Consider the following 72089-nt stretch of genomic DNA (forward strand, 5'->3'; position numbering starts at 1 on the left):
TATAAAGTGTGTTATATTAACATTTTTATTTACCTTTCTGGATTCTTTTTATCTATTCCTTTGGATTCACATTACTGTCTGATGTCATTTTCTTAATCCAATAGAACTGTGCTCTTTTGTACCTCCTTTGTGCCCTTATTATCAAATATATTTCTATCTACTCTATCCTAATAATACAATAATATTCATATTGTTTTACAAACTTACTTTTTAAATTACTTAAGAGAAAAATTCATATTGTTTTACAAAATTACTTTTTAAATTACTTAAGTTACATCATATATATATGATGACATATATATTGTATTGAATAATTCTGTCATTATCTTTACGTATGCCTCTATGTGTGTTTATATATATATTCCAGTTACTCTCTGAGTCACATTCTTTCAGACTTAAAAAACTTCCTTTAGTATTTATTGTAAGGTATGCCTACTAGAGATGGAGTTTTTCAGTTTTTGTTTATTTCAGAAAGCCTTTATTTTGCCTTCCTCCTGAAACATATCTTTGCTGGATATGAGATTCTTCTTTTTTTCCCCTGCACTGCTTCCACTCCACTGTATACTGGCCTTTATTGTTTCTGATGAAAAATTAGATGTTCATTGTATTGGAGTTCCCTTGTACATAACAAGTCCTTTTTCTCTTGGTGCTTTCAAGATTTTCTGCTTGTCATTGGCTTTTTATGTTTTTAATATGGTGTGTCTTTGTTGTGAATCACTTTGTATTTACCTCTTTGGAGTTAATTTAGCTTATTGAATCGCAGATTAAAGATTTTCATCACATTTGGGAAGCTCTTACTCATTATTTCTTTGAATATTTTCTGCTCTTTTCTCACCCTTATTTCCTTCTGGTACTCAGGTGCTTAATGGTGTCCCACATTTCTCTATGGGGCTGTTTATTTTTCTTTATTCTTTTCTCTCTGTTCTTTGGATTATAAAATCTCTCTTGATTTATCTTTAAGATTTCTATTTATTTTCTGTCAGCTTAAATTTACTGTTGAGCCCCTCTAGGGAAATTTTAATTTTATATTAGTTATTATACTTTTCACTTCATAATTTCCTTTTGGTTCTTTAAGTTTATAATTTAATTTCTGTTAATCTTATAATGTCTGTCTATTAATAAATATTCTCTTTTTGTGAGACATTGTCATGATACCTTTGTTTATTTTGTTAAGCCTATGCTTAGTATATTTTTAATGGCTGATTTGATGCCTTTGTTATATCCGAGATCTGGGCCCTTTCACAGGCAATTTCTGTTTCCTGATTTTTTCCCCCTGTATATGGGTCACATTTTCCTGTTGCTTTACGTGGCTCAAAATTTTAAACTGAATACTGGATAATAAACTGTGTGGATTCTCTCTTCTCCTCCAGAGCTTGTTGTTGCGATTTGCTTGTTTATTCTTTCGAAGACTTTGCTTGACTATTTTTGTGAAGTCTATTTTCCCCACAGTGTGCAGCCTCTGACATCACTTCTCAGAGGGGAAAAAAACTCACCTATGCAGTCACACTAGATGATTCTTTAGCAGGGTTCTCTTTGACTGTGTTGTGTCCTGACCACTCTATTGAGCCAGCTGCTTCTATTGCTTCTATCATACTCAGATTTAGGCTCTATTAATTGCTGTCTGATTGCAGTATTGTTGCATTAGTGCCCTGGGGCATAAATTGCTCCACAATCTGATGCAATTAAATTCAAGTTCCTTTGCTGATTTAGTTTTTAAGGCTAGTCTCTTAGATAGGTTATGTCTCCAGGAAGACTTCTTAGTTGTCTCTTTCTCTGGTTCTCTCTGGTAAACTAGCTGGTCTATGATTTAGCAAGGGCTATCAGCCTCCTCTTAATTACTTACTTACTGCCAAAATCTCCATTGTTTTTGAGAGCACTCTTAAGGTTTTTAACTTTTAACACTCTTCCAAATAAAGTCAGTTTCCTTGGGAAGAGCTTCAGAGCTCTCTGTTCTTATTGCCTACTTCTCCTCTTGAGCAAAGTCTCTGAACCACTACTCCAGAGCTGGCTATAGAACAGTGTCCTACTTTTCCTAGAGTGACATTTCTTCTTTACAAGCAGCACAATGGGAGGAGGTGATAACCTCTGGTCTTCTTGGCTTGCCTCTTCTGGAACATAACTGTTCTACTAGCAAGCTAGAGTGAGGGTAATTGGGACCCCTGTATTCTATGTCACACATGAAGTATAGCTTCTTCTCTATAAGTAGGAACTGGGTGGGAAAAGTGAGCCCTAAATCTCTCGGCTGCACTTGTCTGGAATTTACCTCAGTATCATGGAACTTGGGGTTATAAGAAATGCTGGTGACCTGCCCAACCTATGAAAATAACATAGCCTTTCTCTGTGAGCTTGGGAGAGAGGGAGTACCATCTTCTTGATTATACCTGCCAGGATTAGAGCTTTCATCATGTTGACTGAGGGCAGGGAGAAAGGGTTCAGGTAATAGCTCAAGTACAATAGATTTTTACTTTTCTCACTGAGATTTAGTATATTTTCTTCAATACATGTTTCTTAGTTTTCTGTAAGCCCTTGGGATAATTCTTGGAAACCATAATTTTTTTTAAATACAATTTTCACTAATTCTGGTTATTTCACTAAAGAACTAGTCCATGAAACACCTCATACTACCAATCTGTAAGTGACCAATAACAGTATTTTTAAACTGTCCTGAAGAATTTATCCTCCACCAGACAGTCATAGAGAATAGAAAGGACAAAAAGTTCTTACAGAGCAGACCATGTGGAAGAGAATTAGTGAGCTTGAAGATAAAAGTATAGAAATGATACAGATAAAAGAGAGGGAGAGAACTAAGATCTAAAAAAAATAAGGAAATCCTACAAGAACTATCTGACTCCATTAAGAAGGGCAGCATAAAGATAATGGGTATCCCAGAAGGAGAAGGGAGGGAGAAGGGAGCAGAGAATTTATTTCAATAAATAATAGTTGAGAAGCTCCCAAACCTGGGGAAGGAACTGGATGTACGAGTTCATGAAGCTAAAAGAACACCTAATTACCTCAATGCAAAATAACCTTCTTCATGACACATTATATTAATACTATCAAAAGTCAATAGCAAAGATATAATTTTAAAGGCAGCCTGGGATGGGGAAATGGTAACCTATAAAGGAACCCCCATTAGGCTATCAGCAGATTTCTCAGGAGAAGCTCTCTACAGGCCAGGAGAGATTGGAATGACATACTCAAAATATTAAAAGATAAAAACTGTCAGCCAAGAATACTCTATCCAGCAAAGTTATCCTTCAATGTGAAGGAGAAATAAAGGCTTTACCAAACAAACAAAGGCTGAGAGAGTTCATCACCACTATACCTGCTTTATAAGAAATGTTGAAAGAAGCTCTTCTACCTGAAACAAAAAGGCAAAAGTATACAAAACTTTGAACAATGTATTACATAGACAGACAGAATCATAAATTTGAAACTCTATCTCAGAATAGGTTGTTAACCACTTAATTATAGCATAAAAGTTAAAGGAAAAAAAACAGTAAAAATAACCATAGCTACTTTAATTTGTTAGCAAACATACAACATAAAAAGGGAAATTTTGAGAAAACAAAAACATAAAAGAGGAAGAGGAAAAGGATGGAACCCATACAGGCAAATGAAGACACAATGCTATCAGCAGAAAAAGGACTATTCTATCTATGAGATGTTTTATATAAACCTCATGGTAACCACAAAACATAAATCTAGAGCACAGATGTGAAAAAAAAAAAGAGAAACTGAAAAAAACATCATAGAAAACCACCAATCTAAAGATACAGAGGGGCTGTATGGATTAAAAATAAGACCCAACTATATGCTGCATTCAGGGGTCTCATCTTAGCTCTAAAGACAAACATAGTCTCAAAGTGAAGGGATGAAAGCTGATACTCCAAGCAAATGGCAGCCAAAAGAAAGCAAGTATAGCCATACTCATGTATTCATATCAGACAAAATAGAGTCAAGCCAAAAAAGGTAACAAGAAACAAAGATGGACATTATATAATGATAAGAGAGTCACATTCTCAAGAAGACATAATAGTTATTATAATATATGCACCTAACATAGGAGCACCAAATATATAAAGCAATTATTAGCAGACCTAAAGAGAGAAATTGATGGCAACATAATAATAGTAGGGGACTTTATTACCCTATTTACATCAATGGATAGATCATCCAGACAGAAAGTCAACAGTGCCTTAAATGAAACATGAGACCAGATGGATTTATACAGAAAAGAACTATAGAATTATACAGAAAATTCCATCTCAGTGCAACAGAATACACATTCTTCTCAAGTGGGCATGTAACATCCTCAAGGGTAGATCATATGTTGGGACACAAAACTAGTCTCAATAAGTTAATATCTAAATCATATCAAGCATGTTTTCTGACCACAATGGTCTGAAACTAGAAATCAAATACAAGAAGAAGCTGGAAAAATCACAAGTATGTGAAGACTAGGCAGCATGGTACTGGACAACTATTGAGTCAATGAAGAAATCAAAGGAGAAATAAACAAATACCTGAATACAAATGAAAATGAAAATATGACATATCACAATCTGTGGGATGCAGCAAAAGCAGTACTAAGAGGGAAGTTTATAGCAATATAGGCCTACATCAAGAAACAAGAGAAATCTCAAACAATCTAATATTATAGCTAAAGGAACTAAAAAAAGAACAAACAAAACCCAAGAGACAAAAATGACAATAGAAAAGACAATGAAGCTAAGAACTTGTTCCTTGAAAAGATAAAATTGACAAGCTTTTAACTAGACTCCTGAAGAAAAAAAGAAAGAAGGCTCAGATAAATAAGATCAGAAACAAAAGAGAGGAAATTATAATAGATACCACAGAAATACAAAAAATTATAATAAAATACTATAAACAGCTATTTGTCAACAAATTGGACAACCTATAAAAAAATGGATAAATTCTTAGAATCATGCAACCTTCTGAAACTTAATAATGAAGGAATAGAAAATTTGAACAGATCAGTTACCAGTATGAAATCAAATCACTGATCAAAAACCTCTCAACAAACAAAAGTCCAAGACCAGACAGCTTCACTGGTGAATTCTACCAAAAATTCAAGATTTAATACCTATCCTTCTCAAACTCTTCTAAAAAGTGTAATGAATGGGAATGCTTCCTAACTCATTTTACAAGGCCAATATTACCCTGATACCAAAACCAGACAAAGACCCCACACCAAAATGAAAATTATAGGACAATATCTCTGATGAACATAGATGCAAAAATCCTCAACAAAATATTGGGACACTGAATACAGCAATATATTAAAAGGATCATGCACTGTGATCAAGTAGGATTTATTCCAGAGATTCAAGGATGGTTCCACAAATCAACCAACCAACATGATATACCACATGAACAAAATTAAAGATAAAGATCATACGATCATCTCAATAGATTCAGAAAAAAGCATTTGAAAAAGTCAACACCCATTTATGATAAAAACTTTCAATAAAATGGGCATAGAAGAAATGTGTCTCAACATGATGAAGTCCATATATGACAGACCCACAGCTAACATCACACTCAATGGTGTAACACTGAAAACTATCCCTCTAAGGTAGGAACAAAACAAGGATGCCCACTCTCTCTACTTTTATTCAACATAGTATTAGAAGTGCTGGCCAGAGTAATTAGGCAAAAAAAGAAATAAACGACATCCAACTCGGAAAGGAAGAAGTAAAACTATCACTATTTGCAGATGACATATTTTCTCTATAGAAAACACTCAAGTTTCCACCAAAAACCTGTTATTAGAAATAATGAATAAATATAGTAAAATTCCAGAATACAAAATCAATATACAAAAATCTATTATGTTTCTATATACTAACAACTAACTAGCAGAAAAAGAAATTAAGAAAACTATGCTGTTTACCATTGCAACAAAAAGAATAAAATAACTAGAAATAAATTTTTCACCAAGGAGGTGAAAGACCTGTACACTCAAAACTGTAAGATACTGTTGAAAAAAAACTAAGTACACAAAGAAATGGAAAGATAGTCTGTGATTATTGATTGGAAGAATTACCATTGTTAAAATGTCCATATTATTTAAAGCAACCTACAAATTCAATACAATCCCCATCAAAATTTCAACAACATTTTTCACAGAAATAAAACCCCCAAAATCCTAAAATTTATGTGGAACCACAAAAGACCCCAAATAGTCAAAGCAATCTTCAGAAAAAAGAATAAAACTGGGGGTTATCACACTCCAAGATTTCAAATTATACTACAAACCTATAACAATCAAAACAGCATAGTATTTGCAGAAAAACTCACACAGATATCAATGAAACAGAATTGAGAGCCCAGAAATAAACTCATACATATATGGACGATTAACTTTCAACAAGGGAGCCAAGAATATACAATGGGAAAGGACAGTCTCTTCAGTAAATGTTGCTGGGAAAACTGGACAGTCATATGCAAAAGAATGAAACTAGATCACTGCCTTAAAAAAAAAAAAACACAAAAAAATCAACTCAAAATAGATTAAAGAATGAATGTAAGATCTGAAACTGTAAAACTCCTGGAAGAAAACATAGGTAGTATTCTCTTTTAGACTGGTCTTAGCAGTATCTTTTTGGATATTTTTCCTCAGGCAAGGGAAACAAAAGCCAAAATGAACAAACGGGTCTACATCAAAGTGAAAACTTCTACACAGTAAAGGAAACCATCAGAAAAATGAAAAGCAACTTAGCAAATGGGATAAGATATTTTCAAACCACATATCTGATAAGGAGTTAATATCCAAAATACATAAATAACTCATACAACTCCATAACAACAAAATCAAACAACCTAATTTTAAAAATGGGCAGAGGATCTGAATAGGCCTTTTTCCAAAGAAGAGATACAGATGGCCAACAGACACATGAAAAGATGTTCAGCACCACTAATTATTAGGGAAATTCAAATCAAAACCACAATGAGATATCACCTCATGTCAGTTAGAATGGCAATTATAAAACAAAAAATAAAAAGTATTGGAGAGGAGGATAAAGGGAATTCTCTTACACTGTTGGTGGGAATGTAAATTGGTTAGCCACTATGGAGAACAGTATGGAGATTCTTTAAAAAAATAAGAACAGAATTACCATATGATATGCACCCTGAAGTTCATTGCAGCTTTATTTACAATAGCCAAGATATGAAAACAACCTAAGTGCCCACTGATGGATGAATGGATAAAGAAGGTGTGGTATATTTACATACAATGAAATACTACTCAGCCATAAATAAATATATATATATATTTTTCATATATATATATATATATATATATATATATAACCTTGCCATTTGTGAAAACCTTGGGTGGACCTTGAGGATTTTATACTAAATGAAATAAGTCAGGTGGAGAAAGACAAATTTTGTATGATTTAACTCATGGAATAAAAAAACAAATTAAAAAAAACAAACACACAGATACAGAGGACAGAATAGTGGTTACCAGAAGGGAAATAGTGTTGGGGGTGGCAAAATGGGTAAATGGGGTCAACTGTACGGTGGTGGATGGATACTAAACTTTTGGTGGTGAGCACACTGTAGTGTACAGAAGTCAAAATATAATGTTGTGCACATGAAATTTATATAAAATTATAATCCAGTTACTTCAATAGAGTGATATATTTTTTTAAAAAGTTCATTCTTTACTACATGTGCTTCTATAATTTTAGAATGTGCCAAGTTGTCTGTCTTTTCTGGCTCTATCAGTTAGCATGCCAGTGTGGTTTCTCTCTGATCAACACTGGATGACGAGTTTATTGCATTATGGCAGGTACAAGAAAAAATTATTTAATCAACTAAATTGTTTAAGAGAGCATAAGATTTATGGAACTCAAGGCAAATCTAAATTTTCCTTTAGAATGAGGGCATTTATTCATCCTGCAACCTATGTTGAATGTTGGTGGCTGAGTAGAAATTATTCAGAGAAAATCTGGGATTGTGTGGGGAGATACGGAGTTACCAGAGATCATGACTATTTCTGGATAGAGACAGCAGGAGTAGTAGTATGCCCAAGAGAGCATATAGACTTGAGGAACTGCAAGAAGCTTAGTGTGACTGGAGCATAAGTTTGGAGGTAAAATGTAGCAAGATATTTGATGGTAGATTTAAGGAAGGCTAGATCATGAAGTCAATTTATGTTAGGCTTAGCAGTCTCCATTAAACTGAAAAGTGGCATTGTCCCTCAGTTATGAGAAGAGTTGGATTGCAGTACATTTTAAAAACCTTTCTCCTGTGGGTCACCCTTTGGTTTTATTTGAATTGAATTTTCTCTATTTTTCATGAAATATCCTTAGTCAGGACTTGTATGAAGTGGAATATAGTATTTCTAAGAGAGATAAAAAGTATCTAAAGCAGAGCTGGAAGGCATGAATGGATGCAAAGCCATCTTTTATTCCCCTGGCATCATAAAAACAGGTGAATTATTACTAAACCATGGAGAACTCGGCATCTAAATCATAGATGGAACTGCATAACTGGAACCTATCAGAGAAATGATATTGTCAAAACAGTTACAGCTCTATTATGCTGTCCACTTTAGCCAGGCCACACACACAGTTGGATTAGTAACAGCTCTAGGCTAGCTGAGTTAAAATTGGATAGAACCAAAACAGATTCATAAGGTCTTGTGTCTTTTGGGTATGACAGGAAACCACCCTGGGGAAAAGATAATATCCACAGTTTCTGTCCCACTGGGCTGTTCATTGTCAGACTAAAGGGGATTTGGAAAATTGTTTATTTATACTTAATTTGGTGAATTGTTCCCTTGGCCCTTAACTCTCACAGTTGCATTTACATAGTTATAATTACAACATAGTTATTTCTGATAATTTTAAGCAAGTGAAAGATGTTTTTCCCCTGTGCCCATATCAGGCATGTAATTGGAGCTCAGTAGATATATCTTGACTTATTTGGAAGTGAAGGATCACAGTCATTCTCATGGTACCTCTTTTAAATAGAGTCTGGCACAGGTTCTGTCACTTAAAGACCCACCAATTCCTATTTTTTAATCATATTGAAACTAGTTGACATTTTGTCCCCATTGTGTATTGATGTGTTTCTTGTGAAAGTAGAGTTCAGATGCTTAAAGAATTTCCCAGTCCTTTCTTCTATCCCTTATCTCCTTAGAGTTGATAGTGAACCCCTGGAATCAGGGTGACATCCCTAATCCCACACTGCCCATGAGATAAATTTGTCTTTCTTCTTTTTTTCAATATGTTTGTTAATAAATGGAAAGGTGAATTGATTTTTAGAAAGAATTGGGAAACATAGGAAATCTGGAATTCCTTTCCACAGGGAATAATATCTATGAAATAGTATGGGTATACTGTATTAGAGAAGATTAGATAAAATGGTACCTCTGTATGGAAAAAAGCAATTTCTATGGGAGTTATTTTAGACTTATAAGGATTTAAAAACTTTTAAAAGTATCTTTATTACAAAAATAGTTTTAGAGTATTTGGAAAATATAGAATATTCAAAGAACAAAATTAAAATTATGTATATTCTCATTTTTAAATTATAACTTCTGTTAATTTGAAGTATGTCTTAACATCTTTCTTCTATATGATTTTTTAAAAATTAGATCATACCTTTTTTCCCTCTTCACATTATTGTTTGCATGTTTCCACATTACTAAATAATCTTAAAAATATTTGTATCTGGTCTCAGTTTGTTAGACATTTAGATTGTTTCTATTTTTCTCTGCACTGAATAATGGCATGATAATCTTTATTATCCATGTTTATTAGCCCTTTTATTATTATTTCTTATGACGCTATTAGAAAAAAAATCACTCAATCACAAGATCTGAAATAAACGAAGGATGATAAATAGTAAGCCACCTATATTATCTTATATTATTAATTGATCATGACCCTTTTTCTGCTACTGAACCTGATCAAGACCTCAAAATACTTTTTCTAGTATATTTATATACTTGTGTTCAAGACAGTCCTACAGTTTGAAACGTTTTGTCATTTGACAACTTATGCCTGATTTTAGCCAATTCAATTTTACTTTTCAAATCCTTGCATGCTGCAATTACTAAACAGTCTAATTTATTAGTATGATTTTTATAGGTTTTCAGTCAATCTTATCTACTCCATATTTTATCCACTCCACGGATGCCTTGCTCTACTTTCAGACTTGCCTTCTTTTTCACATCAGTCCTATCTTGTTCATGACCTTTCAACATAACTCTTTACTAGGGGAATTAAATACCAGCTCTTAATTCCAGTATTTGAAACATTTATAGAGAAAGTAGTTTTTTTTTCAATTAAAATATTTTTAGGACATTTGTGAATTGTTCCCTTGGCCCTTAACTCTCACAGTTGCATTTACATAATTATAATTACAACATAGGTATTTCTGATAATTTTAAGCAAGTGAAAGATGTTTTCCCCCTGTGCCCATATCAGGCATGTAATTGGAGCAAAGTAGATATATCTTGACTTATTTGGAAGTGAAGGATCACAGTCATTCTCATGGTACCTCTTTGTTTTTAGGAAAGTTGGACAAAGGGTTAAGTACAGGTCAAGAGTAGTGAAGTATCTTTGGCTTTATGGCTTAGCTTTCTTTCCCTACCACAAAGTAAATAATACTTTCCATTCAGAAAAATTTAAATGTCTTTGGCTAGCTGAAGAAGGGAAAATCTAAAAGCAAGAAATCTAATGACATGTCAGAGGTTTGGATTTCATACGAGGATAGAGACTGTGTGTTTACTCTCAAATGGTCTGCATTAAAATCAGTACTTCGTTTTCAATGTTTAACTTCCTGAACAGTATTGGCCACTGTCCCAAGTTCAATATGGGTATGTAGTGCTTTATCATCTAAATAGCATCTTTTAAAGGAAATCACTGGTTAGTTACAATGCTATTTTATTTTGCTTCATTATCTATCACTCACATTTGATGGTACTGCACATATTTACTACCCATATTTTTGTTCAAAACAGTGCTAAATAAAAGCAGAATTTTAATAGTAGTGCTTCCAGTGTAAATTGGAAAATGCTAGTATAACTAGGTTCACTAGAGTATGATAGGAGTAGAGACTTTTCTGTAGTAATCAAAGGTTCAGTGTCAGGAAATTAAGCAAATCTGTATTTCCACAGAAAAATGGAAGAGGATCCCTTGAGTTTATGGTACATTATTATAAAAAGCTTGAAGGCAAATTTCCCGTATGTTAGACCTTTACCTGCACATCAAAATGCAGTTGTTGTCATTTACAGTGCTTTATGGGCTTCAAACTACACTGCAAAGATCAGTACATCCTTTTATTAGCTCATGTACTCTTGGAATCTTCTGTTTAAAGTTCTCCAGTAGTCTTAGCTGTTCAATTAGTCGATGCCACATTCTAATGCTCACATGATGCTGCATGTAGGTAGGATAATTAGATCCGCTTTCTGAGGTAATTTTTAGTCTTTTCAAAGGAGTTGGGAATGCAATAAATTTGCTCCATGCTGTTATTTATGGGGAAATGACTTGTATTTGATGATAGTTTACTCTGATGGTGTTTGGAGAAAATTGGCAAAATTTTAACTTTTTTTTATCAATGGGTTTCTGTTTCTGGCACTTGCTTTTAAAAAAGTACCATGCCTGCTGCGGTACATAATAAATTCATCACACCATGATCCAGTGCCAAGTCAACTTAGGGAAAAAATAACCTGGGCTCTTGTCTGAGCTATGCATTTTGGAAATGACGGACTTCTGAATCTTAAACTTGAAGTCTCATTATAGGAATGGTGAGAGCCATATGGCCTAAAAAGCCCAAGGAAAATGGGTAGAGAAGTACATCTGGCCCTTTTGGCATCTACCACCACATTCTGGTTCTAACACCATGGAAATGTGAATAGCTTCTTGAGTGACGGGGTGATTTGGTGTTTCAAGCAATGTTAATAGGCTGTCATTTTAGTTTCGCATGATGTTTGCTAGCAGAAAGTGGAATTGTTTCTGTTTAGTTCAACCATCAAATAGTGGGTGCCTATTAGGTATCAGAAACTGTATATAGGTGCTGTGGAATGCAATTCCCTGCTCTGTAGAAGCTTGTAGTGTAGTGGGCAAAACAGTTATATAAATGAATAAGTGCAATATCATGTGGTAAGTGCTATCTATGATATAGATAGAGAATGTGAGCTGGAAAAAGTGTGCTTTGAGAATCAAAGTACCACTTCAGTTGGTCTCTGTTCTGCTTCATGCCAGGAATGAGGTTTGGGCATACGTACTGCTAATCTGAACACTAGCACCTCTGTGGGGTTGCAGTGCCTTTCAAACTCATCATGGGCATCCAAGGTCTCTTCCCAGACAAAGTTTACCAAAGACTATGGTAGTACCTACACCAGAAATTATCCTACCTTTCCCTTCCTCACCCAAAACAAAATGTGTCAGTTTAAGGAAGTTAGAGCTATATGCCAAGTATATATTTGATTTTACATTGGCATTGTGGTGGTTAAACAATTGAGTTTGAAGAGGAATCATAAAATTAATGCACAGAAAATAAATTTGCATCTAATATGCAAGACACATTATGTGTTATGTCACATTTTGTGTGGGCTCTTTGATTTGTCTGTCAAACTCTTATTTAAACTCCAAATGACAGCTGCTCAGGTTTCACCTTTTTTTTGAAGCTACCCCTGCCCTTGCTTTAAATAATAGATAAACATATCCAATTCTATCACTACTATCTTGACATAGATCACGTTATATTCAGGCTTTATAACTTATTAACTGTGTGATTACGGACAAGTAATTTAACTTCTCTCTCCTCAGTTTCCTTATTTGTAAAAGAGAAAGAATGATCCCTGACTTGTAACACTGCTCTGAGGGTTAACTGAACTTTGCATATGAAGTATCTGGCACAGTATCTGACACATAGTGATTAATGATCATTGTTGTGTTTGGCTGTTCTATAAGACTACGCACTTCCTGGTGTCAGGAATAGCACCTTGCATAAGGTAGTATCTCTATAAATCTTGGCTTAACTTAATTATGTCTCTGTCCTTCTAGATCTCAATATCCTTTAGGTAAAAATGGTGGTAAAATGTTTTATTGCTTAAACTAATCTGTCAGAGGAAGAATCTCCTTTTAACTTACGGAAATTCCTTAACTTGGAATATCCTTAAGGAGTGATATTAAAGTAGGACGTGTTATGATCCTTTTTCAGGGCAATGGAGGTCTTAAGAACCCACATCATGTCCTTAACATATCCACTTGTAATTCTGAGGGCAGACATGTTACCAGATTAAATAGAAGGCATTGTACAATGCCCTTTCCAGAGATAATACCCAAAAAAGCGTTTCATAAATTATGTAGCCTATATAAGGATAGAAAGAGAGCACAGAAAACAATATGCATTAGAGGCCACATTAAATGAGAAAAAATTCAATTTTGAATGAGGAGACAGTTTGAATTCCACCTCTACCCCCAAGCTAATCTGGGCAAATCATTTACTTTAAGGTTCAATGTTACCATCAGTAAAATAAGGTTAATACTTTCTACTCTAGGGATTAGAATGAAAATTAAACATATTATATATAAAACTACATTACACAATGCTTTCTTGAAGTTGGAGATTTTCATGACTGCTAGAAAGTTTTCCCAAAGGCAGTGGTTCTCAACATTGGCTGCACATTAGAATCTCCTGGGGAGATTAAAAAAAACTCCAAATCCTCCTATGTCTTTGACTGGCATTTGGTGTTGGATCCTTCTAAAATTCTGTAGTAACCCATGTATGTTCCTGATGCAGACTTTCTGCTGTGGCCTTTGCCTCTGCCTCTGGCATGGTCACTCCTGTGAGCTCCCCAACCAAATATTCTGTAAATTTTCATGCTGAACTTTAGGGATATACATGAAAGTGTGTGTTCTGCTTATTCCACACATGGACTAGCAGAACTGAGTTCAAACCATCAGTCTGCTCAACTATGATGCACTGCTCTGTTCGCTTAGATATACCCTATTCCAGGCTTGGCTGGAGGCACTGTCCTCCTAGAGTTCCCAATGCAAAACACAGCCAAAGTCCTCCTCAGCATTTTCCCCCAAAACCTCTCAAACACATAGGTTGAGACAATGGCCTGACGTCTGTTTCCCTTTTTCTGTCTTCTTTATCTATCTCCAATCCTTTAGTTTCATCTGGATGATGTGATCACCCATATGTAAAATTTTATCATCAATTGGGTGTGCAGCTTGACATACTAAAGGGGATGGCAAAGGGCGATAGACTAAACATTTGTGTTCCCCCCAACCCCTAAATTCATATGTTGAAACTTTTATTCTCCTAATGTGATAGTATTTGGAGATGGAACATTTGGAAGGTGATTAGGTCATGAGGTCAGAGTCATCATGAATGTGATTAGTGCTCTTACAAAAGAGACCCCAGAGAGCTTCCTCACCTCTTCCACCATGTGAGGACACAGTGAAAAGATGGTGGTCTATGAACAAAGAAACAGGTTCTCATCAGACACCAAATCTGCTAGCGCCATGATCTTGGACTTCCCAGCTTCCAAAACTGTGAGAAATAAATTTCTGTTGTTTATAAGCCACCCAATCTATGGTATTTTGTTATAGCAGCCTGAACAGATTAAGACACAAAGTAATTTAGAAAATCCCTTCCTTTTCAACAGATTGATTTTCAAGCCTATTACTAGATCTTATTTTGGACTCAGATGATAAGCTCAGCTCTCTCTTTTATATTTCTGCTTTGCCAGCTTGCCATGGTTCAATGTGTTTTAAAATATTGTTGCTGAGCTGGACAGTAGAGCTCTCACTTGCATTTGGGTACTCCCACATAACAGGTAAGAGAAGACAAACTAATTTTCAGCTTTTTTTTTTCTTCCTTTTGCCACAATGTTTGGGAAAAACAACATTCAAAAGCTTCTAGGAGAAAAATATCCATGTAGCCTAGCCTCAGTTAAGAATACCCCTTCCTGGGGAGTTCCCTGGTGGCCTAGTGGTTAGGATTCCAGGCTTTCACTGCTGTGGCCTGGGTTCAAGCTCTGGTCTGGGAACTGAGATCCCACCCACAAGCTGCACGGTATGGCCAAAAAAAAAAAAAAGAGAAATACCCCTTCCTAGTATTATTGCTCTCTTTTTATCTTTATTTTACAACCTTGCTTTAAGCCAAACATGATCAAAATAATGTATTAAATGATACTTTCTAGAAACTTTATTCCTAGTCCTTTATTCCAAGTATAGTGCCTGAATATTATACTAATAATGTTGTTGTTAGTATAGTGCTTATATCTATTCACTGTGAAAGTCTTTTATTATGCTAGTACCTGAGGATGAGAACATCTAAGCTCTATCTTTAACATGAGAGTAGTACTTTGCAAATCACTGTATATGTAGAAGATAGTCTTGTGATCTGTAGCATAACCTTATCTGTCAAAGAAATTCTTTACAGAAAAGTCCTGCTACTACATTTCCATGTTACTTATCATTTGCCCTCTTAAACCCAAACATTAAAAAGCTTTATGGTAGAGAGCATCATACTGTTGGATGTTTTCTCTAATTTCCACCCTATTTACAACACAGAAGGACTTAAAAATCCAAGGGAGGAAATTCTGGCTCTCCTGACAGTCCCTGTGTGAGAACCTCTGGGTCATATTCTATTGGTCATTGTGGTGGAACCTCTCAGTGCTCACTGATAGCTGTGTTCTCTTCTTCCGGGACTTGTAACTGGACTGTGTCTTCCTAGCCTCTTGTTAGCAGGTCATAACTGAGGCATTGCCAATTAAATGTGAACCATTTCCAGACGTGGCTCATAATGCATCCTTCCTATTCTTTTCCTGTGCTAATGAAATAGAGAGGACTCTGAAGACCTGGGGGGACCAAACCACAGAGTGAAAGGAACCTTCAGGAGAAATATTCATTTCCTTCAATTTTCCTAGCCAAAAGAGTTGCAGTAGGGGGGAGTAAAAGAACTATGAAAACATCCTTCTTGGATATGGGCAATTTACAAAGTTTTCAGCATATTGACTCCACTATTCCGTGACCCTATGAGGGCAAATAGATATTGTCTGTTTTTTCATTTATGTTCTTCCTCAAGTTTCCTGTAATGCACCTCTAGATACTGATTATCTGTTTCCTTTTTTTGTTTGTTTTTGTTTGTTTAGTTTTTTAATGGCATAAAAGATAGATTAGTTGATTTGGTAAAGGAATCTCTACATCACAAATTATTTAGTCATTTCTTTGTTCCCATTTTTAATTTTTTAGAAATGTTTATGCTTGCCATTGTCTCTGTACATATCAGGTGTTCCAAATTGCATTTTCCTTTTCCCTTCCATATATAAAGAATAATTTTCTTCTATTTGATTATTTAAGCTCTTGGGAAAATTATGTGTAAAATATCCCAAGTGTATTGTTAAAGTATATTTAAACAATACAAAACATAGTATGTATTAAATGTGTATTATAGTAGAAATTTAAAAAGTATATTTAAAAAGTGAAAATCTAGCCAACGCCTAGCTCTTTTCTACTCTTATTCTTCCATGGTAGCTACTGATAATAGCTGGGCATGTATTCCTCCAACTGTTTTGTATTCACATACACATAAGTACCAAATTTTAAGAGAAGAGGTTTAAATTCCCACCACATAAAATACAATTTTAAAAACCTACAATATTAGCCAAAGGTTATCTTAAATAAGCCCTAATTTTTCTTAATAGACCTTGAAATTAAAATATTAATCTAAATTTTGAAAAAAGTTATTTTTTTTGAGTTGAATTTATAAAAAATTTACATGCCTCGAGGGGGGACCTTGAAGATGGCGGAAGAGTAAGACGCGGAGATCGCCTTCCTCCCCACGGATACACCAGAAATACATCTACACGTGGAACAACTCTTACAGAACACCTACTGAAGGCTGGCAGAAGACCTCAGACCTCCCAAAAGGCAAGAAACTCCCCACGTACCTGGGTAGGGCAAAAGAAAAAAAAGAAAAAACAGAGACAAAAGAATAAGGACGGAACCTGCACCAGTGGGAGGGAGCTGTGAAGGAGGAAAAGTTTCCACACACTAGGAAGCCCCTCCGCGGGCGGAGACTGCGGGAGGCGGAGGGGGGAGCTTCGGCACCGCAGAGGAGTGCACAGCGACGGGTGCGGAGGGCAAAGCGGGGAGATTCCCGCACAGAGGATCGGTGCCGACCGGCACTCACCAGCCCGAGAGGCTTGTCTGCTCACCCGCCGGGGCGGGCGGGGCTGCGAGCTGGGGCTCGGTTTCGGTTTTGGACTGAGCGCAGGGAGAGGACTGGGGTTGGCGGCTTGAACACAGCCTGAAGGGGTTAGTGCACCACGGCTAGCCGGGAGGGAGTTCGGGGAAAAGCCTGCACCTGCCGAAGAGGCAAGAGACTTTTTCTTCCCTCTTTGTTTCCTGGTGCGCGAGGAGAGGGGTTTAAGAGCGCTGCTTAAAGGAACTCCAAAGACGGGTGCGAGCCGCGGCTAAAAGTGCGAACCCTAGAGACGGGCGCGAGCCGCGGCTAAAAGCGCGGACCCCAGAGACGGGCGGGAGACGCTAAGGCTGCTGCTGCCGCCACCAAGGGGCCTGTGTGCGAGCACAGGTCACTCTCCACACCCCTCTTCCGCGGAGCCTGTGCAGCCCGCCACCGCCAGGTTCCCGGGAACCAGGGACAACTTCCCCGGGAGAACGCACGGCGGGCCTCAGGCTGGTGCAACGTCACGCCGCCTCTGACGCCGCAGGCCCGCCCCGCACGCAGTGCCCCTCCTCCCCCCCCTCACCCCCGGCCTGAGTGAGCCAGAGCCCCCGAATCAGCGGCCCCTTTAACCCTGTCCTGTCTGAGCAAAAAACAGACGCCCTCCAGCGACCTACACGCAGAGGCAGGGCCAAATCCAAAGCTGAGCTCCTGTGAGCTGTGAGAACAAAGAAGAGAAAGGGAAATCTCTCCCAGCAGCCTCAGAAGCAGCGGATTAAAGCTCCACAATCAACTTGATATACCCTGCATCTGTGGAATACCTGAATAGACAAGGAATGATCCCAAATTGAAGAGGTGGAATTTAGGAGCGAGATCTATGATTTTTTTCCCTTTTCCTCTTTTTGTGAATGTGTACGTGTATGCTTATGTGTGAGATCTTGTCTGTATACTCTTGCTTCCACCATTTGTCCTAGGGCTCTATCCGTCCATGGTTTTTTAAAAAAAATTTTTTTCTCAATAATTAATTTTAATTGTAATAACTTTATTATACTTTACCTTCTTTCTTTCTTTCTTTCTTTCTTTCTTTCTTTCTTTCCGTCCTTCCCTCCTTTAGACAACGAATCACCCCAAATTGAGGAGGTGGTCTCTGAGAGCAAGATTTATGATTTTTCCCCCTTTACCTCTTTTTGTGAAGGTGTATGTGTATGCTTCTGTATAAGATTTTCTCTGTATAGCTTTGCTTCCAACATTTGTCCTAAGGTTCTATCCTCCCTTTTTTTTTTTCTAAATATTTTTTAATTCAATAACGATATTATACTTTATTTTATTTTTACTGTATCTTCTTTCTTTCTGTCTTTTTTCCTTCTTTCCCTCCCTCCTTCCTTCCTTCCTCCCTCCCTCCCTCCTTTCTTTCCTTCTTTGCTTCTTTCTTCCTTCCTTCCTTTCCTCCTTTCCTTCTTTCTTTCCTCATACTTCTAATTCTCTCTACTTTTTCTCCCTTTTATTCTGAGCCGTGTGGATGAAAGGCTCTTGGTGCTCCAGCCAGGAGTCAGGGCTCTGCCTCTGAGGTAGGAGAGCCAACTTCAGGACACTGGTCAACAAGAGACCTCCCAGCTCCACATAATATTAAACGGTGGAAATCTCCCAGTGACCTCCATCTTAACACCAGCACCCAGCTTCACTCAACGACCAGCAAGTCACAGTGCTAGACAACCTATGCCAAACAACTAGCAAAACAGGAACACAACCCCACCCATTAGCAGAGAGGCTGCCTAAAATCATAATAAGGCCACAGACACCCCAAAACACACCACCAGACGTGAACCTGCCCACTAGAGAGACAAGATCCAGCCTCATCCACCACAACACAGGCACTAGTCCCCTCCACCAGGAAGCCTACACAACCCACTGAAACAACCTTAGCCACTGGAGACAGACATCAAAAACAACGGGAACTACGAACGTGCAGCCTGCAAAAAGGAGACCCCAAACACAGTAAGATAAGCAAAATGAGAAGACAGAAAAACACACAGCAGATGAAGGAGCAAGATAAAAATGCACCAGACCTAACAAATGAAGAGGAAATAGGCAGTCTACCTGAAAAAGAATTCAGAATAATGATAGTAAGGATGATCCGAAATCTTGGAAGTAGAATGGACAAAATGCAAGAAACAGTTAACAAGGACCTAGAAGAAATAAAGATGAAACAAGCAATGATGAACAACACAATAAATGAAATTAAAAGTACTCTAGATGGGATCAATAACAGAATAACTGAGGCAGAAGAACGGATAAGTGACCTGGAAGATAAAATAGTGGAAATAACTACTGCAGAGCAGAATAAAGAAAAAAGAATGAAAAGAACTGAGGACAGTCTCAGAGACCTCTGGGACAACATTAAACGCACCAACATTCGAATTATAGGGGTTCCAGAAGAAGAAGAGAAAAAGAAAGGGACTGAGAAAATATTTGAAGAGATTATAGTTGAAAACTTCCCTAATATGGGAAAGGAAATAGTTAATCAAGTCCAGGAAGCACAGAGAGTCCCATACAGGATAAATACAAGGAGAAATACGCCAAGACACATATTAATCAAACTGTCAAAAATTAAATACAAAGAAAGCATATTAAAAGCAGCAAGGGAAAAACAACAAATAACACACAAGGGAATCCCCATAAGGTTAACAGCTGATCTCTCAGCAGAAACCCTACAAGCCAGAAGGGAGTGGCAGGACATACTGAAAGTGATGAAGGAGAAAAACCTGCAACCAAGACTACTCTACCCAGCAAGGATCTCATTCAGATTTGATGGAGAAATTAAAACCTTTACAGACAAGCAAAAGCTGAGAGAGTTCAGCACCACCAAACCAGCTTTACAACAAATGCTAGAGGAACTTCTCTAGACAAGGAACACAAGAGAAGGAAAAGACCTATAATAACGAACCCAAAACAATATAGAAAATGGGAATAGGAACATACATATCGATAATTACCTTAAATGTAAATGGACTAAATGCTCCCACCAAAAGACACAAATTGGCTGAATGGATACAAAAACAAGACCCTTATATATGCTGTCTACAAGAGACCCACTTCAGACCTAGAGACACATACAGACTGAAAATAAGGGGATGGAAAAAGATATTCCATGCAAATGGAAACCAAAAGAAAGCTGGAGTAGCAATTCTCATATCAGACAAAATAGACTTTAAAATAAGGACTATTACAAGAGACAAAGAAGGACACTACATAATGATCAAGGGATCGATCCAAGAAGAAGACATAACAATTGTAAATATTTATGCACCCAACATAGGAGCACCTCAATACATAAGGCATATACTAACAGCCATAAAAGAGGAGATTGACAGTAACACATTCATAGTAGGAGACTTTAACACCCCACTTTCACCCATGGACAGATCATCCAAAATGAAAATAAATAAGGAAACACAAGCTTTAAATGATACATTAAACAAGATGGACTTAATTGATATTTATAGGACACTCCATCCAAAAACAACAGAATACACATTTTTCTCAAGTGCTCATGGAACATTCTCCAGGATAGATCATATCTTGGGTCACAAATCAAGCCTTGGTAAATTTAAGAAAATTGAAATTGTATCAAGTATCTTTTCTGACCACAACACCATGAGACTAGATATCAATTACAGGAAAAGATCTGTAAAAAATACAAACACATGGAGGCTAAACAATACACTACTTAATAATGAAGTGATCATTGAAGAAATCAAAGAGGAAATAAAAAAATACCTAGAAACAAATGACAATGGAGACACAACGACCCAAAACCTATGGGATGCAGCAAAAGCAGTTCTAAGGGGGAAGTTTATAGCAATACAAGCCCACCTTAAGAAGCAGGAAACATCTCGAATAAACAACCTAACCTTGCACCTCAAGCAATTAGAGAAAGAACAAAAAAACCCCAAAGCTAGCAGAAGGAAAGAAATCATAAAAATCAGATCAGAAATAAATGAAAAAGAAGGAAACGATAGCAAAGATCAATAAAAGTAAAAGCTGGTTCTTTGAGAAGATAAACAAAATAGATAAACCACTAGCCAGACTCATCAAGAAAAAAAGGGAGAAGACTCAAATCAATAGAATTAGAAATGAAAAAGGAGAAGTAACAACTGACACTGCAGAAATAAAAAAAATCATGAGAGATTACTACAAGCAACTCTATGCCAATAAAATGGACAATCTGGAAGAAATGGACAAATTCTTAGAAACGCACAACCTGCCAAGACTGAATCAGGAAGAAATAGAAAATATGAACAGACCAATCACAAGCACTGAAATTGAAACTGTGATTAAAAATCTTCCAACAAACAAAAGCCCAGGACCAGATGGCTTCACAGGTGAATTCTATCAAACGTTTAGAGAAGAGCTAACACCTATCCTTCTCAAACTCTTCCAAAATATAGCAGAGGGAGGAACACTCCCAAATTCCTTCTACGAGGCCACCATCACCTTGATACCAAAACCAGACAAGGATGTCACAAAGAAAGAAAACTACAGGCCAATATCACTGATGAACATAGATGTAAAAATCCTCAACAAAATACTAGCAAACAGAATCCAACAGCACATTAAAAGGATCATACACCATGATCAAGTGGGGTTTATTCCAGGAATGCAAGGATTCTTCAATATACGCAAAGCTATCAATGTGATAAACCATATTAACAAATTGAAGGAGAAAATCCATATGATCATCTCAATAGATGCAGAGAAAGCTTTTGACAAAATTCAACACCCATTTATGATAAAAACCCTGCAGAAAGTAGGCATAGAGGGAACTTTCCTCAACATAATAAAGGCCATATATGACAAGCCCACAGCAAACATCATCCTCAATGGTGAAAAACTGAAAGCATTTCCACTAAGATCAGGAACAAGACAAGGTTGCCCACTATCACCACTCTTATTCAACATAGTTTTGGAAGTTTTAGCCACAGCAATCAGAGAAGAAAAGGAAATAAAAGGAATCCAAATCGGAAAAGAAGAAGTAAAGCTGTCACTCTTTGCAGATGACATGATACTATACATAGAGAATCCTAAAGATGCTACCAGAAAACTACTAGAGCTAATCAATGAATTTGGTAAAGTAGCAGGATACAAAGTTAATGCACAGAAATCTCTGGCATTCCTATATACTAATGATGAAAAATCTGAAAGTGAAATCAAGAAAACACTCCCATTTACCATTGCAACAAAAAGAATAAAATATCTAGGAATAAACCTACCTAAGGAGACGAAAGACCTGTATGCAGAAAATTATAAGACACTGATGAAAGAAATTAAAGATGATACAAATAGATGGAGAGATATACCATGTTCTTGGATGGGAAGAATCAACATTGTGAAAATGACTCTACTACCCAAAGCAATCTACAGATTAAATGCAATCCCTATCAAATTACCAGTGGCATTTTTCACAGAACTAGAACAAAAAATTTCACAATTTGTATGGAAACACAAAAGACCCCGAATAGCCAAAGCAATCTTGAGAACGAAAAAAGGAGCTGGAGGAATCAGGCTCCCTGACTTCAGACTATACTACAAAGCTACAGTAATCAAGACAGTATGGTACTGGCACAAAAACAGAAATATAGATCAATGGAACAGGATAGAAAGCCCAGCGATAAACCCACGCACATATGGACACCTTATCTTTGATAAAGGTGGCAGGAATGTACAGTGGAGAAAGGACAGCCTCTTCAATAAATGGTGCTGGGAAAACTGGACAGGTACATTTAAAAGTATGAGATTAGATCACTCCCTAACACCATACACAAAAATAAGCTCAAAATGGATTAAAGACCTAAATGTAAGGCCAGAAACTATCAAACTCTTAGAGGAAAACATAGGCAGAACACTCTATGACATAAATCACAGCAAGATCCTTTCTGACCCACCTCCTAGAGTAATGGAAAAAAAACAAAAATAAACAAATGGGACCTAATGAAACTTCAAAGCTTTTGCACAGCAAAGGAAACCATAATCAAGACCAAAAGACAACCCTCAGAATGGGAGAAAATATTTGCAAATGAAGCAACTGACAAAGGATTAATCTCCAAAATTTACAATCAGCTCATGCAGCTCAATACCAAAAAAACAAACAACCCAATCCAAAAATGGGCAGAAGACCTAAATAGACATTTCTGCAAAGAAGATATACAGAATGCCAACAAACACATGAAAGAATGCTCAACATCATTAATCATTAGAGAAATGCAAATCAAAACTACAATGAGGTATCATCTCACACCAGTCAGAATGGCCATCATCAAAAAATCTAGAAACAATAAATGCTGGAGAGGGTGTGGAGAAAAGGGAACACTCTTGCACTGCTGGTGGGAATGTGAATTGGTTCAGCCACTATGGAGAACAGTATGGAGGTTCCTTAAAAAACTACAAATAGAATTACCATATGACCCAGCAATCCCACTACTGGGCATATACCCTGAGAAAACCAAAATTCAAAAAGAGTCATGTACCAAAATGTTCATTGCAGCTCTATTTACAATAGCCCGGAGATGGAAACAACCTAAGCGCCCATCATCGGATGAATGGATAAAGAAGATGTGGCACATATATACAATGGAATATTACTCAGCCTTAAAAAGAAATGAAATTGAGCTATTTGTAATGAGATGGATAGACCTAGAGTCTGTCATACAGAGTGAAGTAAGTCAGAAAGAAAAAGACAAATACCGTATGCTAACACATATATATGGAATTTAAGGGGAAAAAAAATGTCATGAAGAGCCTAGGGGTAAGACAGGAATAAAGATGCAGACCTACTGGAGAACGGACTTGAGGATATGGGGAGGGGGAAGGGTGAGCTTTGACAGGGCGAGAGAGAGTCATGGACATATACACACTAACAAACGTAGTAAGGTAGATAGCTAGGGGGAAGCAGCCGCAAGGCACAGGGATATTAGCTCGGTGCTTTGTGACAGCCTGGAGGGGTGGGATAGGGAGAGTGGGAGGGAGGGAGACGCAAGAGGGAAGACATATGGGAACATATGTATATGTATAACTGATTCACTTTGTTATAAAGCAGAAACTAACACACCATTGTAAAGCAATTATACCCCAATAAAGATGTTTCAAAAAAAAAAAAATTTACATGCCTCTATGTGTAATTTCTGATGGCCGAAGGTGATTCAGAGGAATCAGTGGACGCTGCCTTACATTCATAGGTTCAACCTTGTCATGACACTGAAAAAGAAAATGATGTCTACCTATATGGTTAAGTTGATACTATTTCAATTAGTAAAATTTTTTGTACCTTTAATGTGGTATCTTCTGGTTTTGGCCCTCTTCCCAAATATTATTAAATCAACAGCCTTTCTTGAAATTCTTGGCTTCAGGATATTGAGGAATTATGTACACATACAATTTAAAGTTATTTTTAATTGAATTATATTATTACAGTATATATTCTGTATATTATCAGTTTGGTGGCTTGCTTTTTTAAACTCAGAAATATATAATGGACATTATTTTATATAGTACATATTTTAACACATTTTAATCGACATCTACATTTCCTTTCTCTCTCTCTCTCTCTCTATTACTACTAATGTTTCTGGGAGTATTCTAATGTTTCTGGGAGTATTCTTGTAGAGATCTTCTTGTGACTATGTGTGTATGTATCTGTTTAAAGATAGAATTGTTAGATAAAATTGGCCTCCAAAATCATTGTGCAATTCTGTACTCCACTGCTTTATGCGATCCCAATTACTACTCTGGTAGTTATATTGTGGGATGTTCATTGAGCTCTGTTTTGAAGATGGATATGTTTTAGCAACACTGAAATCTTGGGACTAACACAACCATTCAGCTATGGACTAAGTGTTTTTGTCCTTCTCAAATTCATATTTTGAAGCCCTCAGCCCCAGTGTGATGGTATTTGGAGATGGGGTCTTTGGGAGGAAATTAGGATTAAATGAGATCAACTAGTTAGAGCCCCTATGATGTAATTCGTGCCCTTAGAAGAAGAAGAGAAACAAAAGGTCTCTCTCTGCCATGTAGGCATATAGCCAGAAGGCAGCCATCTGCAAACCAAGAAGGTGGGTCTCATCAGACATCAAACTAGCTAGCATCTTGATCTTGGATTTTGCAACCTCTAAACTATGAGAAATAAATGTTTGTGGTTTAAGCCATCCAGTCTATGGTATTTTGCTATAGCAGCCTGAACTAAGGCACATTCCATTGTCCTTTAGTTATTGTTTTCCACTGAACCAGCTACGTCCCATTCCCTCTCTCAATTCGATTTGCCTATAATTTGGGGTTATTTCAGTGTCTTTCTAGGGGAACTCAATTTTTGGTGCAATCTTACCTATATAATGTCAAGGGTTTATAATCTCTGTTGAGATTTCTTACTATTTTATGTGTAACAAATCACCCCACAATTGGGAGATTTAAAACAACCATTTATTTCAAAACTAGAATACGATTTGTTTCAAAACTAGAGTCAGCAGGGTACAGTTCTCATGATCTACAGCAGGCTTGGCTGGTGTTGGCTGGACTTACTCATGTGTCTGGGGTCAGCTGCTTCATCAGTTGGGGTTTGGCTGGTCTAAGATAGCTCAAAAATGAGACTGTATCTCTGTTCATGTCCTCTCCCATTCATTCTTCAGCAGACTAGTTCAGAAGGTAGGGTCCCAAGAGCAAGAGCAGAAGTGCAAAAATCCTGTTGAGACCCAGGCTTCATATAACATTGTTTTCTCTACATTTAATTGGCCAAAGCAAGTTATACACCAAGCCCAAAATCAAAGAGTGCAGAAATAGATGCCAACTCTTGATAAGAGGAACTTAGAAAAATGGAAGCAAGTTTGCAGTCCACTCTAGAGTTCATCAATATTATAACTTCTGGAGACATCTCAGTGATCCAGTCTGCCTCCCAGTTATTTTCTGATGCAATGTATGTATATGTGTGTGTGTGTACATGGGATAAACCCAAATTCATTGATTTGGAATGGAGAAGATAAAAATGTAACATTCATTTATAGGGTGTTCTGGTTAGCTATTTTTAAATTAAATTTTATTTTTCAATTAATGGATTAAATACAAAAAATTTAAGTGTAAAATAATTTTTAACCAATCTAATGGTTCTTTATAAAGCTTAAAAGAGAAATAAAAAATCCACTTTTTATGCCCCTCAACCTTCACTAATTCTTTCTACATTGTCCTAATACGTTTATATCTCAATTTTTGTTAAATACATAGTGTTTTCATTACAATTATGCAAATGTTGTTCAGTACCAAGTCTAGGTATATGTTCTGATTATAATTTGTTTTAGCATAAAATTTTATTTTTCAAGCTTTAATAATTTTTTTTTCTAATTTGCTTAGTTTTCTTAAAGCATATGGTAAACACTTCCCATAGACATTCACAGTTCCATAAATTACCTCTCCAAATATATGGTCATAATAATTAAATAATTTATCAGTTCATTTTTTTTTTTTTACCTTTGGAGACATTCTTCCTGGAGGCTTTGGCCTATTGCTCCCATGTAAAATGTTGTTCTTCAGCCGTACTATTTTCTGAGACTTCCCTCTGCTATTGTGCTTGGAATTTTCATCTCTCCTCTGTTGGTTCCTCTATTATCTCAGTCCCATTTCTTCTTTCCTGGATTGCTTTCTCATCATCTAGTAGCTTCCTGATAAAGGCTACATGGAAAATACATTTTTAAACATTAACAGTCTGAAATTTTCTTTATTCTATCCTCTCATTTCATTGCTCTTCTGCATAGTTATATAATTGTATTTTGAAAGTAAAATTTCTAGTTGTCAACATTTCTGTTGGGAATTCTGAAGTCATTGCGATTATCCTTTATATGTATTATTTTTCCTCTTAGAAAGTTATAGATTCTGCTTTTTCTTTAGTGTTATGAAATTTATGATAGTTTGCCTTCTTTTGGGTCCTTTAAAATTTATTGCTTTATGCACTGATGGGCCCTTTTATTATGGAGTCTCATATCTTAACATTATATGAAATATTCTTGTATTGTTTCTTGACAGTTTCCTCTTCATTGTTTCTTGTGATATCTCACATTGAAGCTCATATTAATCAGATGTTGAATCTCCTGGATTGATCCTTTATGTTTTTTTTTCTCTCCTTTGTTCATTTTTTTATCTTATGTTGTACTCAGTTTTATCTTCTAATTATTTTCAGTCAAAAATTAGCTATTTTTAATTTCCAAAAGGTTTCTTCTTTTCTAACTGTGCCTTCTTTATAACATCTTCTTTTTATGTATACATTGTCTTTATTATGAGACTAAGTAATAATTTAATACTTAATTTTTTTCATTTGAGTCCTTCTGTCATATTTTGGCTTTCTTTTATGCTGTGTAGCCCTCTTCAAACATAAGATATGTTGTAACCTTTGGTTCCATTCTGTCACACTTAAGAATGAGACAATAAAATGCTTATTGGAATCTCTGTACATGGTAAGATTGGTGGCTTGGTAGAAGGCACTATTATATAAGATAGCTACTTGGATTTTGAAAAGGAAGACACACATGTGCCCATCTTTGCTCTAGGTATTCAGTTTTTTAGAAAAAGAACCTTCTAATATTTTACCTGAGAATTATATACCTGGCTGCTGGCAATTCTGACCTTTTACAATATTCTGTCTGGGGATTATAAACATGGCTGATAGCATAAAGGAGATGGTGGGAAAGGGGGCTGATGTTGCAGAGGCTGGGGTCCAGAGAGTATCTAATTTAATGTCTTTGGTGAGCATGAGGATTAAATATATCCCTAGTTTCTAGAGGTCAGGGTGGAGATGAAGGGATTTCATTTTCCTTAAACAAATTTCCAAGTTATCCCTGTTTTCAGTCCTCATCTCGTCCCCCTTTCTGTGATACTCTTTCTTCCAATTCCCAAAAACTTTCATGATTTTGAGTTGCCTTGCTTCTTGTTGAAGCCAACCAATCCTCCTTTCCACTCCACTTGCATTACAAGCCCAATTGTACATAGGCTTGGCTTTCCTTTTCTTTGCTAGCTGTTTAATAGTTCTCTCTTTCCAACCTTTATACATGGTTTCTCAGATTTATAAATGCCTCTTTGTTTTTATTAAAATAGAGTTTTTGCTTCTGTTTTTCCTTCCCTTAGATGGAGAAAGAGGGTCATTTTTATTATCCTGAAATTGAAAGTGGGCAGCAAATTCTTAATACTACTTGAAATAGTAAGACTTCACTCCATCTTTTTTACTGCACCTATTTTCAAAATTGTTTGCAGTCAGAGCAAGGCTGTCCTTAAGAGAATAGTTTTAAATTTAAACTCCCAGTCCCTTTGCCCCATTGCTGTCTTTTGATATATTACTGAAAAACAGTATCAAAAACAAGTTGACTGAAACTAATTATCTCACAATTCTATCTTATAGCTTGCATTGCTTTATAGTCTGACTATTTTAGAAGAGAAAATGAAGGAATCTTTTATTGCATATGGTAAGATTAGTGTAAGATTAGGCTGCTGTAAGAAAGAGCTCCCCAAATAATATTTCACTTTTAGAATAAGTAGAGCACCAAAGTCATGGGTTCCTATTATTTTACTTCTTTATTGTCTCAAAGGGCATTATTCTTATCTGATGGTTTAAGTTGGGTCACAGGACTGTCCAAGTGTATGTAGAAGTTCACTGCAGGATGTTATGGGACAGGCCTAAAAGTGATGACAGCATTTCTGTTCATATTCCATTGTCTAGAATATAACCACATATCCCCATTAAGTTGTAAGGGAAGCTGTGAAATATAGAGACTAACCATAAAACCATGTCCTAGCTGTAACTTCCTTATTCAGAAAGGAAATGTGTTTTAGTTATTATTGCTTCATAATAAATAATAACTCTAAATTTTGTGGCATAAAACATTTTATTATACTCATAAATTCTATATGTCATTAAAGTAGAAAGGATACAGCAGGAAAATCTATCCTCTGTTCCACAATGTCTGGGACTTCAGCAGGACAGACTCAAATGTCTGGGGGTGACTTGAGAGGAAGGCTAGAGATTCTACTTCTAAAATGGCTTTTTCAGTCACATGTCTGGCACCTGGGCAAGGATGACTCAGCTGTGTGGGTCACACGATACTGTCAACTGGAGTACCTACATGTGGCCTGTCCATATGACTTGGGCTTCTCACAGCATAACAGCTAGGTTCCAAGAGGGAGTATTCTGAAAGTAACTGTGCTAAGAGAACCAGGCAGAAGCTGCATGGCCTTTTCTGACCTAGCATTAGAAATCATGCGACATCACTTCCACAACATTCCACTTGTTACAAGCAAGTCATAAGGATAGCCCACAGTCAATGGGAGGAAAATAAAACTCTTGTTTGAGATGTGGCGATGTCACTCTATGAGACACTGAAGAGAATGTGGAATGGGATATATTGTGACCATCACTAGACAACAAAATACTACAAGAGAGAATAGGTTTTGGCAAATGACAAGTAAACTCAACCAGAATCTACATTTAAAGAGAGGAAAGCAGAATATATAACACAGGGCCAATTACAAGTAACTATCCAACACATCAAAACCTCAAACAAGTTGAAACATATCATTCTTCTTTGTAACCTGCATTCTGCTTGGAAAATTTATTCCTCTATTTCTGGAAAATAACATGTCATTTCCAAGCTTTTGCCTTTATTCATGCAGTCTCTTAGTTTGAAATTACCTTCCCTACATTATTTATTGAAATCCATCAAAAGAGACTTAAATACTATCTCCTTAGAAAAGCTGACACTGACAGTGATACCTCCAACTACAATTAATCATACCCTCTCTGACTGCTACAGTACAGCATTTCAACTTCTATTTAGCACTTACTCTATTCTATTTTTATTATGATTAGATATTTATAAATACAATTTCTTCATTAGTCTGTATGGTTCTCCAGAGATACATACCTTATGTGTGTTCACTTTTGTTTCCTCAGAAGGCTTTGATTATGACAGACTGCTATATTAATCACCATATAATTAATTGAGATACAAATGGTTCTGTTAAATAAACATATATTTTATGCATTAATCCATTAGTTGGTCTAGCTCTAATTTATGTGTATCTCCTGTATGATTGGAGAAGGTTAGAGGTGGATAGAATGAAGCAAACTGAGGGAAATTTTGGAAAATGTAGGGGATTTAGGTCTAGATATTTTAATATATTCCAGGAAGGGGAAATGTATATTTTCCCTCTGATCCAATCAATCCCAATATAAGTGAGAACAATTTTCTCTAAAAGCTTCCTATTAGTCCTATTCAATCCTTGCTTATTAGTGATTAGATTCAATCCTGACTTATTACTATATCTGGAAATTCAGAAAGAATTAAATCTTCATCCCCATTGGATCCTTATGCTCCCAGATTCTATGGTGTTTCCTGATAGTTTTGCTTCTGGCTTTAGATACAATTCACATAAAGGCCAAGGCCTCTGCTATCATCTCTTCCCCCTGGAGCTCCCAATCATGTTTTACTTTGCTTTGTGAATCATGACCCAAATGTTCATTCTTTGCTTCGGGTTGATTTAATATATCTTCCCCCATTACTATCTGTCAGACTGTGGCTACAACTGGCTACAGTGGAGCTGTAACAACTTGTGGTTCATCTCACCCTGGAGTCAGGGTAAACCAAGCTCAGATAGAAGCAACAAACTTCTTTGTTAATTTTATCTCTACCACTCTCTGTGGTCCCCTGAAAATAGCTAATTATTGAATCTTTTCTTCCTGTGTAACCTAGAGATAAATGCATTGATTCATCTCTCGTAGGTGCTGAATGGTTTAACTAGGACTATATAGGATATAAAAATTGTAATTCAATGCTACTTTAGGTGCTGTTAGCAACATATTACTAATTTCATGAGTCATCACATTCCTCCACACATCTTAGATAGTCTTTGCCTTGATAGTTTTCACACCCACATTAAGTTCAAATTTAGAATCTTCATGTGTGTTCACTACATTTGAGCAGTTAGCATATATTGTTTCCTTTTTTTTTTTAGTTTATAATGACATAGATGATTCCTCTAAAATAAAACATTTTAACACTTATTCATCCTAGCTATGCTGTAAAATGCAGGTTTTCAACCAAACTTTTGAAAAATAAATTGCTGATTTTAGAAAAAAAAATCTGTAAAACTTGTATTTATAATTTTTTTTAAACAAAGAGAGACATTGTATTTTTCTGGTAAGGTAGAATTTATAAACCTCCAATAATTAGTTATATGTTGATAATATATTCTGGGTTTTGATAAATATTTAAATAGCACTATTATTTTCTATGTATTAAATATTGAATTTTCTCATGGCAAATTCTGTACCTGACTCTCCTTTTCTCTAAGTTTGAACATTTTAGACAATAAGTTGTTTGAAGTTTAGTTGACTTTTCAAGTAACTTTAAGAAGGTTACACTATGACTCAGTCTTTTACTAAAAAGTTATTTTGTATACTGAAAGTTCCAGTTAGAGTACAGTGTGACATTAATTTGATATGTTTGAAGGAAATATTTGTATTTACTGGAATGACCATAGTTCTACATTTTCTTATAAAGCAACAGACAAATTTTTTCCAATATCTGAGAAAAGTAGAAATTTTTGTGTCCCAAGGCAGTTACTTTTTTAATTTTTTGATGAGATTTAATTAACATTGTATTAGTTTTTAGGTGTGCAACATAATTGTTTGATACATGTATGTATTATGATGTGATCACCACAAGTTTAGTTAACATCCATTACACACAGTTACAGGGTTTTTTTCTTATGATGAGAATTTTTAAGATTTAGTCTCTAGAAAAGACAGCCTCTTCAATAAGTGGTGCTGGGAAAACTGTACAGCTACATGTAAAAGAATGAAATAAGAGCACTACCTAACACCATACACAAAAATAAACTCAAAGTGGATTAAAGATTTAAATGTAGACCAGCCACTGTAAAGCTTTTAGAGGAAAACATAGGAAAAACACTCTTTGACATAAACCACAGCAAGATCTTTTCTGACCCACCTCATAGAGTAACAGAAATAAAAACAAAAATTAAAAAATGGGACTTAATTAAACTTAAAAGCTTTTGCACAGCAAAGGAAACTGTAAACAGGACAAAAAGACAACCCTCAAAATGGGAGAAAATATTTGCAAATGAAATAACAGACAAAGGATTAATCTCCAAAATATACAAACAGCTCATGGAGCTCACTATCAAAAAAACAAACAATCCACTTAATAAATGAGCAGAAGACCTAAATAGACATTTCACCAAGGAAGACATACAGATGGCCAAGAGGCACATGAAAAGATGTTCAACATCACTAATTATTAGAGAAATGCAAATCAAAACTACAATGAGGTATCACCTCACACCGGTCAGAATGGCCTTTATCAAAAAAGCTAGAAACAATAAATGCTGGAAAGGGTGTGGTAAAAAAGGAACCCTCCTACACTGTTAGTGGGAATGCAAATTGATATAACCACTATGGAAAACAGTATGGAGGTTCCTTAAAAATCTAAAAATAGAGCTACCATATGACACAGCAATCCCACTACTGGGCATATACCCTGAGAAAACCGTAATTCAAAAAGAGACATGCACCACAATGTTCATTGCAGCACTATTTACAATATCCAGGACATGGAACCAGCCTAAATGTCCATCAACAGATGAATGGATAAAGAAGATGTGGAACATATATACAGTGGAATATTACTCAGCCATAAAAAGAAACGAAATTGAGTTATTTATAGTGAGGTGGATGGACCTAGAGTCTGTCATACAGAGTGAAGTAAGTCAGAAAGAGAAAAACAAATACCGTATGCTAACGCTTATATGTGGAATCTAAAAAAAAAAAAAAAAAAAAAAAGGTACTGATGAACCTAGCTGCAGGGCAGGAATAAAGAGGTAGGCATAGAGAATGGACTTGATGACATGGTGTGGGAGGGCAAAGCTGGGGTGAAGTGAGAGTAGCATCGACATATATACACTACCAAATGTAAAATAGTTGGCTGGTGGGAAGCAGCAACATAGTACTGGGAGATTGGCTCAGTGCTTTACGATGACCTAGAGGGGTGGGATAGGGAGGATGGAAGGAAGCTCAAGAGGGAGGGGATATGGGGACATGTATATGCATATGGCTGATTCGCTTTGTTGTGCAACAGAAACTAACACAGTATTGTGAAGTAATTATACTCCAATAAAGATCTATTAAAAAAAAAACTTTCAAATATATAATACAATATTGTTAACTATAGTCACCTATACTATACATTACATCCCCAGGACTTATTTTATAACTGGAATCTTGTACCTTTTGATCACCTTCACCTAATTGACCTACCCCCTCAACCTCCACCTCTGGCAACCACCAATCTGTTCTCTGTATCTATGAGTGTTGGTTCTTCTTTTTTTAGATTCCACATATAAGTGTTTTCTGTCTGACTTATTTCACTTAGCAAAATGCCTTCAAGATCCATCCATGTTATTGACAATGGTTGGATATCCTTTTTATGGCCTAATAATATTCCATTATATATTTACTATATTTATATATATATATATTTGTCACATTTATATAAATTTATCACATTTTATTTATCCATTAATCTATTGATGGAAACTATGGAATATCTTATGATATTTCTACTTTTTTTTTAAATGTTTTGAGGAAGCTCCATACTGTTTTCCATAGTTTCCATAGTGGCTGCACTGATTTACATTCCCACCAACAGTTCACAAAGGTTTTCTTTTCTCCACTTCATTGCCAACATTTGTTATTTCTTGTCTTTTTGATAATAGCTATTCTGACAGGTGTGAGGTGATATTGCTATCAAATCCAAGCTCATACTGCTCACCAAGAGACAGGCCAATAAATTGAGAGACAAGGTACTGGGGAAAGGAATAGCGACTTTATTTGGAAAGACGGTGGACTAGTGTCCCAAAGAACCATCTTACCTGAGTTAGAATTCAGGCTTCTTTTATACTAAAAGGGGAGAGGGGTGTAGTTGGTTGTTGCAGACTTCTTGGCACCAGCAGATATGATAATCCTTTGTTCTTGCAGCTGTCCAGGTAGGCCTGGTCATGATGTTCCTGCCAACCTTCAACAAGACAAATATTATTTTCTCTTCTGCAACTTTGTATCTCTATATGAATGAAAGGTCAAGCCTGGGAGGCAGAGCATTGAGAAAATGCTGTTATGCATATTTCAGGCTATAGGCAACATTCTTTTACTGATTGAAGAGACAAAGGTACAGAACCAGCATGATTAAGCATAGGCAACAGAACACAAAGATTAGAGCTAGAGAAATGTATCCAATATGGAGTCAGTTTGTTCTTCTCTGTTGTAATATCTCATAGTGGTTTTGATTTGCATTTTCCTGATGGTTAGTGATGTTAAGCACTTTTTCCTGTATCTGTTGGCCATCTTTACGTCTTTGGGGAAACATCTATTCAGATCCTCTGCCCATTTTTTAATAGATTGTTGTTTTTTATCTATTGAGCTATATGAATTCTTTATATATTTTGTATATTCATCTTTTAATGGATATGATTTGCAAATATTTTCTCCCACTTTGTAGGTTGCCTTTTCATTATGTTGATATTTTTTTTCTGTATAGAAGTTTTTGGTTAACTGTTTAGTTTTAGTTGATTTGTAAATAGATGACACTGTGCTACATTTTGTTAATGAGATACGTGAATAAAAAGGTTGTCTACTATATATTAAGGAAAGTAAATAAAGGCAGAAAAAATTGACAATCCCATGGAGCAGATGAAAAATTTCAAAGCAGCAAGAGACTGTTATGATCTATTCATGCATTGTATAGGACTGTTGATACAGCATCATATATCACTTTGTCAGAAACTTCCAGCTGACTTTAAACAGAAGCTGCTTAACCTCCAGTGACATAATTTAATGAGAAAGATAAGGAGATATTGTGTGTGATAACTGAGTGTTTTTCTTTCATAGACATATATATAATAATGATATATCTTATCTTAGATGACATCTAGATTTAAAGAATCACAGTAATATAATTATACTGCTAAATATAGAAAGAGATTAAAGCAAGATTTTTACAAAGCTATTTAAGCTACCACTTTTGTTTTTTTCTAATTTGCCATAATATTATAAGCCACCATTATTTTGTGCTATCAGTTGAGGCATTGTGCTAATCTTTTATTTATTATGCCTTTTATTACTGGTACCTGTTCAGTAAGGCACACATTACTATCCACATTATGCAGATTAAAAATTTAAGGCTTGAAGAAGGCCTATAGATTGGATGGGGCAAAGCCAGAGGGAAAACCTAAAACCTGTGCTGTTATGTTATCTCTCAGTCAACTTCTTATTGGTTTTAAGAAAGTGTTCCTTGTGCCTGTCTACCTGAAAGCCTACCAATAGTAGGCATATTTAAAGCAAGCTAGCTTTCAGACTTTATTGTATGTGTTACTCTAGATCTTTAATCATTATAGGCTAATTAAATTACTATGCTGGTGGACTCCCTGTTTGTCCTCAAGTCCAAGCTTTCCTGTAGATTACAAGACCCAACATTTATCAGTCTAACTTCTCTTTGATTTCCAGGGAAGATGTGGCAGAAGACTGAGTGCGTGTGATGAGGAGCAAAACCACGCATTTATTCCCTTCTCCCTCTACTTATTTAGGCAGAAGGCTTGTCTCCTCCATGTCTCCAACCCTGGCTGGAGAGCCAGGCTTCTAGACTCTCATGATATCCTCTCCTTCCATTGCCCTTTCAGCCCTAAGGCTGATAGCTATTTCCTGACATTGTTAATCTCTGTTTTATCTTGCTGTCCTTGATCTGCTTCTCAGCTTTTCTATCACTTGTGTAACTAATTTCTTGTATTAGATTCTCTGTTTGAAAAACCTAGAGTTATTTATTTTCCTAGGTGGACACTGACTGTTACAACAATGAGGCAAACCCTATCAATTGACTTAATAAATTGACTTAAGGACTTCCTTTAAAAGACAACTTTAGATATCCTCTTATCACTGGATCTTCTTGGTCCGAATATATATTCAAAGATAAAAAGACAACTTTAGCTTCCTTTATCTGTAACTATCTTGCTCAGTCATGGGAATCTTAGAACTTTTCTTCCTTTTTCTCTTTCAATTTATATACAAAAAAGAAACTATTGTCAACCAAAATAAATAAATGAATAAATAATAATGCAGGAGGCTGCAAATAGGAAAAGAGTTTATTTGGAGTCTTAAGAATTGTACTTTGGGAGACACACAGATACGGGTAACCCTGAAAGAGTGTTCCGAGGCAACAAGTCAGGGGCTTATAAAGACAAAAAGCTATGAAGTTGTTAAAAGTTGCCAGGTGAGAATTGTAATTGACTTTGATGCAAGTTGGAAAATATTTGTCCTTAAGGAATCATGAATTGTTTTAGGGTAAGAGTCCACTAAGTAGATAGACTGTCACAATTTATTTTGGGTAAGGGTCCAGTAAGAAGATAGGCGATAGGCTGTCACAAGTTTCTGGCAGATGTTCTGGATCACTTCATCAGATTAAAAGGTCAGATTCCATCTAGGCTGAGATGTGCATAAGTCACACTTCCTTAATGGCCTCCCAGCTCCATTTTAGAGAGTTCTCTTAGCAATACTGACTCTATTTTGATTTCCTTTTACATGATATATTTATATAGAGTGATATACAATGAATAAATATGATTATATTTTTGATTTCTTCTTATTTCAGTTGTGGTAGGTTGTGTTTTTCAAGCAACGTGTTCATTTTATTCACATTTTCAAGTCTATAAAATGTTGTTGAGAGTGGAGAGAGTCAGTTATGGGAGGTTACCAGGAAAAGCTCAGTAAATAAGGGTAAGGTTTTGATGCAGATTTAAGTCATTGCCTTCTCCATCGACAGGAGTTTCTAGAGACTTTGTTATCCTCCTATTCCTGGTACAGGGAGGGAGACAGCCTTACACATGGAGATTCCCCTTATAAATGTTTCTTACAAGAGGGTAACTCCTACTTGGCTTTCAGAGATTTTCTCATGGCTACTGTTTCTTAGAAAATAACCAGCTTAAAATAATTAAAATGCCAAAGAAATATATTAATGGTTGGTAAACTTTGCTCCCCTACAAGAGCTTTACCATATTCCTTGAATTTTGTCTATCATATTTTATTATTCTTAATCAAAATATTTTAAAATTTTCTTATGACTTCTTTGACTCATGCTATTTAGAATTATACTGTTTAATCTGAGAACAGGGATTTTTCATTACCTTTTGGGGACTTGTGGCTTACTACCAGACAGAGACTCTTTTGAACTTTATTAAGGCTTTCTTAATTCACATATGGTAAATTTTGTTAATATTTTACATATACTTGAAATACTATGCATTCGTTCATTTTCAGTGTATTTTTCTGTATGTATCAATTAGATCAAGTTTGCTAGCTGCCTTTTTTACAGATCTTCTCTATGTTCTGAATTTTTCATTTGCTTGTGAGAGAGATACATTAAAGTCTCCGATTATGTTTACAGATTGTCTATTTCTCCTTTTAGTTCTGATTATTTTTATTTGTTTTATAGGTATGGTTTTCCATATTTATTATAATTCTAATCTGATCAAGTCACCTCCTTCTATATCTTCATTATTAAAATACTATTGTCCAATACTCTTAGGGCCTCAAGAGCTTGCATACTTTTTCTTCTGCTGTCTTCTACAATTTTATATTACATCAATCTCCTCTTTATTTCTGTGATTGGTTATATGACTTTCCTTTTCCATTGCATAATTACCAGTTTGTACTGCTGCTTATGGCCATTGTATCTATTGTCTTCTCTTACTTGAAACACTCTTTTGATCCACCTACATCCTTCACGTGGGTAACTTCCTCTCATCCTTTTTAAAATATTAGACCCTAAAAAATGCCCCACTCTCCTGCCTCATGCAGACTGCAAACTAGGTCAGGTATTCCCTTTATTTTTTTTAAATCTCTTAGCTCTCTGTAGCTTTCCATGATAGCACTATCAAATTTGGAACTTTATAAGTATATTTTTTGCTTATTGGCATTTATCATAGTACTACATATATAATAAAAGAATATTAATAATAACAAGTTTATCATATTTTATAGATGAGAAAACTAAGGCATAGAGAGATTAAGTAATACTTCCAATACTACAGAATAGGAAGTGGCAGAGAGCTAGGGTATGATTCAGTGTGATTTACACCAGAGTTTGTGAGCTTTTAAGTACCACAAAGTGCCCCTTGCATAAGTGATCATTAAATAGGTGAAGTTGGTAGAGGGGGAGTTGCAAGATGGCAGAACAGAAGGACGTAAGCTGACCCCTTCTTACAGAAATGCCAAAAGCACAACTAACTGCTGAACAGCCCTCAACAACAATAACAACAAACAACACTGGACCTACCAAGAAAGATACCCTACATCCAAAGACAAAGAAGAAGCCACAACGAGATGGTAGGAGTAGTGTAACTGCAATAAAAACAAATCCCATACGTGCCCAGTGAGAGAACCACAAACTGGAAAATAATTATACCACATAAGTTCTCCCACAGGAGTTAAAGTCCTGAGCCCTACATCAGGCTTCCCAGCCTGGGGGTCTGTCAACAGAAGGAGGGGCCCCCAGACAATCTGGCTTTGAAGGCCAGAGGGTTTTGATCACAGGAATTCCACAGGACTGGGGGAAACAGAAGCTCCACTCTCAGAGAGTGCACACAAGGTCTCATGCACACCAGAACCCAGGGGGAAAAAACAGTGACCTCAAAAGAGACTGGGCAAGACCTACCTGCTAATACTGGAGGGTCCCCTGTGGAGGCGGAGGGTGGCTGTGGCTCACAGTACGGAAAAAGACACTGGCAGCAGTAGTTCTGGTGAGTACTCTTTGGTGTGAGCCTTCCTGGAGGTCACCATTACCTCATCAAGATCTAGACCCACCCAACAGCCTGTAGGCTCCAGTGTTGGGATGTGTCAGGCCAAACAACCAACAGGGTGGGAACATAGCCTCACCCATCAGCAAATAGGCTGCTTAAAGTCTTCATGAGCATAGGCCCTGCCCAACAGAGGGACAAGACACAGTTCAATCCACCAGTGAGCAGGAACCAGTCCCTCCCACCAGGAAGCCATCACAAGCCTCTTAGACAACCTCATCCACCAGAGGACAGCAGAAGTGAGAAGTACTACAATCCTGCAGCCTGCGGAACAGAAACCACAATCATAGAAAGTTAGACAAAATGAGATGGCAGAGGAATATGTCCCAGATGAGGGAACAAGATAAAACTCCAGAAGAATAACTAAGTGAAGTAGAGATAGGCAATCTTCCAGACAAAAAATCAGAATAATGATAGTGAGGTTGGTACAAGATCTCAGAAAAAGAATGGAGGCACAGATCGAGAAGATACAAGAAATGTTTAACAAAGACATAGAAGAACTAAAGAAGAAACAAACAGAGATGAACAATACAATAACTGAAATGAAAAATACACTGGAAGGAATTAACAGCAGAGAAACTGAAGCAGAAGAACAGATAAGTGAGCTGGAAGACAGAATGGTGGAAATCACTGCTGTGGAACAGAATAAAGAAAAAAGAATGAAAAGAAATGAAGACAGTCTAAGAGACCTCTGGGACAACATTAAATGCACCAACATTTACATTATAGAGGTTCCAGAAGGAGAAGAGAGAGAGAAAGGACCTGAGAAAATATTTGAAGAGATAATACCTAAAAATTTCCCTAACATGGGAAAGGAAACAGTCACCTAAGTGCAGGAAGCACAGAGTCCTAGGCAGGATAAACCCAAGGAGGAATACACCAAGACACATAGTAATCAAATTGACAAAAATTAAGACAAAGCAAAAATATTAAAAGCAGCAAGGGAAAAGCAACAAATACCCTACAAGGGAACTTCCATAAGGTTATCAGCTGATTTCTCAGCAGAAAGTTTGCAGGCCAAAAGGGAGTGACATGATATATTTAAAGTGATGAAAGGAAAGAACCTACAGCCAAGAATATTCTATCCAGCAAGAGTCTCATACAGATTTGACAGAGAAATCAAAAGCTTTAGAGGCAAGCAAAAGCTGAGAGAATTCAGCACCACCAGACCAGCTTTGTGAAAAATGCTAAGGAAACTTCTCCAAGCAGAAAAGAAAAGGCTACTACTAGAAAAAAGAAAATTATGGATGGAAAAACTCACCAGTAAAGGCAAACATACAGTAAAGTTAGGAAATCATCTGCACAGAAATATGATATCAAAACCAGCAACTGTGAGAAGAGGAGAACACAAATGCAGGATATTGGAAATGCATTTGAAATGAAAAGACTAGCAACTTAAAACAATCTTCTTTATATATAGACTACTATATCAAAAACTTCATGGAAACCCCAAATGAAAATCTACAATAGATACACACACGAAAAGGAAAAAGAAATCCAAAACAACAATAAACTTAGTCATAAAATCACAAGAGGAAAAAAAGAGAAAGGGAAGAAAAAAGACCTACAAAAACAAATCCAACACAATTAAGAAAATGGCAATAGGAACATGCATATCAATAAGTACCTTAAATGTAAATGGATTAAATGTTCCAACCAAAAGACACAGACTGGCTGAGTGGATACAAAAACAAGACCTATATATATGCTGTCTACAAGAGACCCGCTTCAGATCTAGGGACACATACAGACTGAAAGTGAGGGGAGGGGATGGAAAAAGATATTCCATGCAAATGGAAATCAAAAGAAAGCTGGAGTTAAAAAAAAAAAAAAGAAAGCTGGAGTAGCAATACTCACATCAGACAAAATAGACTTTAAAATAAAGACTGTTAAAAGAGTTGAAGAAGGACACTAAATAATGATTAATGGATTAATCCAAGAAGAAAATATAACAATTTTAAATATATATGCACCCAACATAGAAGCATCCCAATATATACGGCAAATACTAACAGCCATGAAAGGAGAAATCAACAGTAACACAATTATAGTGCAGGACTTCAACACCCCACTTTCATAAATGGACAAATCATCCAGACAAAAGATCAATAAGGAAACACAGGCCTTAAATGACACATTAGGCCCGATGGACTTAATTGATATCTATAAAGCATTCCATCCCAAAACAGCAGAATATACCTTCTTCTCAAGTGCACACGGAGCATTCTCCAGGACTGATCATATGTTGGGCCACAAAGTAAGCCACAGTAAATTTAAGAAAATTGAAATCCCATTAAGCATCTTTTCTGACCACAATGCTATGAGATTAGAAATCAACTACAAGAAAAAAAAACAGTAAAAAATACACAGACACTTGGAGGCTAAACATTACGTTACTAAACAACTAATGGATCAATGAAGAAATCAAAGAGGAAATCAAAACATACATTGTCTCTTAGAGACAGAAAAACATTTGTCTCTAAACAAATGAAAATTAAAGCACGATGATCCAAGACCTATGGGACACAGCAAAAAGCAGTTCTAAGAAGGAAGTTTATAGCAATACAATCTTACCTCAGGAAACAGGAAAAATCTCAAAAAAAACAACCTAACCTTATACCTAAAGAAACTAGAGAAAGAAGAACAACAAAATCTAAAGCTAGCAGAAGGAAAGAAATCATAAAGATCAGAGCAGAAATAAATGAAATAGAGACAAGGAAGACAATAGCAAAGATCAATGAAACTAAAAACTGGTCCTGTGAAAAGATAAACAAAATTGATAAACCTTTAGCCAGACTCATCAAGAAAAGAAGGGAGAGGACTCAAATCAATAAAATTAGAAATGAAAAAGGAGAAGTTACAATGGACACCACAGAAATACAAAGGATCATAAGAAACTAGTACAAGCAACTATCTGCCAATAAAATGGACAACCTGGAAGAAATGGACAAATTCTTAGAAAGGAACAATCTCCCAAGACTGAACCAGGAAGAAAGAGAAAATATTAACAGACAAATAATGAGTACTGAAATTGACACTGTGATTTAAAAGCTCCCAACAAATAAGAGTCCAGGACCAGACGGCTTCACAGGTGAGTTCTATCAAACATTTTAGAGAAGAGTTAACACCTATCCTTCTGAAACTATTCCAAAAAATTGCAGAAGAAGTACTCCCAAACTCATTCTATGAGGCCACAATCACCCTGATACCAAAACCAGACAAAGATATCACAAAAAAAGAAAATTACAGGCCAATATCACTGATGAACATAGATACAGAAATCCTTAACAAAATACTAGGAATCCAAATCCGACAATACATTAAAAGGATCATACACAATGATCAAGTGGGACTTATCTCAGGGATGCAAATAGTTTTGAATATTTGCAAATCAATCAGTGTGATACACCACATCAAGAAATTGAAGAATAAAAAACATATGATCATCTCAATAGATGCAGGAAACTCTTTCAACAAAATTCAACACCAGTTTATGATAAAAACTCTCCAGAAAGTGGGCATAGAGGGAACCTACCTCAACATAATAATCATATATGACAAACCTACAACTAACATCATACCCAATGGTAAAAAGCTGAAAGCATTTCCTCTAAGAGCAGGAAAAAGACAAGGATGTCCACTCTTGTGACTTTTATTCAACATAGTTTGGAAGTCCTAGCTACAACAATCAGAGGAGAAAAAGAAATAAAAAGAATCCAAATAGGATAAAAAAAAAGTAAAACTGTCACTGTTTGCAGATGACATGATACTATACATAGAAAACCCTAAAGATGCTACCAGAAAACTACTAGAGCTCATCAATGAATGTGGTAAATTTGCAAGATACAAAATTAATACACAGAAATCTGTTGCATTTCTATACACTAACAACAAAAGATCAGAAAGAGAAATTAAAGAAACAATCCCATTAACCATTGCAACAAAAATAATAAAATACCTAGGAAAAAACCTACCTAAGGAGACAAAAGACCTATACTTCAAAAACTATAGTATGCTGATGAAAGAAATTGAAGATGACACAAAGAGATGGAAAGATATACCATGTTCTTGGATTGGAAGAATCAGTATTATTAAAATGACCATACTACCCAAGGCAATCTACAGATTCAGTGTAATCCATATCAAATTACCAATGGCCCTTTTCACAGAACTAGAACAAAAATTTTTTTAATTTGAAAACAATTTTAAGAAACAAAAAACTTGAATTTTTTTTAAAATATGAAAACACAAAAGACCCCAAATAGCCAAAACAATCTTGAGAAAGAAGAATGGAGCTGGAGGAATTATGCTCCCTGACTTCACGCTATACTACAAAGCTACAGTCATCAAAACAATATGATACTGGCACAAAAACAGAAATATAGATCAGTGGAACAGGATAGAAAGCCCAGAAATAAACCCACACACCTATGGTCAATTAATCTATGACAAAGGAGGCAAGAGTATACAATGGAAGAAAGCCAGTCTCTTCAATAAATGGTGCTGGGAAAACTGGACAGCTACATGTAAAAAAAAAATGACCTTAGAACATTCTTTAACACCATACACAAAAATAAACTCAATATGGATTAAAGAACTAAATGTAAGACCAGATACTATAAAACACTTAGAGGAAAATATAGGCAGAACACCCTTTCACATAAATCACAATGATAGATTTTATGACAAGGGTCCCCATCCCCCAGGCCACAGACTGGTACCAGTCTGTGGCCTGTTAGGAACTAGGCCACACAGCAGGAAGTGAGTAGCAAAGCTTCATCTGCTGCTCCCCATTGCTCACATTACTGCCTAAACAATCCACCACCCAACTCCGGTCTGTGGAAAAATTGTCTTCCATGTTACCAGTCCCTGGTGCCAAAAAACATTGGGGACTACTGTTTTATGAGCCATGTCCTAGTGTAATGGAAGTAAAAATGAGAATAAATAAATGGGACCAAATGAAACTCAAAAGCTTTCAAATAGCAAAGGAAATCATAAACAAAATGAAAAGACAACTCACAGAATGGGAGAAAATATTTGCAAATGATGTGAATGACAAGGGATTAGTCTCCAAAATTTACAAACAGCTCATGTAGCTCAATGTTAAAGAAACAAACAACCCAATCAAACAATGGGCAGATGACCTAAATAGACATTGCTCTAAAGAATACATACAAATGGCCAAGAGTCACATGAAAATATGCTCAACGTCGCTAATTATTAGAGAAATGCAAATCAAAACTACAATGGGATATCACCTCACACCTGTCAGAATGGTCATCATCAAAAAATCTACAAATAATAAATGCTAGAGAGGGTGTGGAGAAAAGGGAACCCTCCTACACTGTTGGTAGGAATGTAAATTGGTACAGCCACTATGGAGAACAGTATGGAGGTTCCTTAAAAATAGAGCTACCATATGATCCAGTAATAAAACATGGTTAGAAAGGATACATGCACCCCAATGTTCTTTGCAGCACTATTTACAATAGCCAAGACATGGAAGCAATCTAAATGTCCATCTACAGATGAGTGGATAAAGAAGATGTGGTACGTATACACAATGGAATATTACTCAGCTGTTAAAAAGAATGAAATAATGCCATTTGCAGCAACATGGATGGACCTGGAGATTATCATACTAAGTGAATTAAGTCACACAGAGAAAGACAAATATATGATATCGCTTATATATGGAACCTAAAAAAAAATTATACAAATGAACTTATTTATAAAACAGAAAGAGACTCACAGACTTAGAGAAGGAAATTATGGTTACCAACAGGGAAGGATTGCAGGGAAGGATAGATTGGAATTTTGGGATTGACATATGCACTGTTATATTTAAAATAGATAACCAATGTGGACATACTATATAGCACAGGAAACTCAGCTCAATATTCTGTAACAAGCTAAATGGGAAAAGAATTTGGAAAAGAATAGATATCATGTGTATGTATAATCACCTTGTTGTACACCTGAAACTACATTGTTAATCAACTATACTCCAATACAAAATAAATATTTTAAAAAATAAGTGATGTTATCAATAGTTTTGCTGACATATATAACTCAGCATCTCCCTATGAACACAGTCACTAATTTTACCCTACAGTATGCTTGGAAGATACTTGATCAGAATTAGTGTTTATATCATACTTTTCTACTTACTGTGCCTTTGAGAATTATTTGATCCTCAAAATATAATCACATTACAGATGAAGAATTTGAAGCTTATAGTATCACAGTGACATTCCTATACAAACGGAGGTAGAAGATAACAGAATGAAGGCTCATTTCCCATGTCCACTTATTTTGAGTTGCATATTTTTTAACTACCCTATGACTCCTACCCTATATTTGGGTTAGTAGATTGTGTATACCAAAGTACCTGGCGTTTCCCAGACTCCACCCCAGAGCTATTAAACCACAATCTCCTGGATGGAATATTAGAAACTATATTTATTCTAACAGCCCCCAAGTGAGTCTTTCCCAGTTTGAGAATCAGAGCTTAACCTATATGCCCTAAGAGTCATAAAAGCATAATAGGACAGACAACTGGTATTCTTAGCATCTCGAAGCATCCTGTACCTTAGGCTAGTATGCTATAAACGAGTAATATTTTGTTCCTCTTTTAAAAAAATAAGTTGACAAAACAATTTTAGAACATCTAGAAGCCTAGTTATTTCATACCTCAATTATCATACAATTTCATAAAGCTGTATTGTTTAGACAATTACTTTCCTTAGACACATTCTTATTACAGTAGTAGATTATCTCTTAAAAATTTCTGATAGTTATAGTCAAGAAGAAGTGTTATCTTTGCAGATGTGGAAGTTACCTAAACCTTCTTCACTAAGACTGGAAGACACTTTCTAGCTGACCCACTCCTTGCCCACAGAATCTATGTAGTTTTATTTTTAAATTTTTACAAAGAACTTATGAAATAGGACGCTATAAAAATAATGTCAAGTTGTTTTCTTTTAAAACACAGCCCTTTTTTTTCATTGCATAGGTTTTGTGACATTAACATCTGCTCATAGTTTCTATATTTCAAATGCATCTATTGATAGTATAATTCTAAGGCATTAAAAGATATAAATAAATCCATTTGTTTAAAAATAGAAGCAAGTCTCTTCAGTGTAATTATTTGTTAAAGATGCAATTTTTTTATATCTTCAAGACAATAAGTGAGTACTTAAGTGTAAGTGATTTTTGCCTTCTTGACACAAAAGAATGATATAAGTGAAGAAATAATGAAGACCAGGAAAAATATAATTTTCTGTGAAAAAATTTATAATATATATGCACTACAGAAATGTCTCCCCTCATATCACAGCAAAATTACATATAAATTTAAAATGTAAGATAGTAATTATCAGAAAGACGCATTAGAGATTCAATAGAGTCTATGTGCTAATATTAGCACTTGGATGTTATAAGATGTACATTTATAGACTTCAGAAAAAAAGTCAGAAACACCATAATGAACTCATTACTCTATACAATATTGCATGTCCTATAGCAGGAAAGAACATTTTAATAAAAGTTTTTAAGATTTAAAATTGCATATAAATGATAATTATTTTCATGGTCATGCTAATCAAGACTAGATTAGCACAGTCATTAGGGTAAAATGTGGCCGGAACAGAAAATTATTCTAAAAGTCATCATATGAACCTACGTACTTTTTTCTTTTCTCTTAGTTCTTGCCATCTCCCAGGTGAAGGATTGTACTAATTGCATCCTGGAGATCATTTATTCCCAAAGTCTGAGCGTTACTTGTGGGCCTTTTTTTTCTTTTGACCCCACGTACCTCATTTTTAGCAGGGCTAGAAAGATAATAGGAAGGCTTTTCCAAGGTTAGAATCAATGATAGATATAATAAGTTTCAGGAGAGATGGTGTATCATGTATGAAGACCATTTTACTGCTCTTATGATAGTTCCCTGGTCTTTAAAAAGAACTCCGTAAATAAAAATATGCAACATTTTGGTTCAGAGATAAACGGTCCTTTAATGATCTGTGATGTTGGGCAAAAGACATATGATTTTGAAGCTTTCTTCTGATTCTGGAAAACTGTGCTTCTATGGCTTATTCTTAAACTGTACAAGTAACCCCAGGACATCTCTCAGAGGAAAGCTTTGAGAGTAGGACTGTCCAATAAGATCTTCCAAAAGAGACTAAGATTTTGAAACAGAATGAACAGCCTCTTGGGCCCATACTGACTTTTATAAAATAGAAGTCTCCGTTTGTGATTGCTTATCCGTTTCTTTGGACATGAAGCATATTCCACTAGCTAGAAGTTACAGAATAATCAACTGTTCCTTTACTCCTTCTTCCATCACTCACCCTCCTTCACTTCCTTCTCCTTTCCATCCTCCTTCTCTTTCTTTAATTTCAATCAGCAGCTATCATTCTGCTTTTTTTTAATTTAATATGTTATTAGAATATATCTTGGGATTTCACAGTATATTTTAAAGTTAATCCTTCACTGAAAAAGAGCATAAATTCTTTCTTAAATGCAGATATAATTTAAAACTGTCCTATCTCCAGATCCTTAGGTCATTGCTCCTAGTACATGGTCAGTTACTGACATATAGCATTCAATTAAGAAGGCACAGAGCACTTGCCCATAAGACCCAATGTTATTCGTTACTAGGCTGGATGTCAAAGTGAAACTGCCTAATTCACTTTGATATACTGTGCATCCTGCTTTGGCTATGATAAGCTCTTCTTGATTCTGATGCCTGTTTCTGGCAAATGCCAGACCTACAGGCTTGTGTTTACCTGGCATTTGATCTATTTTCTTCAAAACTGTAGATTTTCCAATCATACTAGGCCAGTGAGAGCTTTGAAAAACTTCTTGGCAGCACTTGCCTATCTCATATTTTGACTTCTTTCATGTTACTAGATGTTTTTGATCCATGCTTGGGATTTATCAGTTTAATTAATCTAACCTCAACAGTAGCATCCATGCTAACTGAAATGATTTCTAACAATGTTTTGTTGATCCCTGTAATTGCAGGATGAGAATAAAGATGCTGTAACATATGGAAGCATTCCTTATCTATGAGGGTTACATTTTGAGTTTGAGATGGCCCCTCCAACATCTCCTTCCCAGTTCAGTTTTAATTGGAGCTGTATTTTACCCCTCTGATAAGGTCAGTTTTGCATTTTCCCTTCTTGACAAAGCTATGTTTAAGAGGTTCAGAAAAATCATTCTCTGTCGTTATGGACTGCTACAGGGTACAGTTTTACCTTTTAAACCATATCATGAGGCTCATAATGCTTGAAACTGACAAGGTGTGGCTGAACTTGATCCAAGGGAGTCACCCTTTGAAGTTCAGGTGACCTTGTAATTAAGGTGGACAGGCTCACAGACCAAAATGTCCTTGGTGACAGATGCATTTTTCCATATAATACTATGCTAATATGATGTGATACAGTACTGAAGCTCAGGAAACCATCATAACGGTCCCCTTAAAAGCTTCATGACTTTTGTTTTCTATGCAAGACTTCCAATTATTTAGGCAAGAAAATAAATTTCTCCATGTTTTTTTTCCCCCTTTTTCAATAAAAAACTGACCTTCATTTTGTGTGACCGGCTTGATGTTACTGTAGTGCTTGAAAATATCACGACTTCCTTTCTAAAGAAAAGGTCAATTACTCACAACATCCTCCTTTCTTTAAAATGTCTTTCAGACTACGTTTGTTTATACAGCGAAAAGTCAAGTGGAGATTCAGTTTACCTGGTTTATTGAATTGATATTCAGACAGCCAAAATAGATAATTCATAACCTAAACTTGCTTATTTTTATTAACTTCACTTGTTTGTTAACTAGCATATATTTATTTGTTTGTTTACTCACATATTCTTTTACTATTAGCATGAATTTTGGGAACTGATCACAAACTATCTTTTAGTCTTTCTTGTCTTTTTTCACTGTATGTATCAAGTTTCTGTACATGTGTGGGTATGTTTCTGAGTTAGCTTTTTTTTTAGCAGTATAATTGTTATCACTGTGCTGGCACTGCAATTTATAATAGCTTTATAATAAACCTTCATAGTTTATACAGAAAGATCCTCCACACTGTCCTTCTTTAGCAGTACCTTGTCTATTCTTGATCTTTTGCTCTTCAATATAAATATTAAAACCAACATACCAAGTTCCCCAAAACTTCTGTTAGGATATCAATTGGTATTATATTTAGTGTGATTGGTATTATATTTTGGAATAATTGACATATCTATAATATTGAGATTTTCCATCAATGATGATGTCATGGTTATTCGTCTATTTAGGTATTCTTTTAAAATTTTATCTAATTAAAATTTTTCTCTGTAATGATCTTATATATTTTATATTATTCCTCAGTAACTTATTGTAACTATTAAAAATGATATCTTTATATGGTGGTATTTTATATTTGTTCTATTATTGTATATTGTAATATTTTATTTAGGATTTGGCATCTATAAATGAAATTGGCTTGTAATTTTTCCCTTCTAAAATTATTCTGATTATGTTAACTTTATAACATAAATATTAACATAACATAAAATATTATGTTAACTTTATAAAATGAAGAAGAGTTTCTTTTTTTCTATTCTTTGGAAAAATTTGTTTATATCAGACTTGTCAGTTCCTTGAATGTTTGGTCAAAATTGCATGTAAAACTGTGCGTGGTAGATTTTCAATGACTATGTCAAGTTCTTTAATTATTATAGATCTCTTCAATTTCTTCTTGAGCCAGGTTTGGGAAGTTATAGTCTTCTAGGTTATTTCTATTTTCTTAAAGTTTCAAATTTACTCTCTGTTTATATTTATTAAGGACATGGCCACACTCATTGTAAACTTGAAATGAAGTAAAAGTACAACACATGTACCTAGGTATGGCACGGCAATCAATCCAATTACATGGTAGTAAGTCAGTCCTTAAGCCCTGACTTGGCTATTCCTCCAACCTAATGGTATAAAAGGCAGCTGATTTCTGGATTGGGCTTCTCACACTTGGTGGGCTTCTTATTCACTTCAGGTGAATTGGTCATATTCTGGAGGAATTAGCATAGGTGAGCTGCATCTGCTCGGATCTTTATCTCTCTTTCTCACTCTGTTAATGTGGTAATAAAATAAAGGCAACTTGATATAGCTATGAGTTTTCATTCTCATCAGTGTTCATACCTGGAAATAAAAATTGTAGTTTGCCTAAAGTCAATATTATTCTCTTATTACCATATATCTCTTCTCAATCTGTTGGTATTTATTTCTCTTTTCCCTTTTCCCCTGTCTACCAATATTCATAGAGATTTGACTGTTTTAACAGAACTTTAAGAAACTATATTCTGGCTTTGTTGATTCACTTTTGTGTAGCTTCACTTCCAACTTCATTATTTTCTGCTTATTTTTAAATTATTTTTGTTCTACTCCTTTGGAATTATTTTGTCTTCATTTTTTAACTTCTTAAAATCTTACCAAATTATCTTCAGCCTTCCTTTTTTTTCCTAATATAAATGATTTAGATGTTAAATTTCCCTCTAAGGATTACATTGATTGTGTGGCCAAGTTTTAATATTTTATTATTATTAGGTTCTAAGTAGTTTTGATTTCTCTTCTGTGATTTAGAGGTCATTAAAACTTAATTACTAAATTTCCCAAGGTTCTATTTTATCTGCTTGTTATTAATTTTTAAGGTAATTGCATGTGGTCATAGAAAATGTTCTGTATGAAAACAATTTTAAAAATTTATTTCAACTTTCTTTAAGGTTTAATATATGGTGTATGTGTGCATGTGTGTGTGTACAGCAGTATTTCAGTCATTTTCAGGCATTCTTTATCAGGAGGAATTTCTTATATTTTTAGATCATTACTATTTCTGTAAACTACCCTCCAAATTTAACTGTTAATACAGGACATCAAAATTTAATGGAAATATGACTTATTTTTTGCTTAAAATTATTTAGGGCTATAAATTCTTTTAGTGATAGAAAAAAAGAAAGAAAATTAAAAATTACATCTGGACATTGAATCAGTAAATTTGAACTGAGAATTATTGTTTTTTTTAATATTAATAACTCAGTCTCATCCTTTAACACTGAAAAATATAAGGAAGAAAAAAATTTGCAAGAGAAGGGTAAAATCTGTAGGTAAGTGACAGAGAACAGAACTTTCACTAATATTAGACAACAAGAGATGTTTACAGAAGGTAAAGAACATGTTTCTTAGTTGCCAAGGCAAAAAAAACAGAACTTGAAAGAAACGTTAAAAATTCCAAACTTCTAAAAAACATGTATAATAATGTGGAGTTCTAATTATGAAACCGCTAGGTGGCATTTTGCAGGGCCCCGATGACCTCCGGTCCTTTATGTCTTAGTACAGTAAGAATTCAGTGAGAGAAAAAGTGATAGATAAGAAGTGATTTATTAGAATAGGATGCTTGTGAGGCTTACAAGTGGGCAGGTGAGCATTGTGTGGCCCCAAGTACTTAGTGGGTTACATTTTTATAATCAAAGGAGACGTTGATTTAGGGGAAAAGGAAAAATTGAAGGGGGAAAAGACCACCTTCTTCCTCATTCTTGAGGTCACATTTCCATCATCAGCTCCTCCTGCAGGTTGGGCAGGGCAGTTTTCTTGTCCCTACGTGGTCAAGCCAGGACTGTCATGGCACTATGGAAAAATTATTTCAGGTCTCATACAATGTGGGTCTTTCACTTTGAAATGCCACCTTTCCATAAAGTATTGTTTTTATGTGTGTAGAGAGCATGTCCTAGGGGTCATTAACTTATTGAGCTCACTGGGCAGAATGTGGGTCTCATGCCACCATTTTTTTATTGTTTGGGGGCATGTCTCATGTTTCTGTTGCACGGTTTTGTTGCTAAGCAAGCCTGCTTGGTTTTGTGGTTAACCAGACCTGCTTTCTTGAGTGATCATTAACTTACAGGGGTCTCCCATAGTTTTTTCTTTACTTACAATCCTCTAGTGGGATTAACTATTTAATCACTGACTTTGTCCCTTTACTCTGTCCCTATAAATTATACATTTTGTTATCAATGAGTTTTAATCAAATGTAGAAAAAAGTGAAAAGCACTCTGAGCATAGTCTAAGAGGTAGATTTACTCACCATTCTGTATCTCTTCCTTCTTTCTCCCTTGCTTTTGCTCATCTTCATCAGGTAACTCATATAGTGTAGTTCTATAAGATTAAACAAATGATTCTTTTGCTTCTAATTGAATATTTTTTCATGAGTGGTTTACACAGGGTTCATTCATGACCCTGAGGCAAGTAGTAGATTGGAAACAGCAGAGGCTCATCTAACAGTTCAATGCTAAGTAGCTTGGGACTTTTCCCAACAACCATGTACTCTGACTGATTCCTAATTATTCCACATTTTCAGCATTTTTAGATAACCAAATGAAATATGAGCCAATCCATCAAGTCTCAAATAATACCAAAAAAAAACAAAAAACAAAAAAAGCAAAAAAGGAACTTACATACAAAAACATGGGTTATAAGCTGGGTGTCAGTACCAGAATGTTTCAGCTCTCCTGATTGGAGAAATACTTATTTTGGGCTTCCAGGAGAGGCAGTGTCATGTAAAGCTCCCAGTAGAAGACAGACCAAAGAGAGAATTCCAGTCATAAATTCTTAACAATGGAAATATGAGCCTGCTGACCAACTTCAGGAGCCTCATTGAATAGTCATTGTTTATATGTTACTTAAATGTATCAGGTAGTGAGTACTTTATGCTCATTGTTTCATTTAATCTTTAAAACAGCCATTAGGTAGGCACTATTATCTTCTCCATCTTATGATGAGAAAACTGAGGCATAACAAAGAAAGGGGTTTTCAAGGTAACTCAGCTTGTATGTGATGAAGACAAGACTCTGACCAAGGCAATATGGTTCCAAAGTCTTCCTGGTCTTGGGTTAGACAATAAGAACCATTCCTACCATGCTTGATATAGATTTTTCCTCTGAAATTCACAGGTTATCCATTTAGGTTCAGCTTCCTGAAAACACAAATTCTACTTAAGACTCCAAATCTCTCAGTGGTAATTATCAGTCACACCAGTGTTAACTCTCACTTATGGAAGACAGTTAGTGAGGCAGGAGAGGGAAAAGTTTCTTCTACTCTCTTATGGTCCCTGGGTGGGTCTGAAAATTAAACTGACAAAGACAGATTAGCAGAATAGAAACATACACATTTAGTTAAGTTTTACATGACACGGGAGGTAAAACAAACAAACAAACAAAAAATGAAGACCGGAAGAAGTTGTTAAAACTGAATGTTTTCATGCTGGGTTTGATGAAGTGCAGATAGCTGTGGAGAAATACGATAGTCAAGGAGTATGAGGTAAGTGTAGTAAGCTGGAAAAAACTTAGGAAGACCTGTTTGTTTGAATCCTTCTCCATGTCCCTTCGTCTTCAGAGATAAAGATGCTCTTTTCCTCTGGGTGTAGGAAGGCACCTTTCACATGAGGGTTTTATGACTTGTTTCAGGGAAGAAGGGCAGGGGGAAGGTTACTCTGAGTGACTTTTCTGCTTCTGCTGTTTTCTCAAACTCTTTCAGCTTACAATATTCAGTATACCAAGTGCCATCTCTTGGGATAGCACGCTCTGAACCCCATCAGGGACATACAATAAAATGAAAATAAAACTGCCTATTTTGCCTTGAAAATATAAAAATTTACAAAGGGGAAAATATGTATATAAATTTGACTTTAAATGAGAGAAACTTAATTTGTAGTAAGATGTATTGTTTTTTAAATGTTGATTAGGTCCTCAGTATTTTCTTTAAATCCTTCCGCAAGACTTGTTCTTTGACACAGCCATGACTGATCTGTTCTCTAAACTTCATTCTCTCTTTGCAAATTGGTGTTAATAGCAACTAGTGAGCAAGCTTTCAATAACTGTCCCTGGAAATCAAAGCCATTCAACCTAGAAAAACTCCATCTGGAAAAAAGGACCATAACTAGTGCTCGTTGATAGTAAGTTGGCTGTCAGAACTGACATTCTATATATCCACACGGAAGCTCTATAATGCTTGATAGAAAATCACAGGAATAGCTATCTACTCGCTTGCTATTGGATATAAAACGCAAAATATCTACTATCTTAGGAAAAATAGTTCTATTATCACCTATTTGATGAATTAGTTGTTAATATATTTGTAAAGCCTTTTTAAAAGGGGATATAGACATATGTATATATATATATATATCTACACACACAACATCTCAAAAGGTGTTCTGTTCTTTTTAATGGTTTCTGACTTCCCAGTACTCTCTTCCAAAACATACCTAGCTCTACCTGACTCTCATATATTTATTATTCTAAGCTTTGAAAAGTTGAAGGAAAAAAAGGCCAACTGCAGTTTAAGTACACATGGCACAAGCACTTGTAGAAAATCTGTGGTTGCTTGGCAACCAGAGGGTGCCTATTTGGAGAGTTCAGAGAAGCGCGCAATGAGACTTTAGGATGGATGAAGGGCAGCGGGAGACACTGAGTTGACTGAAACGATTCGGAACATGGAGACAATATTCAAATAACATACATCACTGTATGTAATTATTCCTAAACAGAATGTTGCTGCTCAACTCACCTCTGTAGATATAAGAACCAGAGGGCTTCAGAGACCTAATAGAATCTTAATTTTTGAATTTTACTTCTATGAATATGCCTCATGCAGTCAGGGTTTGTGGTAACAATACTGAAATAGCACGTTAATGACCAGAGTAGTTATCATTGCCTCTTTGGTCAGTTGATATGTTAGTCAAAAAGATTAGATTTTTGAAAGTCTCACCATCCTTAATAAAGATCAGCAATCATTACAAATTAACCACATGCTGATTTAATCAACATATAGCTTTGTTAATTACTAGTTCTTTCTTCATGTCCATCTGTTTTTAAGATTTTAGTGAACCTGTGCCAGATGTTCATGTAAATATAATAAGCTGGTTGCCATGTAAATATAACATTTTCAAGTGTGTTGTGTAACAAACAGCCTTTCAATTTATGCATACTGTTGTCTGTGTTTTGTCTTCAGTGGCTTAAATACAAAACTGATAACTTTGTTAAAAGCCCCATTAGGCACAGTTTCTATTTGAAGCTGTGTGTCTCTCTGTGTGTGTCTATGTGTGTGTATGTTTGTTTGCATTGGTTGCTTTTTAGTTATTATATATTGTGCTAGGTGTTCAGACCCTTTTAAGATGTAGCAAAGCATTTGCAGAATGTTCTGGATATGTCAGCATAAAAGTGAGATAGAACTATTTATTCCATTCTCACTTAGTTCAATAGTGTAATAAAATAACTGCCAAATTCACAGTAAATATGATCCATTTATCTTCAATGGCAAAATTGTGAAGTGATTCATGTATGTAGATGCTTCAGTTTTGGGACTCTCAAGACCATCCCAGCCTCCATGCTATCCGGAAAACTCACTTGATGAATTGGAGGCCAGACACAGGTATTTTCACATTTTTACATAAGGGATTGCTCAAATTGATCAAACTGAAGGATGATGAAAATGGTCAGTAGAAAGATTGTAAGAATCAAATAAGGGCAAATTTGGGCTTTTTGAAGAAGAAAGTGCATTTTAAAATACTGCCCTGTACAAGAGGCTTAAAAGATTGCTTCAGTAGCAGTTTAATAGCAATCAAAATGTTTGAACCCAGGTGGTTATGGATATAGCAATCAAGAAGAATCTAAATCACAATGTAACATTGAAAAGGAAATGAATTTAAAGAAGTTCAGATCAAAGACAAATTGTAAAATAAGTATTAATCCCCAAGACTGTTCACATTTTACCTGAACTTAAGAGGTCAGTAAATTAAATTCACTAACAAAGTTTAGTGGCAGAATATTATCTGTATAGCCAAGAAAAAAAAAAAAAGAAAAGAAAAACCTGTGGCGTTTTTTAAAAAAGAAAACCAGTTTGAATAAAGTAAAAAAAATCAATTTTAAAGGAAAATAAGGTATACTGTGTAAGAAGAGGAGGTTGTCCCTTTGTGACTTCACAGGAGGGAACAAAGCAGATCTCACTGAGATTCTAACCAGTATCCCTAAAGCAAACTATAAATCAGAATGCTCAGAATGAGAATTTGATAAGAGACTTAGGAAGAGAGGGTGAAAACTCCTTAATAAATATGTATTTACAGTTTTCACCATTTTATTGGATCTTCATTTACTTTTCATTTAATTTTTAAATGAGTAATATAGTTACATGGTTCTAAGCATATGTGAAAAGATACGTAGTATCAATTTGCCCACCACATTTCTCTTTTTATCTCATCTGCCCAGTTCCCAGCAGCTCTTTCCATGCATGTTACCACTGTTCTTGGGTTCCTTAAGTATCTTTCCATAGTTTTGTGGTGCGTGTAATAAACAAATTTGAGTATTTATTTCCTATGGCCCCCCAAAATACCCTGGATCCTGAGAAGAGAAATATTTCCTGCCATATCAATAAACAAAGGATGTCACAGTCATCAAGGATTGCAGCCCTCCAACGGGAGCCAAGGAAACTCAGGGCTGAAAAGAATACCTGCCATCTAGCAGCAATCAGACTGCAGCCACGCCCTGTGGTGAGCCCTGAGGAAACTCAGGATGTGTCAGGATACTGGCCCCAGATAGCTGAGGTGCATATCAAAGGAATGATTTCAGTGAGCCCAGACTCTTTTGCATCCTCCCATACATAGAAAAGTGCTAAATTCCTTAACTTGAGATATGTTTTTTCTTTAATTAACAATAACCTTTGACGTTCCTGACTACCTGTCCTTTGTTGCAAAACTCCTATATATCCTGGCTTCTCCCCTCACCTCCTCAGAGCAGTTTCTCAGAGTTATCTGAAACACTGTCTCCCGGTCTGCAGTTCTCATTTTGCCCCAAATAAAACTTTATTCACAGCTCTCACGGTTGTGCATATATGTTTTCTTAAGTCAACAGTTATGGCGGCCACGAAGAAGGGACCCAGACTGGACTTCTCACCTTCGCCTGAACTCTACAAGGAACTGGAGCCTTGGTACTAGCAGAGGCTGCTTGCGCCCATCCGCCTCCTCGGAGAGTCCAGACGAATTTGGGTAAGTCTTTCCTAGTTCTCAGTTATGATCATGAGTTTTATTTGGCGGTGTAGCAGGTACCCACCTCCTCCCAGTTGAAAGATACTGGGAGGGGGGCTTTGTTGAAAGATACCAGGGAAATACCCACCCAGTGGACAGATACTGGCGGTGGGGGGGGGGGGCTTGGTTGAAAGATACCAGGGAAATACCTACCCAGTCGAAGGATAGTGGGGTGGGGGGCCTGATTGAAGGATACCAGGGTTTGCTCAGTTGCAGGAGACTGAGTGGTCTTGGCTGAGTGGTTAGGTAAGAGGCTGACCTAACGCTTTTCCTCAATTCAACTGGCTTAATAGAATTTGTCAGGATAAAAGTGAAGATATTACGTGAGAGAGTTGCCCCGAAGAAAAGGAACAAGACTCCTCCCAGCCAGTTATGGCTTTCTCTGGCGACTGAGAAACTTATGGGAGTGGTAGAGGCAGAGTCCCCACACCATGCAGTGGTCTCATAGGGAAAGCCACTCATTAAAACACTTGCTCGTCCAGGGGTCGTGGATAAGAATTGGCCATTCAGCGATCCAAGCACCCGCGGTGGTCTTAGACCACCGAAGGGAGAAACTGAGCCACATAAGAGGGCTGAAACGACTCTGGGGTGACTCCTAGAGGGGTTAAGCTCACAAGCAATAATCCCACACAATTTCACTAGTAAATTTCATCCCTGACAAATTCAACTTAAAATGAGAGATAGAATCTCTCAAACACAAAAACGAGGGGCATCAGAAAACCGACCTCCGACTAACACCCAAGCCAGATTCGTGTACAACACGTACGGAGCTCATACTTACAAGTACCTAGTTAACTGGGGAAATTATAAAGGAGAACTCAACCTAAATGGCCAAATTGGGGTTCTTCGATATTCCCAAAATTGCTATTTTTGTGTGCACAATTAGAAAAAAAAAGAAAAGAAAAAAAAAAGCCGTCCATTAAGATCAAACAGACTGAATGGAATGCTTACTTTGATTGGTATCTAGAAGCTTCTAAAAGAAGAAATGATAGAGTAACTTTTTGAAACTATGTCAGAACTAAAAAAGGGTGCTAGCACTCTGTCTCTGAATCTGTCTCTACCTCTGCTCCTCCCACGAATCCTTTTCTATCAGAAGTGCCTGACCCAGGCGCGCTTCTTCTCTCCAACTCTTCTGCCCCCTGCTGTTTCCTCTTTCCCAGTATAGAAGGATTAAAACAACAACAAAAAAAAATCAGAAGTGATTATAGCTCCCTTTAAGAAGAAATCTATTACAGGGAGAGGTGAACCGTCCTCGGTGCTTACTTACACACCCCGGACCCGAGCAGAACTTAGAGCCTTGGCTAAGAAATTTCCCGATCCGAGTCAGGATCTGTTGGGACTAAGAAATTTGAGTTAACCATCCAGACCTACAAGCCTCTATATCAATTAGTATTTACTTAATTGGAAATTAAAGACAATCTCACCCTAAAAACGAGGAGGCTCTTTGTATTGCATACGCAGTTAAGTTAAATTAAGGTTGAAAAGCTGGCTTGATAAAAATATCTTTTCAGAATTCTGACTTTAAACAAAGCCCTTCTAGGGGGAAACTTGCATTTCTCTTCCTGTGTCTTTGAGATGTAAATGTTCTACCTGATCTTCCTAGGACGTTCTGTGTGAACATGTATGTGTTTTGGAAACTTGGCCTCTGCCGTGCTGTTTCTTGAGAGTAAACTCTCCGGATTTTACTAAGGTGGCATCCTCCCCGGCACGCTTATGGGGAAGCCTCTTGCGTCTTACTGGTTTGAATCACTATTAATATGTATTTTATTAATGGCCAAATGATGGATCCTTTTAAACTGGAGAAACTAACAAATTGGTGAATCTAGAGCACTCTCATAAATAGCTGTTTTATTGGTACCTATAAAACAAAAGTCAAACTGAAGAAAAAAAATAAAAAGGATAGATATATCTAATGGTTAACCTAAGAATTTCTTTAGTGTAAAACAAGAAAAGCTGGATTGGGAAGCTTCATTTGTGGTCTTTGCTTCTCCTCAATGGGTCTTAACAGATGCTAATAAAGCATTAGAATAATTAATGTTAACAGGAAAAATCCTGTAAGGGAAGTCTAGATGCTATTTCCAACAAGGTAGAAATTTTAAAGGAATTCTCTCAAATGAATAAGGAAACCTTTAGATGGTTATTTAAAATGGGATAAATCAAATGGACATTTATGTGATTAAAACACAAGGTTTTGATATTACTACACTACCTAAGGTTAAATGGGCCAACAGGGACCCCCCTACTGGTCCCCCATTAAAAGCCAAATAAGTCTGTTCTATTTACTCCAGTTTTAAAATATACATTAAAGGGCTAGAAAAAAAATTTACACTGAGATACCTGACCAACAATTATTTGGGGCAACAATTAGAGCAAAGCGCCTGAGTTCCTCAGCTCAACCCCACTCTGGGGATCCCAGAGCTTTTTATATAAAAATTGATAAAATGGACAAGGAACAAAAAGAAGAAGAACTTCTAGAACTCCTCCTGTAAGATAAAAGCTTGTTGATTAGATCCTAATAAAAGCTAAAGTTAAATGTATACAAGTTGACAGAATTGAGATGAAAGTGTATAAAATGAGTATATTTAAATGGGTTTTCTATAAGGTGGTGACATCTCTTTTGTTTAATTGTATCGTGGGATAGGCATGTTTCACTGGTAAATACTTCCCCTGCGTGGTATTATAAGACAAGGCATATATATTGCCCCTCAGAAAATATTAAACATACTAAGGAAAAGCAATAGGTTTACCTGAGCCATACAAATAAGTAAAAACTGGGATCTAACATTCAATGGCTAATACAAATAAATATAGTGATTTTGCTCTGAGCTTAACTTGTGAACTCAAAATGAAGGTCTTTGCTGAATGCCTAATACAAACCTTTGAAGACATAATAAACTCTACAGTTCTAGAATATAGAACTCATAAAATAAGTTTCAGTTTAGTTAGAAATCTTGTCACTGATAAAATCTTTTAGTATTATTTAGGTGGCAGACCTGTTCTTTGGGGAACTAAAAAAACGCTGTCTTCTGCAAATCTCTATGAACCAGAATGTAAATACAGGCCACAAGGGCCCAAGACTGAGCCTAATTAGCTCAATCAAACAAGACCTGAAACCAAGGGAAAAAAGTGGCAGTTTTAAAATTCAAACCGCTGAAAATGCTCCCTCAGCCAAACTTTACAAATAGTAAAAAAGTCTTAGTCATCTGAGCAAGCAACTTTAATGTATTCCAACTGTTTGTTAACTAATAATTTTCTATTGTAATACCTGATTCATAACTAAGTTTCTAAGTAAAGCCATGAGATCTCTAGTTTTGCCTGTTTATATGTCTGTGTACGCATTATACATGCGATATCTCTACCTCTGAAAAGTATTATCAAAACTGAATTTATAAAGAGCTCTATTCAATTTAAAAGTAAGTGCTTACAAATTAAATAAAAAAGAAACCGGCCAAAATGACTTTCAGGTTCACCTGAACTGGGAAATAAAATATTCAATATTAAGTTGATACCTGGTATTAAAGTGTGTTTGTTGATCTAATTAATATAGACTTGTCTTCAGAGTCATCAATATTAAGTATAATACTTTATTGTACCTAGGTTTAATAGAAGTCAAATAAGACCTTATTATATCTGTTGCAAGGAAAATAACTTGATATGATGAGACTTTAAATGTAAAAGAGATAAGAACTTTTGGATAAACTCTTTAAAAATAAGTATATTTTAGAAATGTCTACTTAAGGTGATCTTCACAGATATTTGGTAACTCAAAGTTCTAGAATTGTGCTAGTTTAAGTAATGGAAGTTTACTGAGTAGATAATTTCCAAAAAATTAAGATACTGAGACATCATTTACTAAATAGAGAAACTAAAGGTATTTAGGACTATTCATGAAAATGTCTGGTGCCACCCTGAGATGTTCTCTAAAAGAAAACAAATGTTTTTAGAAACTATCACTGATATTTATGTTCACCAAGCTACAAAATGCTAATGTAAAAAACAGTTCATAATTGCTTACTTCTTAATTTTCACTAGAAGTCAAGGTTTTTAAGAGTTGAGGATCCAAATTTAAACACGTAATTAAAGCCAATAGAAATAATATGGAAACATATCAGTGTACAGAAGGAAAGTAGAATGTGTGTATCAGTAAAGAAGGTATGAAGAATGGAATTACATTTTATTGAGGGAAAAGAAAGAAACTATGTCTTAGAACTGGTTGGTTTATTTGGATGGCAAAAAGAAGGGACTAGAACTAAAATTAACTTGTAAGGAAACAAGTCAGTTTTGTTAGCTAGACTAGGAAAATATTTCCTCATTTTTGTGATTGCATAATTCTCTTTTGATCCTGTGTGGTGACATGGTCACAGGGTGCTCTCACTGGTGCCTTACTCCATCACACCCAGCGGCCTTGTCTGATGACAGTGTTGTTTAACATGGTTTCTGTCCAGGGAAGTCCCCCTGAAATGTATTTTAAAATATGTAACTATTGGAATGTTAATTTTATTTGTTTCTAATTGTCATGTTCCAGTCTATAATTTGGATATTCCTGCAAGCTCCAACATGTCCACCCACACCATGGATTTTATACTTACTTGGACTGATGACCTTCTCTGACATTGTCTCTTTTCTCCAGTTCTTACCATATTTGTGTTGGTCTGATATGTGTAGTGAACATCTTATAATATATCTAGTGACCCTGTGTTTCTGACTCTATCCTTAAAGTTATAATTGTGATATCAGAAACACGTCGGACTTTATTTCCTGATGCATTTTTGAGTGGTTGCATTTACCCTGTACTTTTTATTTCCAGACAATTCCACATGAGAAATAGGCACCATGAAGATATATGAAGCAGATTGTGTGAGTTTCTGTGCCGTTAAGTGATCCATATTTGTTGTTATTTTTAAATCGTTTTGCCACTTTGGTTAAATGAATAAGTATTGTTTCACAGTGACCTATGATCCTGTTGTGTCTTAAAAACTTTTTGATATTTTTAACAAACTTCTCAAAATCTAACTAAATTTGTTTGGGAAATTTATATGAAATCCCTAACATCTCATATGTCTTGATATACTGTCATAATTCTAGTTATTCTAAAATGCTATATGTCACAGAAACATCCAAGTTTCCTACTAATTGCATTATACTCAAATCTTTAACCATGCTATTTTAAGTTTTGTCCTGATGCTCTTACAAAATGAAGATTTTCAAGAAGACTCATAAAAAGAACTTTTTAAACAAAGATAAGATTCTGATGGCCTTTAGATAATACCACTGAACTATGTAACAAATGACGGGAAACCTGATTACTTTATCCAAATCAACAGGAATCAATTACATGGGACTGAATTAACTGATGAATATGATTTATAACTTTATTACTTTGGGAAATATACTAGCTTTAATCTTTGTTTTTCAGAAAAACATTTTCTCTTATGCTATGACCTACAAGTTGATAAAGTATACACTTGTAAATAAAGATAAAACATTTATCTTTTTCGTTCTACCTGATCCTACCAGAATTTGGCTTCTCCAGGTGGCTCTCCTATGGACTTGATGGTTTATTGCAACTAGATTACAACTAGTTATACTAATTGTTTTAATTTGTTCTTTGTTTCCAAATTGTTTATGATTGTATCTACCCTCTGCATTATGACTTTGTCAATATTACTAGCTGTATTACTTACTCTGTCTATTTTATAAGATTGTTGTCTCTTACAGCACTCAGTGATAGTAACCAGGCTACTAGCCTACTGAATTCTTAGGTCTCTATGATGAAAAAGCAGTGCTACAAAACCACATGGTCCTTGACATACTTACAGCATCTCAGAGAGGTACCTGTGCCACAATTCAAACTGAATGCTGTGTTTTCATATCTGGTGAATCCTCTAATATAACACGTTTAATTAACCATATGAAAAATCAGATTTTTGCCTTAAGTGACCCACTCCCAAGTCTTGATGACCTCTTAGAAAAATGGTTTGGCGTGGGAAGCTCTTGGCTTAAACATTTACTTATAACTCTATTAATGTTATTAGCTGTATTATTTGTATTTTGCCTGTTTTACAAGATTATTGTTTCTTGTATTACTAAATGTATGACTGAGCCTCCAACAAAAATAATGATGACTAGGCAACTTGAAGCAGTTGATCAAATATACAGTTCTGTATGCGATCAACAATTGTAATAGTGCAACTCTAGATATGGGAAGATGCAACTAGGGAAAACATTTCCTGGATCAGATTAGATTAGTAAAACAGAGGATCCAGAGAATCTTTAATTATCAACAGGGCCTAATCCGAAAATTAGCACCTGGAGTGGCATATCAACAGGAACTTTTGTCTGATCTGGGATGAGCCTCCCAGCACTGTGGGACAAAATTGGCCATGAAATGTTTACCAAATATTGGTCTCATTCCTGACCAAGAGGAGGATATCTGAGAAACGAAATATTTTCTGCCATATCAATAAACAAAGGATGTCACAGTCATCAACAATTGCATCCCTCCAACATGAGCCTAGCCAAGGAAACTCAGGGCTGAAAAGAATACCTGCCATCTAGCAGCCATGAGGCTGCAGCTGGTGAGCCCTGAGGAAACTCAGGATGTGTCAGGATACTGGCCCCAGATGGCTGAGGTGCATATCACAGGAATTATTTCAGTGAGCCAAGACTCCTGCATCTTCCCATACATAGAAAAGCACTAAATTCCTTAACTTGAGATATCTGGTTTTCTTTAACAATAATATTTTGACGTTCCTGACTACCTGTCCTTTGTTGCAAAACTCCTATATATCCTGGCTTTTCCCCTCACCTCCTCAGAACAGTTTCTCAGAGCTATCTGAAATGCTATCCCCTGGGCTGCAGTCCTCATTTTGCCCCCCAAAAAACTTTACTCACAGCTCTCACGTTGTGCATATATTCTTTTTAAGTCAACAATCCCATGAGTGTATTATTTTACACAGCCAGGCCAAAGGGACTTTGAAGATAGAATTAAAACTGTAAACTTTAAAATAGGGAGCGTATCCTGGATTATTCTGATTGGCTCAGTATAATTACATGAGCCCTTAGAAACAGAAATAGGCAGAAGAGCTGTCAGAGAGATGCAACCCGGGAAGAAGAGGCAACAGAGAGAGAGTCGAAGCATGACAGGGACTTGACCTGTCATTGCTAGCATTGATTATGGAGGAAATGGACTATGAATCTAGTAATCCAACGGCCTCCAGAATCTGGGAATGGCTCTCAGATGACAACCAGCAAAGAAACAGTCCTATAAATGCAAGGAACTGAATTCTGCCAACAACTTGAATAAGCAAGAAAATGTTTTCATCTAGAGCCTCCAGAGAGGAACAGCCTGCTGACACCGTGATTCTAACCTGTGTCAGATTCGACCTACAACACTATAAGAAAATAAATGTGTGTTGTGTTAAACTGCTAAATTTGTGTTAATTTGTTATAGCACCAATAGAAAACTAAGGCATCCCCCTTTCTTGCACAAACATACCATACTATAAATACTGATCCCGACCTTGCTTTTTTCACTTCAAAATATATCTTGGAGATCTTCCCATATCGGCACATAGACAGCATCCTCATTCTCTATATTTTTTTCTTATCTTACAGCTTCACAGAATGTCATTTTTGGTATCAATCTTACTTTATTTAACTAGCTATCTATTGATGGATATTTATGCAGTTTCCAAGCTTTTGCTTTACAGGTAATGTTGCAAAATTAGCATGTGTGTAGGATATCCATAAAGTAAATTTCCAGAGGTGAAATTAATCAGAGAGATCACATGTTTACAATTTTGATAGATATTCAAATATTACCCTCCATAGAGGCTGTGCCAATTTGGACTTTCACCAATGATGTATAAAAATGCTGGTTATAAAATTTAGATAATTTTGCCCATATCAAAAATGAATAATGCTCCCTCATGCATTTTAATACGAACTTCTCACAATGAGTGAAATAACACCAAATCTATTCTGGTTTGAGTGATCAATTATATGGCCATTCTAATTTTTGGTGCAATCTTTACATTCTCTACCATGTTCTTCACTTTTCCTATTTCCTTGTAGCTTTTGGAAGGTCACTGCTGATTTTGGTAGTCCTTGTGGTTTACTTTGTAATATATGGATTTATACATCTTCCAGTTTCATGGAAAATGGAAGTTGCAATCTTTTGTTTGGTTCTATTTTATTTGTGATCTTATTGCTTTCACAACATTTTCAGGAGAAAGGGAAAGATGCTACTTCTCAATTGTGGTAGGCGTCTCAGATAGTACCCACTGATCCCTGCCTCATATTCATGCTCTTGTGGAATGCCCTCCTCTTGAGCACGGGCTAGAGTTTACTGACTTGCTTCTAATAAAAGAACACTGCAAAACTGATGGGTTGTCACTTCCAAGATTATGTTATAAAATATCATGGCTCAGTCTTGAGCTTTCTCTTTCTCTCTCACTGTCAACTTGATCATTCACTTTTGGGAAGCCAAGAAGTGCTTTATTGTGAAGTAGCACTATGAGAGTCCCACATGAGTGGGCTTGGAAATTGATCTTCTGAGTCTTTCCCATAGCCATGAGAGTGAGCTTGGAAGCAGATCTTTCCCCATTCAAGCCTTAAGATGGAATGCAGCCCTGGTTTGAATACTTAATTACAGCTTCCTGAGAGACTCTAAGCCAGAATTATCCAGCTGCACTGTTACTGAATTGCTGACCTATAGAAACTGTAAGATAATAAATGTTCCTGGATTTAAGCTGCTAAATTTTAGGCTAATTTGTTATAAACCAATAGATAACATAAATCAATGCATTTCATACAGCTAATATCCAATTTACCATTATAGAGACCAAGAATAAATTCTAATATGGCTCTAAACTAAAAATGAAAGAAGCAAACATGCAAAACATTACAGAGAAAGAAGCTGCAGTAACTTTATTCTCTCAACTTAAATTTCAGCATTATTTACAAATTACCCAAACGCACTAAAAAACTTTTTAAATTGTACAAATCTCCAATACATTTTATAAGAAATGTCATGTCACCAAATTTTGTTAATAAAAATTCCAATTTAGGAAAATTAATGGAGGGGAGAATGATAGGTGTGCATATGCATTATTATTTTCTTTTCATTTTGTATTTGAGGACATTCTTTTTTTTCTTTTTGAGGACATTCTTTATGACAGCTCAGGTGAATGAATTTAGATGGAAAGTCATTTTTTTCTATGTTCATGACCAGAAAATCCCAAGAGCAAACTTAAAGATATGATGTATCCACCCAACATAAATTATGATATATCAAGTTTCCATTCTCTTAATTGAGATCATAGCTTGGCGAGAGGAGTTACAATTAATTTTCTTAAACTTGAATTCTTTGAGTATGTGACATAATAACAATTCAGAATTTAAATCAGTGTCTACTACTAGGAATAAGCAGAGGTCTAACATGGTACCAAACCAGACAAACATCATTTTCAAGTTTTAAAATATATTATTGGTTACACTATAATATTTCTTCTATCATCATAACTATGGTGAAATTAGTTTTCTCTGGGCAACCAAGAAACATTTATTTCCAGTGTCTCTAATTCCTTACCATTAGCTGTAATACTTGGAAGAAATGATCATACTTTTTACAATAAACCGTTTAACTTTAGAATAATTCTAGATTTACAGAAAAATTGTGAGGATAGTACAGAGTCTCCATATACACCCCACACTAGTTTACCTTATTATTAACATCTAACATTACTATGGTACCTTTGTAATGATGCACAAATGTTGAAACAAGATTGTTAAAACTGTCACAGGTATGACGGTTTCTCAGACTCTGCTCATTTTTTATGACTTTGACAGATTTGAAGGGTATAGGCCAGTTATACTGTAGGATGTTCCTCAACTGAGATTTGCCTGATGTTTTTCTTATGATCATACAGGTGTTGTATATTCTTGGCAAAAAGACAACAGAGGTAAAATACCATTTTCATCACAAGGAGAACACACGATTATCATAACTTTTCACCACTGATGTTGACCTTCATCACCAGGCTGAGGTAGTGTTTATCAGGTTTCTTCACTGTACACTTACTCTCCCAACCCCTGATACTGCACTCTTTCAAGGGAAGTCACTATGTATAGTTCATGATTAAAGAGTAGGGAGTTAGTTAGGTTTGACTTCCTTGAGGGCAGGGGATCTACATAAATAATTTGGGATTCTTCTGCATAGATTTGTCTCCTATCTCCCATTTATTTATTCAATAATCTGCTGAACTTATGAATACTTATTCCATGAAGTGTTCAGTATTTATGCTCTTTATATTCTGGCACAGAATCTAGGACCTCAATAAAATTATATGCAGTTGAAATACTGTGTTCTTCCTTTCCATCTTATTTATTTAGCCATCTCTACTTGACTCATCAAAGAAGACGCCAGGGCATAATCTTCAGGATAGAGTTTATATGTATATATATACATATACACACACATGCATACATATATTTATTTATTTCACTTTTCCTTATATATTAAAATGACTTGCAGTTGTGGTTTATAAGACTTTTCTTTCCAAAGTTCTTAATAAGAAATATGACACAGTATAAGTCCTTGCCTTACTCTGTAGCTAAGGATAGTGCTTGTAATCTAGTGGCCAATTAAAAATTATTTCCAAATGATTACCATAACTTTTTGGGAAGTGCTATAAATAAAAACGAAGTATTGTCCTATTTACACTCTTGGACTAAGGACACCTAGATTTTTGAGAGCCAAGATGGAAGTAGAGCATCCTAGGAGTCTGAATGAACTCATAATGCCCTTAAGGGATTTTAGAGATGAAGTTGACAGGGAACAATAAAGGGTCCTGTAAGAGGTTTAGAATGGAGAGTGGGGAGGTGAATTTAAGTAGCTCATCTTTGTGTTATGGTATCATTCTATAATGCATGTAAAGTACTTCATCCCCACTCAGTTCAAATCTAGACAAATTTTAAATTCCTTTCCCTTTTGATTACTTTCTTTAAAACCCTTTTCATTTATTCCTGACAACCATCCCTTAAACAACTGGATATCTTAATTAATAAAAACAATAGGAACAGGAAGGCAGGTCCAAGATAGCAGTGTAGAAAGACCCTAAACTCACCTCCTCCCATGGACACACCAAATCTACACCTACATATAGAGCAATTCCTCCTGAGGAAGAGCTGAGGAGTGATTGAACCTCTTCTGTACAAAAAATGACAGAGGGACACATAGAGATGAATAGGAGAGACCAAGACACTGTATCGACAGGAACTCCACCTCCAAAGCAGCGACCCACATTACAGAGTGATAACAATGAGGGGCTCCTGTACAGACTCACCTTCCCTGGGACACAGTGAAAAAACAGTCGGTTAAATGGCAACAACATTATACACGAAGTAAATCTGTTTACTAACACTAGAAGGTCTGGCAAACTGGTGGGAAACTTCTAGAACCCTCAGAATTGGAAGTGCCAAAAAGTGCCATTTTTTGAGCTCCCCCTCTACCTTGCTAGTGCTGGCAGGAGCACAGTCCAGTTGCTGTAGCCAGCCTACAAGACTGCCCAGTTGCACCTCAGAGACCTAGCCCACACTGGCTTCAGCCACCCCTTCCCAAGGTGTCCCTGGCCTCCTACCCATGCCCACCTTAGCTCCAGCTGTCCCACCAGGGTGGTGCTGGTGCAGAGCACTCCAGAACACCTCAGGCTAAGCCTGTTCCAGCTCTAGTTATGCCACCAGAGTGGCCTTGGGTAGCACCCACTCTGGCTCCAGCCATTCAACTAGGGTGGCCTCAGCCCCACATCCAAGACTGCCCCAACTCCAGCCATCCTACCAGGGAGACCTGGGCAAGGAGCACCCTGGGACACCCCTGGATCATGCCTACTTGAGCTCCATCTCATGCCTACTTGAGCTCCATCTAGCCTGCCAAAGCTGCCTGGCACAGACAATTTACACAGGGGACCCTCCTATACAAGGCCACATCCTTAAGACTAGGGGAGGTAACTGTTTCATGTAATTCATGGAAATAAACACAGGAAGTCAAAATGAGAAAGCAGAGAAACGTGTTCCAGCAAAAGAGCAAGACAAAACCACAGCAAAAACCTTAATGAAGTGGAGATAAGTAATTTACCTGATGAAGAGTTCAAAGTAATGGTCATAAATACTTGGAAAACAATAGAAGAGCAAAGTGAGAAATTCAACACAGAGTTAGAAAATATAAGAAAGAACCAATTGGAGCTGAAGAATACAATAACAAATAAAAACACACAGCAGATTAGATGATATGGAAAAATGAATAAGCTATCTGGAAGGCAGAATAGTGGAAATCACCCAATCAGAACAATATAAAGAAAAAAGAACTTTCAAAAATGAGAATAGTTTTAAGGGACCTCTGAGACAGCATCAAGTGTATTAACACTCACATTATAGTTATACCAGAAGGAGAAGAGAGTAAGAAAGGGGCAGAAAAGTTATTTGAAGGAATAATAGCTGAAAACTTTTCCTAACCTGGTGAAGGAAACAGACAGCCAGGTCCAGGAATCACAGAAAGTCCCAAATAAGATGAACACAAAGATATGTATCAAAATATATCATAATTAAGATGGCAAAAATTAAAGATAATTTTAAAGGCAAAAGACAACTAGTCATGTATGAGGGCATCACTATAAAGATATGAGCTGATTTTTCAGCAAAATCTTTGCATGTAAGAAGGAGTAGCATAATATATTTAAAGTATTGAAATAAAAAAATTTACTACCAAGAATACTGTACCTGGCAAGGTTATCATTCAGAATTGAAGGAAAGATAGAATTTCCCAGATAAGCAAACACCAAAGGAGCTCATCACCACTAATCTGGCCTTACAAGAAATTTTAAAGAGTCTTCTTTAAGCAGAAAAAAACGTGCCACAGCTAGAAATAAGAATGTATAAGAAAGTTCATGGAGAAATTCAAGGGACTCAGAATTGCCAAAACAATCTTGAAAAGAACAAAATTGGAGGATTCACACTTCCTGACTTAAAAATTTACTACAAAGTTACAGTAATCAAGACTGTGGTACTGGTGTAAAGACAAACATATATAGATCAATGGAATGGAATTGGGAGTCCAGAAATAAACCCTCACATTTATAGTCAGTTGATTTTCAACAAGGGTACCAAAATAATTCAACGGAGAAAGGATAGTCTTTTCAACAAATGTTGCTGAGACAACTAGATACCCACATGCCAAAGAATGATGCTGAACCACAACCTCACATTGTTTACAAAAATTAATTCCAAGTGGATCATAAAACCTAAATGTAAGAGCTAAAACTACAAAACTCTTAGAAGAAAACACAGGTTTAAACCTTAATTATGTTGAATTAGGCCATGCTTTCTTAGGTATGACACTAAAAGCACAAACAACGAAGAAAAAAGATAAATTGGACTTAAAATCAAAACTTTTGTACTTCAAAGAATACTATCAAAAAAGAGAAATGACAGCCCACAGAATGAAAGAAAATATTTTCAAATCATATATGATAAGGTGCTTGTATCTAGAAAATATAAAGAAAACTTACAACTCAAGAGTAAAAAGACAACCCAATTTTAAAATGAGCAAAGTATGTAAACAGAAATTTCTCTAAAGAAGATATACAAATGGCCAGTAAGAACATGAAAAGATGCTCAACATTATTAGCCATTAAGGAAATGCAAATCAAACCCACAATGAAATACCATCTCATACCCACTGGGATGGCTATAATAAAAAAAGACAGATAATAACAAATGTTGGCGAAGATGTGGAGAAATTGGAGCCCTCATACACTGCTTGTGAGTTTGTAAAATGGTGTAGTTGCCTTGGAGAATAGACTGGCAGTTCCTCAATTAGTTAAACATAATGTTACCATATGACCCAGAAGTTACTCTTAAGAGAAATGAAAATATATCCACACAAAAAATTGTACACTGATGTTCATAGTAGCATTATTCATTAGCTGCAAGTAGAAACAATTATGAATGAAAAAATAACATGTTATATAACCACACAATGGAATATTATTCATCAGTAAAAAAGAATGAAGTACTGATATATGCTACAACATGGATGAACCTTGAAAACACAATGTTAAGTGAAAGAAGCCAGACACAAAAGACCATGTATTGTATAATTACATTTATATTAAATGTCCAGAATAAGCAAATCTATAGAGAAAAAAACAGACTGGTGGTTGCCTGTGGCTGGTTGGGGTGAAATGGGGAATGACTGCTAATCGGTATGGGGTTTCTTTTTGGGTGATGAAATATTCTAAAGTTGATTGTGGTGGTGATTGTGTGATGACTACATAATTTTGAATAGGCTAAATACCACTGAATTGTACACTTTAAATGAGTAAATTGTATAATGTGAACTATATCTCATTAAAGCTGTTCAAAAATCATAAAAAAACATAATTTTAGCACATAAATGAGACAAATATAAATATTTAGTCTTATAAATAATATTTCATACATCAAATGACTATGCATGTAAAAAGTGTTCCAAATAAATCATTCCTTTAAAAAAAAGGACATAAAATGTGACATAAAAAACATAAAACGTGGAACAGGGAGAAAAATGTAGTAGTTTTAGAACACGTTTGAACTTAAGTGACTATCACCTTGATATACATGAACCGTGAATTAACCACAAATCAAAAATCTACAATAGATCCACAAAAAATAAAGAGAAAGGAAGCCAAACAACACTAAAGAAAATCATCAAACCACAAGGTAAGAGACTAAGAAGAACAGAGAAGTACTACAAAAAACAACCAGAAAACAATTTTAAAAATGGCAATAAGTGCGTACATATCAATA

The sequence above is a fragment of the Monodon monoceros genome, unplaced genomic scaffold (assembly GCF_005190385.1).
Source record: "Monodon monoceros isolate NGI ecotype Baffin Bay Population unplaced genomic scaffold, NGI_Narwhal_1 Super_Scaffold_18, whole genome shotgun sequence".
Classification (NCBI taxonomy): Eukaryota; Metazoa; Chordata; class Mammalia; order Artiodactyla; family Monodontidae; genus Monodon; species Monodon monoceros.